General features: G+C 40.5%; 1 long non-coding RNA gene across 2 annotated transcripts; it reads left to right on the top strand.

The window, feature by feature from the left end:
* The first annotated feature begins 16,196 nt into the window (after positions 1–16,196).
* On the top strand, positions 16,197–69,882 carry LOC134344766 (uncharacterized). 2 transcript variants are annotated; one of them, XR_010017515.1, is made up of 4 exons: positions 16,197–16,476; positions 26,699–26,869; positions 28,056–28,176; positions 68,578–69,882. It is a non-coding gene; the product is annotated as an uncharacterized LOC134344766 (long non-coding RNA). The 2 variants fall into 2 exon arrangements; XR_010017514.1 differs by having other exon boundaries at positions 68,575–69,882.
* Positions 69,883–72,089: the final 2,207 nt, after the last annotated feature.

The raw sequence follows: 72,089 nt of genomic DNA, 5'->3' as shown, positions 1-72,089 counted from the left end.
TTTTCAGAGGGCGGAGCTTAGTCAAGATGGCACTAAATGGCGACTCCTTTGCTTGCATCATCAGAAACAGTTCCATTTCCATCTTTAATATCTCTATTTTTCCCTTCCAGGATCCTTTTGAAGACCCTGACCTGGAGTTGCATGCTGGCTTCGGTCCTTTGCGGGAATGGGACCCGCTCTTGGGGTGTCACGACTGGCCGTTATCCAACATGCCAAGGGCGCAGCCTAAGAGTTTGTCTCGTCTTTGGAGGCCTAGGACCTCGGGGCTCTGGAGACGGGCAGATCAAAGGTCGGTGTACTGGACTGGTGTGTCATGGGAGCTGGAGGATCTTTGACTGTGTGCCCAGAGACCTGAGATCTTTGGGCACATAGCTTGGAAAAGGCGATGCAACAAACTTTTAACTTCGTAAACCAGCTAGTTGTTTGTTATATCCCTCCTCTCGCTGTGAGATGGAGACATCCCTTTCTCCATTATGAGGGGGAGAGAGAGAGAGCCTGTGGTATGTTGAATACCGGGTGAACGTGTAGAACTGCAAGTCTGTGTCTTTGTTGTTGCTTTTGCTGCACACTTGAGTGCTCGGTGGGGGGGTGTCGATGCTTTATTTTTGCTGGTGAGTGGAGGGGGATCGTTGCTTGCTGCCACTTACGTGTGAGAGGCAGCGAAAATGGGGTGGACTTTGGGGTTCTAACGTTTAACTGTCAATCATTCTTTGGGGCACTCCTCTGCTTTTGTGGATGGTTGTGAACAAAAAGCATTTCAGGATGTATATTGTATACATTTCTCTGATATTAAATGTTCCTTTGAAACCTTTGAATTTTTAAAAATATGTCCAGGAAGGATTCCTGATACATTTGGGGACAGGCCAAGAAGAGGAGAAGCCATAATGGCTCTAGTAATAGGCAACGAACCTGGTCATGTGACAGATCTCTCAGTAGGTGAGTATTTTTCAGACAGTGACCACAACTCCCTAGCCTTTACTGTAGCCTTGGACTAATGGTATGGAAAAGTATTTAATTGGGGTAGAGCAAAATTATGATGGTATTACGCAGGAACTTGGGAGAGTAAATTGGGAATGGGTGTACTCGGAGAAATTAACAATGTGCTTAGGGAGCGCTTGCGTGGGGTTCTGGTTGGTTTGCTCTGTTGAGGCAGATAAAGGATGCTAGGGTAAAGGAACCATACTTGTCAAGAGATGTAGAACATCTAGTTATGAGGAAGAAAAGAAGATACTTAAGATTTAGGAAGTAAGGATCTGATAGGGCTCTTGAGAGTTATAGGAAACTTATAAGTTATAAAAGAGCTAGAAGAAGATGTGAGAAGGTTTTGACAAGTAGGAGTAAGGAAAATCCTAAGGTATTCTACATGCATGTGAAGAATGGGAGGATGACTAGAGTGAGGGTAGGACTGATCAGGGATCGAAGAGGAACCTGGAGTTGGAGGAGGTAGGGTAGGTACTTAATGAATACTTTGCTTCAGAATTCGCTGGTGAGAAGGAATGTGAGGACAGTACAAAACAGCTTGATATGCTGGAACATGTCATTGTTAAGAAAGAGGATGTGCTGGAACTTTTAAAAATCATTAGAATAAATAAGTGCCCAGGGCCAGGAGGGATATACTCCAGGTTGCTACAGGAAGCGATGGGAATGATTACTGTGCTTTTTGTGATGATCTTTGCATCCTTATTGGCCATTGGTGTAGTACCAGAGAGTTGTAGGGTGGCAAATGTTATTCCTTTGTTCAGGAAAAGTAATTGGGATAACTTTGGCAATTACAGACCAGTGAGTTCTATGTCAGTGGTGGGAAAACTATTGGAGGTTCTTAGAGACCTGTTTAAGAGTATTTAGAGATGTATAGTCTTATTAGGGGTAGTCAGCATTGCTTGGTGAGGGGCAGGTCTTGCTTCATGAGCCCAACTAAATTCCTTGAGGGTGTGACAAACCAAATGGATGAAGGTAGAGCAGTGGATGTGGTGTATGTGGATTTTAATAAGGCGTTTGACAAGGTTCCCCAAGAAGACATAATTTTAAGCTGATTGGAAGAAAGCATAGGGCGATGTCAGAGATAGTTTTTTTTTGCACAGAGAGTAGTGGTTGTGTGGGATGGTGGTAGAGGTAGGTACATTAGAGACATTTAATGGTGGGCTATGTAGGAGGGAGGGTTACGTTGATTTTGGAGTAGGGTAAAAGGTCGGTATGGTAGCATAGTGCTTAGCACAAGTGACCTGAGTTCAATTCCCACCACTGCTTGTGAGGTGTTTGTATGTTCTCCCAGTGACCACGTGGGTTTCCTCCAGGTGCTCTGGTTTCCTCCCACAGTCCAAAGGCACATTGGTTGGTCAGTTAATTGGGATTATAAATTGTCCTGTTATTAGGCTAAGGTTAAACCGGGGGACTGCTGGGTGTGCAACTCAAAGGAACAGAAGGGACTATTCCATGCTCTATCTCAATAAATAAAAAATAAGATAAAAACCATGCACCAAAAGGCTTTCACTGTGCTGTACTGTTCTATGTTCTATTTCTTGGCAAAGTAAGGGAATCAAGAATGAGAAGTCACATTTACTTCCTGAGCAAATCATCTTGGCTATAGTTATACTTCAGGGCCAGAGGCAGTAATTTGATTCCTATCAAATGTTTGACAGCAATGACCTAGGCTAAAATTTGCTGTCACACATTATAATCTATGTAGTAATCTCTGCAGTTCAAAGTCCAAGTGCTTCAGGATGTTGGCATAATATCAGAAGGAGTTGGAAGTCCTTTCATATTAGTGCGAATGCTAATAGCCCAGGTAAACTGCTATGTGGTACGATACCACTTCTTCTAATTTGGTTCAGCTTGAAAGACATTTTCTCAGAAACAAAATTTGGAAATATTGATTCATTGACTATTAACTTCATCTACCTTTTCTCATTGTACAAATCTGCAGAATCATAATATTTCATTATTCAGTGCTCAGGAAGGTTTCCTGATGCAATATGTAAATAAGCCAAATGGAGGAGAGGCTGTACTTGATCTGATATTGGGAAATGAACCTGGTCAGGTGTCAGATCTTTCGGTGGGAGAGCATTTTGGAGGTAATGATCACAACTCTATCTAATTTACCATAGCGCTGGAGAGAGATAGGAGCAGACAATTTGGGAAAACATTTAATTGGGGTAGGGGGAAATATGATGCAACTAGGCAGGAACATGGGAGTATTAATTGGGAGCACATGTTCTCAGGGAAATGCACAGCAGAAATGTGGCAAATGTTCGGGGAGCATTTGCATGACATTCTGCATAGGTATGTTCTATCGAAGCAGGGAAAGGCTGGTAGGGTGAAAGAACGACAGTGTACAAAGGATGTGGAAAATCTAGTTAAGGAGAAAAGAAAAGCTTACAAAAGGTTCAGGGAACTAGGTACTGATAGAGTTCTAGAAAACTACAAGGTTGCCAGAAAAGAGCTTAAGAATGGAATTAGGAGAGCCAGAAGGAGCCATGAAAAGGTCTTGGTGAACAGAGGGGGATTAAGGAAAACCCCAAGGCATTCTACAAGTATGTAAAGAGCAAGAGGATGAGCCGTGTGAGAAGAGGACCAATCAGGTGCAATAGTGAAAACATGTGCATGGAATCGGAGGAGGTAGCAGAGGTACCTAATGAATACTTTGCTTCAGTATTCACCAGGGAAAAGGACCTTGGCAATTTGTAGATGATTTACAGCAGACCGAAAAGCTTGACCATATAGACATTAAGAACGAGGATGTGCTGGAGCTTTTGAAAAGCATTAACTTAGATAAGTCACCAGGACTGGACAAGGTATACCCCAGGCTACTGTGGGAAGTGAGGGAGGAGATTGTGGAGCCTCGGATGATCATCTTTTCATCATCAATAGGGATGGGAGAAGTACTGGAAATTGGAGGGTTGCAAATGTTGTTCCTTTGTTCAAGAAAGGGAGCAGAGATAACCCAAGAAATGATAGACCAGTGAGTTTTACTTCAGTGGTGGGTAAGTTGTTCAAGAAGATACTGATAGGCAGGATTTATGAGGATTTGGAGAGACATAATTTGATTAGGGATAGTCAGCATGCCTTTGTCAAGAGCAGTTCATACCTTATGAACCTGATTGAATTCTTTGAGGATGCAACAAAACACATTGTTGAAGGTAGAATGGTGGAGGTAGTGTATATGGATTTCATTAAGGCACTTGATAAGGTTCCCCATGCAAGGCTCATTCAGAAAATAAGAAGGCATGGGATCCAAGGAGACCTTGTTTTGTGGATCCAGAATTGGCTTACTCACAGAAGGCAAAGGATGAATGTAGATGGTCAGTAACACTCACAACACACTGGAGGAACTTAGCAGGTCGGGCAGCATCAGTGGAAAAGATCGGTTGACGTTTCGGGCCGGAACCCTTTGAAACGTTGACCGATATTTTCCACGGATGCTGCCCGACCTGCTGAGTTCCTCCAGCGTGTTGTGAGTGTTGCTTTGACCCCAGCATCTGCAGATTATTTTGTGTTGTAGATGGTCCGTATTCTGCATGGAGGTTGTTGACCAGTGGTGTTCTGCAGGGATCTGTTCTGAGACCCATCCTCTTTGTGATTTTTATAAATGAACTGAATGAAGAAGTAAACGGGTGGGTTAAAGTCCTGACGAAGGGTCTGGGCCCGAAACGTCGACTGTACCTCTTCCTAGAGATGCTGCCTGGCCTGCTGTGTTCACCAGCAACTTTGATGTGTGTTACTTGAATTTCCAGCATCTGCAGAATTCCTCGTGTTTTGGGTTAGTAAGTTTGCTGATGACACAAAGGTTAGGAGTGTTGTTGATAATCTGGAGGGTTGTCAGAGGTTACAGCAGGACATCAATAGGATGCAGAACTGGGCTGAGAAGTGGCAGATGGATGTCAACTGTGAAGTGGTTCATTTTACTAGGTCAAATTTGAAGACAGAATATAATATTAATGGCTAGACTCTTGGCAGTGTGGAGGATCAGAGAGATCTTGGAGTCCGTATCCAGAGGACACTCAAAGCTGCTGCGCAGGTTGACAGTGTTGTTGAGAAGGCATATGGTGTGTTGGCATTCATCAACAGTGGGATTGAGTTCAAGAGCCATCAGGTAATTTTACAGCTATAAAAAACCTTAGTCAGACCCCACTTGGGGTATTGTGTTCAGTTCTGGTTGCCTCACTACAGGAAGGATGTGGAAACTATAGAAAAAGTGTAGAGGAGATTTACAAGGATGTTGCCTGGATTGGAGAGCATACCTTATGAGAATAGGCTGAGTGAACTTGGCCTTCTCTCCTTCGAGTGGCGGAGGATGAGAGGTGACCTGATAGAGGTGTATAAGATGATGAGAGGCATTGATCGTGTGGATAACCAGAGACCTTTTCCCAGGGCTGAAATGGCTAACATGAGGGGGCATAATTTTAAGGTGCTTGGAAGTAGGTACAGAGGGGATGTCAAGGGTATATTTTTTACACAGCCATTGGTGGGTGCATGGAATTCACTGCAGGCAACGGTGGTGGAGGTGAACACAATAGGGTCTTTTAAGAGACTCTTAGATAGGTATATTGAGTTTAGAAAAATAGAAGGTTATGTGGTAGGTAAATTCTAGGCAGTTTCGAGAGTAGGCTACATAATCAGCAGAACTTTGTGGGCTGATGCGCCTGTAATGTGCTGTAGATTTCTATATTCTATCGTATCTGTTAAAGTAGTAGTATTGTAACAAATGTTAATACACGGAGCTCTGCTGAATGAATTATATTTTGTACAAAATGCTGGAGGAAATCAGCCAACAGGGCAGCATTTATGGAAAGGAGTAAACAGTCATTGTTTTGGGCTGAAGCCCTTCATCAGAATAGGGTCTCAGCCCAAAACGTTGACTGTTCATTCTTTTCCATGGCTGCTGCCTGACCTGCTGAGTTCCTCCAGCATTTTGTATGTGTTACTCTGGATTTCCAGCACCTGAAGAATCTCTTGTGTTTATGAGTTGAAGATGTTGTACTAAGTTAGAGTCTGTGTGCACGTACTTATCTAGTATAGAATTTGGGTGGATATTGGCTGCAGTACAGCTCAAGTTTATTGTAGTGACTCATTCACATTTTTTTACAGATGCAGGCCGACACCTCGGGATGATTAAACAGATTGACAAGTTAATTAATTTGGACCTCAATCTCTGCATAATGCAATGCCGTCAAGTGCAAGTTCATCCTGGAGCCAGTAAAATAGGGGAACTGGAATTTATACTACATATTCCAGCCATTTTGGGTTGCCATGTAGACCTGAGACAGTGTGGGGTCTTTGCTGGTTTCCCTTTGGATCATCTCTGTCATAACAGGGAGACTTTAGATTTGCATTGTGGAGAATACGTCAAGAGGGATGTCCTCTTTTGTAAATTTTTCAGGTATTTCATTTTCTAAGGGTAAACAGGACAACCTGTCAGCATTTCCATGATTAGTTGTCCTCTTCAATTCGATCTTGTAATTATGTCCTCCAAGAAACAGAGCCCATCTCTGCATTCATATTACTGCTGTTAGTGGAATACCCCTCTGTGGATTGAAAATGGACACTAGTGGTTGATGCTCAGCAACAGGGATAAAATCTCTTCCATTCAAGTACTGCTTGAAATGTTTTACACCCCAAACCATTCTCAAGGCCTCTCAGTTAATCTCTGCACCAGTAAGGGAAGGTGATGCAAATGGGACGTTCACTTTCATCGCTTTTAACAGGTGACATGACTGCACCTATACAATGAGGCGAGTTGTCATGGGCAAGCTTCACTGGACAATGTGGATTATAGTATGTGAGTACAGTGTCTGATGTCACCATTTCCTTTGGTGCCTGGGAAGCTACCTTGCACTGCATTGTCCATTGCTATTTCTTCCCGATCTATAATAATGACTTCAAGGGGTGGATCACAGTAGCCTGGTTTGGCAGGAACCTGTTTTAGTAATTGACAAATCCTAACAAGGACTGCAAAAGTGAAACATCCTTTGGCCTTGGAGCATCCACCACTGCTTGAATTTTCTCAGCACACTTGCGTAATGCTTGTGTGTCAATGGTGTGTCCACAGTGAGTGATACTGGCTTTAAAGGATTCACACTTGGTGCATTGTGCTCTGAGCCCAGAATCTTCTAATCTTTTTAACATGGTGTTGAGATTTTGGAGATGTTCCTTGTCATCCTCACCAGTAACAGTGATGTCATCCAGGTAACACTAAGCGCCTGGGCAACCTCTTAACATCATAGCTTTCTGCCAGCGTGCAGGTAAAAGTGCTACTCCAAACATAAGCCTATTATATCAATAAAGTCCTTTGTGAGTGTTAATGGTGAGAAACACTTTGGACTCTTCTTCCATTTACATCTATAGGGAGGACTCTGTTAGTCCACTTTGCTGAAGTGTTTCCTTCCAGAAAGGTTTGCAAAGATATGCTCTATCCTGGGCAAAGGATATTGCTCTACTTTCAGTACTGGGTTGATGGTGACCTTAAAAATTACCATAGATCCTGACATATCCATTCTTCTTGGTTACTGAGACCACTGGCCCCACAATGCTGACCACCTGTTTTTATCACATACAAGCAGGGAGTTATCTTTACTCCAAATCTCTTCTTACTTGGATACCTAAAGGCTTCACTTTAGTTTCTAAGTGCCGTTCAAATTCATTTAGTGGAATGACTTAAACAGCCGAGCCGGTGTCCAATTCCATTTTAATTAATTTGCCATTCACTTCTGACTAAGCTACATTGTTTATCTCATGTTAGTTTTCACACGATATATCTCAAGGCTATCTAGTATCAGGCTCATTGTTACTAGAATTTTCAACAACAGTAAGCAGATTATTGCTTTTTTTGAAACTGCAACTTAACTTTTTATATTCTTTCTCTTCGTTGTGCTGTACTTTTATTTTTTTTCAGCCTGACATACTTTTTGTATGTATCCTACTTTGTTGCATTTTCTGCAAATTTCACCTTTAACTCTGCACTGTGAGCTCCACCTTTTTGTTCAGCCAGGCCAGTTTCTGTTTAGACGTTACAATTTTGTTCATACTCACTTTCATTCCTGATCGCAACTCTGTCTGCAGTTTGCAATGATGTAGCGATTTCAACTGATCTTTTAAATGCGAATAGTGCTTCAGTTAGGAGCCATTTTGGAATGCTTTCTTCTGAGATTCCACAAACTAAATGATCTCTCAATACATCATTAAGCTCATCACTGAACTGACAATCTCTTCAGTGGAACCATGTAAGCTGAAATGGACCTCCCCTTCTTTTTGATTCTGCTTATGGAACCTAAAGCGTTATGCAATCAACAATGGTTTTGGATCTAAACGTACCTGTGTCACTTTTACAACATTAGCAAAGCTAATTTCAGCTGGTTTAGTTGGAGCATTTAAACTTCTAAGCAAACTGTATGCTCTTCCACCAATTACACTCAGCAACATTGGCACTCGTTTAGCATTGCCTGTTTCATTTGCTTCAAAATACTGCTCATTCACTCAGTATACATACTCAAATTATGTGTTGTGCAATCAAACGTGTCTATGCTTCTGACGTAGCCAGCTATTTCTACTTTTTCTTTTTTATATTATTATTATCACCTGTACTCACTGTTTATGGACACATAAATTTCCTACTTTTTCTGACTTTTTAAAAACTCTAATGTTTTGCTGCGCTTCTGAAGAAAAAAAAGTGCTGTGCCTATTTTAACCGGAACATCTCTCTCTCTCTCTCTTCCCTTGCAAAGAAATAAACGTGCTGCAGTTCAGCAGGTAGGTAGTTGTCTCAGATTTTAAACCTTACTCATCATCATTGTTATGTTTTGTAATTCCAAAATATAAACCTAATGGGGAAAAAGCATGTATATTCCTTGTTTACTTTAGTGAAGCACACAGTAATGACGTGGTGGTGTAATAACGTATACCGTTCACGCACTCTTACATATAGCCTATACTGAATTATGAAAACAACAAAGAATGCATAAACAAACAATATATTTATAATATTACTCAAATATTAATGAAATATTAATGCACAACAGCAGTGAGCTATTTTCTTAAATTGCTATATTCCTTGTCATGTACTCCTAGGGGTCATATTTTTTAGGGACTATACTTTTAAAGAGAGAGAGAGAGAGAGAGAGAGTTGTTCAACACAAACACCTTGTTATTAAGAGAGAGAGAGGAGAAGACTGCTTTGAGATGGTGTTATGGTTTTGCAAGGACACTGCCAGCTTCTGTGTTCCTACAGAGAGAGAAGGGAGGAGCTGCTTGATGGACAGCTGGTGTTCAGCATGGTGAGATAAATAGAAGGTCAGCTGATAGACTCACAGACACATGATTTTGGACTCTGGATGAGCTTTGTTGTGCCCACAGAAAGGATGGGTTTTTGGAGGATCGGTCAGGAGAATCGATCAGTGGCTCTTGCAGTGTGGAAAAGCTGTGACTGGTGGGGAGTTATTCGTGTGTCAACCCTCACCTGGGTTGATAATTCCACCACAGAAGAGTGGTCCCCTTTGTTGTGGCCACATTCGGTGACTTCTAAAGGATTTCGGAGGACAACGGGAAGATAGACGGCATCAGCTCACTGGAATACTCAAACCTCTCTCTCACTCTCCATCACTACTTAACTTAATACCACGAACTGAACTGAACTTAACTCATAAGACTGTATCCGTTTACCCCTAGACTTGAAGAAGCTTGATTTCTACATTTCCACACTTATATATATAAAATCATTGGTAACCTGTTTGATATATCTGAATTTATAGTACTGTATTCCGTAGTTACTAATAAATAGTATTAGTGAATAGCAATACCAGACTCCGAAGTGTTTTCTATTTCTGCTGGTTCTTTAACTCGTCACGGGGTACATGACACTTATGTTGAAAATATTCCAACAATGCTGTTAGGTAGACAGTTCCAAGCCATAGAGTGAGTGCAACATTTCCAAATCAGAGTGGTTTATGATTAGGTGATGGAGTGGTTGGTGGGGGTGGGAGGGTGGTAGCAGGTGGACACTGCGGTAGTGGTAGTGTTCTTGCACACTCTTCTGTTGTCCTTCTAGGTGAAAAAAATGCCTCAAAAAACTTCAATATCTTTCCTAAACAATGCAATTCACTGTATTTTTGAGGTTTCGATGTATATGTGACAAATAAAGCTCATTTTTAGTCTTTATCTTTAACGTGGAGATCTGCTGAATAACACAGAAGAGAAATGTACGATTGAATTGGAGAGTAGCAGGGAACAGAGTAAGCAATCTAAATGCATAAATAGAACATGGTAACCACAGCAAATATTACTGTATATCATTTGACGTATTGCTAAGCAGAGGGGCAGGGAAGTAAATGGAAATTGTAATACACCCATCTGAAGCACTATCATTTAACTGAAGCAGCTTACCAAACATTTACAGCACATTTAGCTCACACAGCTCCAGCATTCCCATATCATTTCCTATACACTGCACTTTCCATGTCGTCCTCTATCCTAAGCTTCACACACCAACTCACCTTTCCTTCAAACATATAATGGCCCTTCGTTTGTCTATTCAATGTAATAAACTATACCAGCCTACAGCAATCCCATGCAAAAAAAAATTTGTAACCTTTCTTCTCCAGCCCTTATTCATAATATTAAATTAATGAATACTTGTCGCTGAAATAATTTTCCCCTATTCAACCCATCATTGTCGTTCATAATTTTAGAAACTCTTAAGCCTCTTTTCCTTCCCTATTCTTGTGGAAATGGACCCAGAAGCTCAATGGAGAAAAATAAAATGTCAATTTCAATTATAGTGGGTCAGTTCATGCTATTAACCCTCATTCATGAAAAAAGGAGAGGGTTAGTGGAGTGATGGAACAAATCTCTGTAAGTGTTTGGTGTACAATGTGTTTGGCAAGCTTCAATTTGACTCTAGTTAATAGAAGTTGTACAAGACTACACCGAATTAGCAGATCTTGTCATTAAATTGAGAATCTGTTAATAAAAGGCCTGGAGGACAACCGGAATGTGAAATGGGAATGTTGCAATGGGCAGCTTATTGGGATGCCTTCATTTTGAGCTTTAGGGTTTTCAAGTGGAGAAGAGAAATAGATGCCCGGCACATGCATTTAGAGTAAAATGCTTTTGTTGCTCTTACTTCCCAGTTCTCCTCTGAGGCCTGACATGTGACATGCCCTAAAAATGCAGCTCAGGCAAGAGACGGTATCTCTGAAAGTTCACTTGTTGCCATTAGTGGACAGACAGTAGGGCTAAGTGCAATAAAGATGCAGTTCTGAGAGAAGATTGTTGACCTGGACAACTCTGCTTCTATTTTCACAATATTTATTTCACATTTCTAGCAACTCAATTTTTTTTTTCAAGAACCCCGTTTCCACGTGGCTCTGCACGCTACCTGCCTATGGATGAGGCTCTAATTTTGCCGCAAACTTCAGCCTTCCTGGTTATAGAGGTTTCTAAACATACTAGCCTTGAAGAAATAGATTAAATTTCTTCAATTAGGTAAGAAATGTCTCATTACATGCAATTACTGCTGACGGGCAATATGAATGTTACTTTCAAATGCAGAAGGCAAACAGCTGGTGGAACTTAGCAGGTCAGGCAGTATCTGAGAAAGTAAAAGGGTAGTCAGCATTTCAGGCCCATGCTCTACATTAGATTGAGAGTGAAGAGGGGAGGTAGCCAGTGTAACAAGCTGAGGGGCGGGGTAAGGCATGAGGGGCCAAGCCATAGATAGCTGCAGGAACAGAGTATTTATGGGTTAATGGAGACAGTGAAAGAGGGGTGGAGATAGTAACAGCTGTCACCTGGTTTCTTTTTGCTCTTCCATCTGCTTTTATCTGACTGTCATCTCCACACTCAACCCCTTGGGTCCACCTATCACCTACCTCAACCTGTCTTCTATCTCTTAGCCTCAGTCATGACACAGGGTGTCAACTTGAAATATTGACTATCCCTCTGCCTCCACAGATGCTGCTTGACATACTGACTTCTTCTAGATTGTATTTCATTCCAGGTTCCAGCATCTGCAGACTTTTCCATCTTACATTCAAGTGCTACAAGGTTTTTTGCATTACAAGAAGGACAGAACTGTTGGTCTGTTGGCCAACCTTGGCTTTTCTCCCATTTATTCCTCTGATCAGTTTCACATGATATGGTCAAGTAGATTAGATTATGAGAACACTCAGAGCTCGTTTATTGTCATTCAGAAATGCATGCATTAAAAAATGATACAATGTTCTTCCAGTATGATATCACAGAAACACAGGACAAACCAAAACAAGAACTGACAAAACTACATAATTATAACATATAGTTACAACAGTGCAAAGCAATACTGTAATTTGATAAAGAGCAGACCATGGGCATGGTAAAAAAAAGTCTCAAGTCCTGATAGCCCCATCATCTCACGCAGACGGTAGAAGGGTGAAACTCTCCCTGCCATGAACCTCCAAGCGCCACAAACTTGTTGATGCAGCACCATTGGAAGCACCCGACCGCAGCGAACTCTGAGTCCGTCCGAAAACTTCGAGCCTCCAAGCAGCCCTCCGACACCAAGAACCGAGCACTATCCTCTGCCGAGCACTTCGACCCCGCCCCAGCTGCCGAGCAACAAGGAAAGCCGAGGACTCGGGGCCTTCCCCTCCAGAGATTCTGGATCACACAGTCGCAGCAGCAGCGAAGCAGGCATTTCAGAAGTTTCACCAGATGTTCCTCCGTGCTCTCACGTCTGTCTCCATCAAATCAGGATTGTGCACGGCACCCTACTTGACAAATAACAGACATCACCCCGGAGTGGCCACTGCAAGCTGCGTCGCATCGCCATCTTCTCCTCCTCCATTAAGTAGTCTTGAATTTTACAACTTCAAGTAACCAGACCGCATTTCTATCCATAAATATGATTGTATACATTTACAACTTTGATCTGCACCCTGTCATCAGTATTCTCTCTGTTCTTTCCACCCAGCCATCCGATCTGTAACTTAGAATACACTTGTGTTCACATTTTTCCAGATATGAAGAGGGATCCTCAGTCCAAAATGTTGAAGTATCAGCACTCTTCCTCTTCCAATAGTAGCCATTTAACCATCATCTTTCCTTTTGCCCCTCCAACCAGAATTTGGTATCAATAAGATTGAAAGAGTACAGATAAAATTTACAGGGATATTGCTGGGACTTGAGGATCTGAGTTGTAAGGAAAGTTTGAATAGGTTAGGATATTATTTCCTGGAGTGGAGGAGAAGGGGTGGGGGGAGATTTGATAGAGGGATAGAACATTATGAGTGGTATAGATAGGATTAATACAAGCAGGCTTTTCTCATTGAGGTTGGGCGATACTAGAACAAGAAGCTATAGGTTAAGGATAAAAAGTGAAATATTTCAGAGGTAACTTCTTTACTCAGAGGGAAGTGCAAGTGTGGAATGAGCTACCAGATGAAGTGATGGGTGCGGGTTCGATTTCAACATTTGAGAGAAGTTTGGATAAGTACATGGATGGGAGGGTTATGGAGAACTATGGTCCAGGTGCGGGTAGATGCTACTAGCAGAATAACAGTTAAGCCAAAGGACCTGTTTATGTGCTCTAGTGCTCTATGACCCTTTGACTCCACGGCTCGATGACTGGCCCAAATCTCACCGGCCCTTTGTTAGGTTCCAGTCATTTCCTTTGTTCTGGTTGTCAGCCTGAAGCTTCACAATTTTCAGCTTGCTCATTCAATGCCAGGAAACGTACATAATGTTTACGTTAAAACCTTCCAGGCCTCATGCCAGGCTGTTTGTTTTGACATTGCATCCCCAATAATCAGCATTCAGAATCAGAGTCAGGTTTATTATCATTGACGTATCTCAACAAATTTCTTGTTTTGTGGTAGCAATACAGTGCAAGACTTAAAAATTACTGCAAGTCACAAAAATAGATAAATAGTGCAAAGACAAATAATGAGATAGTATTCATGAATTCATGGAACATTGAGAGATCTGATGATGGAGGGGAAGAAGTTGTTTTTATAACACTGAGTGTGGATCTTCAGTCTCCTGTACCTCCCCCCTGATGGCAGTAATGAGATTAGGGCATGTCCCTGATGCTGAGGGTCTTTAATGATGGATACAGCCTACTTGAGGAACTGCCTCTTGAAGATGTCCTCATCTTCAAGAGGAGTTGCCCTTGGTGGAACCGGGTGAGCCTACAACCCTCTGGAGCTTCTTGCAATCCTCTGCATTGGAGGCACAACTGGACCATTACAGCTTGCTGAGGAATACTTAAGTATCTTCCTCCGAGAATTAGTAATGGTTCCTCACACTCAAAACAACATTTAATGAAGGTTTAATTCATTTGCACCATTTCATTAATAGTGAAATTGAAAGTGCATCAAGAATAACTCTAAACATGGTCTATGGACACATCCAATCTTACTGTTTGAACTGTGACATTTTATGGTTTGAGAAACCAAATCAATCAAGAACTGTTTCTTCATTTTAATGGCCAAATTATTCATAAATTCAACCAAACACAAAAAAATATACTATGCATAGTTCATTAAGAGGCTATCCAATTTCTGGAACAAATCTCAAACAAGAGAAAATCTGCAGATGCTGGAAGTCCAAGCAACACACACAAAATGCTGGAGGAACTCGGCAGGCCTTTTTTCTCCAGTCCTGGTGAAGGGTCTCAGCCCGAAATGTTGACTGTACTCTTTTCCAGAGATGCTGCCTGGCCTGCTGAGATCTGCCCGCATTTTGTCTGGAACACATTTGCCTGTTTGGAGCCTGAGAACTGCTGGACTCTGCAATAAGAGTGTACTGATGCTTCTGTCTCTGGATTTTCAAAACTGGTTTCTTCATTTAGAGATGATATGTTTCCGCTATTTAATAGAGAAATCTAATCCAAAAACAAAATTCAAAGTTCTAAGGAAATTTATTATCAAAGTACATACTGTATATGTCACCATACAGAACCCTGAGATTCATTTTCTTGTGGGCATACTCAATAAATCCATAACGGAATAACAACCATAACAGAATCAATAACAGACTGCAGCATTTTGGGCACTCAACCAGTGTGCAAAATACAACAAACTGTGTAAATACAAAAATAAACAATAATAATAATACAGAAATAAGAAATAAATATTGAGAACATGAGATGAAGAGACCTTGAAAGTGAGTCCATAGGTTGTGGGAACAATTCAATGATGGGACAAAGTTATCCCCTTTGGTTCAGGAACTTGTTGGTTGAGGGGTAATAACTGTTCCTGAACCTGGTGCTGTGTGCCCTAGAGCTCCTGTACCTTCTTCCTGATGGCAGCAATGGGTAGAGAGCTTGTCTTGAGTGGTGGAGGTCCCTGTTGATGGATGCTGCTTTCCTGCGATAACATTTCGTGTGGATGTTCTCGAAGGTGAGGAGGGCTTTATCCGTGATGGTCTGGATTTCTTGTAGGATTTTCCATACAAGGGCATTGGTGTTTCCATACCAGGCTATGATGTCGGCAGTCAATATACTCTCCACATCTACAGAAGTTTGTCAAAGTTTTAGATGCCATGCCGAATCTTCGCAAACTCCTAAGGAAGCAGATGCACTTCCGTGCTTTCTTTGTAATTGCTCTTACGTGCTGGTCCCAGGGCAGTTCCTCCGAAATAATAACACCGAGGAATTTAAACACATATCTAAGTAACCAAGTAGAGAATGAATCAACCTCTAGATTTCTTCAATTGCTGAGGTAAAGCAGTTTACATTTTGTGTATTTATTTACATTAAAAATTGTCTGTCAGTTGTAAGGGTGTGGTGTAGAACAGAGACTCCTGTCCATTATCAGCCTGGAAAAGTGAAAAGGAAATAGAAGTGCCAGGATGAACATTTTTAAAGAAATACTCCAGCAAGTGGTTTTTAACTCCTCAAGGCGAACCCTATTTGTAAGTCAGAAAGAAAAACCAAATCATTTGCATTTGTTGCCACATGGTTAGCCTTTCAGCTATGTCTGCCATAAAACTGACGTCTATGCTAAACATCAAAGCTCAGCCTCCAGTTTCAGAACTGGTAAAGAAAATAGTAGAACAAAACTTCTAGAACTGCAACCTTAAAAATAAAGTCAATGAGGTTAAAATTTAACAAAAAAAAATCCTCTAATAGCAGATTTAGGTTTAGGTAATCTTAGTTTCATATTTGATCAACCAAGGTTTCCCAAGAGGTACAAAGATCAGGGAACATTTGGCAGGAATTCAAAAACGCTTTTTTTTGGAAAATGCGCTTTCAGCTGTGCCTCTTTGCTTTCTCCACCTTGCTTGCCGCCTTTTTCTCCTCTGGAGACCATTCCGCATCATGTTATTTGGATCTCTATTCAAGCACACAGAACCGCATGAAATTCTTGTAGTTGTTAGCTGGATACAGGCTAACCTCCTCACAGAACACTAAGGCCTGTCCATTTCCTTCTGGGAATCATAGCTGAATGCATCGAGGACATTACATTATGTTCAAACAACTTCTCTGGCACTGAAAATTAACTTTTACAGGTAACAAGTTTCATTCTTTCAGATTTTTAAACAACTGTATTTTCTTTTGGAAAATGTTGAGATACAGATTGATTCTTCATTGTTTTCTGTATTCTTTCTCTCTCTCAGTCCAAGATTTCTTCCCATTTTTTATTGAAAGCTGTGTACACATCCAGGTTCACAACTTTTGCTTAACAATGCATCAGTCTGACATGTTAAGGAGGACTTGCTTAGCTTGCTCATGCAGATTCTGGGGTTTACTGTTCTCTAACCACCAAAGTAAACAGTCATGGTATTTAAAGTGGTAAGCATAAGGCTAACAAATAGCATTGGTTCTCCAGTTATAGTAAATAAAGGTTGGGTATATATTTCTTCTCTTTTTGCAGGCCATGTGAAGTATTATTGCTTTTATGTCCAGTTTATGCCATTAATGTGTCTGAGGAACTTGCCATTGTGACGTCTGGTGACTGGGCTTTCGAGTTAATCATCCTGGGTGTATCCAGTAAAGATCATCTCCTTGTCACGGTGGCAGGTGGACGACAATTCACATCCTATCATTTCCATTGCATTATGTCAGAGTTTCAACAGGTTATGTCCATCTACAACTGGATCAGCTCTGAAGGCAATTCACAATCATTAGTAAAAAGGCAATCAGGACTGTACATAATATCACTTGGATATCCAATAATTTTTTCCACAGTATATTATTCCAATATATTTTGGTTTGGTGTAGAAGCAACATAGTACTTAAGGTGCAGATAACTTGGTTTCATAATCACTAGAGAAAGAATTTTATCACAAATCTCAACTTTACTTCCTAGACTTTTTACTGTTTATCTCTTCTATCAAACCACCCAGTTTTGCTAAAACATGCAAAACCTTCCATCAGATTAACCAATCTTGCAGATAACACCCTTCTTAAAAATGTTGCAGTGACACTTCACACCTTTCAGGCTATTTGCCCAAGTTGAACCTGACTGACAGGTTAAGGCAGTCTCAATTATAATGAACCTTTCCACAGTGAACAGCATTTGAAGCCAATAATATAATTAAGAGCATTAAAGAATTAAGCAAAAGTGTTAACTTGTCAACTTACTGTGACTATAATCACTTAACTGCTTATAACATTTACTTAATTGATAGAGTGGAATTATACATTTTTTAACTAATATAGTAACTACTTACAAAAGACCCATTATACTGCAGGACAAATTACATAACAAGTTGAGATACACTGTTATATATAAAATCAATTGCAATACTTAGAGCTCTCTGAATAGTTAACTGGGGTCTAATCAGATTCAGAATAGATAAACACAACAGATTCTGCAGATGCTGGAAATCCAGAGTAACACATACAAAACGCTGTAGGAACTCAGCAGGACAGGCAGCATCTACGAAGAACAATAAACTTCAGACATTTCAGGCTGAGCCCCTTCATCATCAGGACTGATGAAGTGCTGATGAAGAGTCTCGGTCTAGAACTTTGACCCTCCATTGAAACTGCTTGAGTTGTTGAGTTTCCCCTATATTTTGTGATTGTTTCAGTGCCAAACTTATATTATTTACTCCTTTTGATGTGTGTGGAAATTGCATGTGACAAAAGAATTATTTATTAACTGCAACTTGATTGTGGCATTGTGCAGCACCAAGCCATGGCTTCAACATCTTCTGGATGGGACAACAAGTTTTCCCTTTAACACAAACAAAAAATGCTGGTGAATGCAGCAGGCCAGGCAGCATCTCTAGGAAGAGGTGCAGTTGACGTTTCAGGCCGTCAGGACTAACTGAAAGAAGAGCTAGTAAGAGATTTGAAAGTGGGAGGGGAGGGGGATATCCGAAATGATAGGAGAAGACAGGAGGGGAGGGGTGAATCTAAGAGCTGGAGAAGGGAGAGAATCATGGGATGGGAAGCCTGGGGAGAAAAAGAAGTGTGGAGGGGAGCCCGGAGAGTGGAGAGCAGGGAAGGAGTTATAGTGAGAGGGACAGAGAGAGAAAAAAGAGAGAGACAAAAAGGGGGGGGGGAAATATATTTTAAAATATATTTAATAAATAAATAAGGGATGGGGTGTGAAGGGGAGGAGGGGCATTAACAGCAGTTAGAGAAGTCAATATTCATGCCATCAGGTTGGAGGTTACCCAGACGGAATATAAGGTGTTGTTCCTCCAACCTGAGCGTGGCTTCATCTTGACAGTAGAGGAGGCCGTGGATAGACATATCAGAATGGGAATGGGACGTGGAATTAAAATGTGTGGCCACTGGGAGATCTTGCTTTCCCTGGCAGACAGAGTGTAGGTCTTCAGCGAAACGGTCTCCCAGTCTGCGTCGGGTATCGCCAATATATAGAAGGCTGCACCGGGAGCACTGGACGCAGTATATCACCCCAGCCGACTCACAGGTGAAGTGTCGCCTCACCTGGAAGGACTGTCATGGGCCCTGAATGGTGGTGAGGGAGGAAGTGTAAGGGCATGTGTAGCACTTGTTCCACTTATAAGGATAAGTGCCAGGAGGGAGATTGGTGGGAAGGGATGGGGGTGACGGGTGGACAAGGGAGTCGTAGGGAGTTGTAAACAAGTTAGTAGGGAGCGATCCCTGCGGAAAGTAGGAAGGGGTGGGGAGGGAAAGATGTGCTTGGTGATGGGATCCCGCGGAACAAGTGCTACACATGCCCTTACACTTCCTCCCTCACTACCACTCAGGGCCCCAGACAGTCCTTCCAGGTGAGGTGACACTTCACCTGTGAGTCGGCTGGGGTGATATACTGCGTCCAGTGCTCCCGGTGTGGTTTTCTATATATTGGCGAGACCCGACGCAAGCTGGGAGACCGTTTTGCTGAACGCCTACGCTCTGTCCACCAGAGAAAGCAAGATCTCCCAGTGGCCACACAATTTAATTCCACGTCCCATTCCCATTCTGATATGTCTATCCACGGCCTCCTCTACTGTCAAGTTGAAGTCACACTCAGGTTGGAGGAACAACACCTTATATTCCATCTGGGTAGCCTCCAACCTGATGGCATGAATATTGACTTCTCTAGTTTCCGTTAATGCCCCTCCTCCCCTTCACACCCCATCCCTTATTTATTTATTTAATATATATTTTTATATATTTTTTATTTTTCCCCCTTTTTTCTCTCTCTTTTTTCTTCCTCTGTCCCTCTCACTATAACTCCTTGCCTGCTCTCCACCCTCCGGGCTCTCCTCCCCCCTTCTCTTTCTCCCCAGGCTTCTGGTCCCATGATCCTCTCCCTTCTCCAGCCTGGTATCCCTTTTGCCAATCAACTTTCCAGCTCTTAGATCCACCCCTCCCCTCCTGTCTTCTCTTATCATTTCGGATCTCCCCCTTCCAAATCTCATACTATCTCTTCTTTCAGTTAGTCCTGACGAAGGGTCCCGGCCCGAAATATTGATTGTACCTCTTCCTGGAGATGCTGCCTGGCCTGCTGCATTCACCAGCACTTTTTGTGTGTGTTGCTTGAATTTCCAGCATCTGCAGATTTCCTCATGTCTACGTGTTTAAGTTTTCCCTTTAAACTGGATGTGAAAGATCCCAAAGAAAACTTCAAGAAAATGGGGGAGCTTCCTGGCAACAGCACCAGTGCAACAAGTTTGTTACCTGATTGCTGTTTTAGAGACCCATAAACATGGAAATTGCCCTTCATTTCCTTCATTACAGTAGCAAATGCACTTAAAAATTAAAGTACAACTATAAACTGCTTTGAGAAGTTTGGAGGCTTGGTTTAAATTCAAGTTCAAGTTTGTTGTCAATTCAACCATATACACAGGTGGGTCAGCAAATGAAACAATGTTTTTGCAGGCCAAGGTGCACAACACAGTATGTATAACTTACGCACAACACATAAAGTCATATTTCCGCAAATAAATTAACAAACAATAAGATACTTTTACGTCACAAGCTTAAAAAGTAAACAATGTAATGCTTCATAAATGATGAGACCTTGGTGGTGGCAGGGAGTTCAGCCGTCTCACGGCCTGGGAGAAGAAACAGTCGTTGTCCTAATGCAACAGTACTTCCTGTCTGATGATAGTGGGGGAAGGGTGTGTGTCAGAGAGTTTAAAGAAAAATTCATGAGTTGAAAGAGGGAAAAAATGGAACAGGAACTGGAAGATCTACCTAAATCAGAATCAGGTTTATTATCACCGGCATGTGTCATGAAATTTGTTAACTTAACAGCAGCAGTTCAATGCAATACATGATAATATAGAAAGAAAAAAAAAGTAAATCTATTTCAGTATATATATAATTGTTAGACTAAAAATAGTGCAAAACAGAATTAATAGGAATAAGATGGCAGAGGGGAAGAAGCTGTTCCTCAGTCGCTGAGTGTGTGCCTTAAGGATTCTGTATCTTCTTCCTGACGGTAACAATGAGAAGAGGGCAGGTCCTGGGTGATGGAGATCCTTAATAATGGACACGCCTTCCTAAGGCACCGCTCGTTGAAGATGTCTTGTGTACTACAGAGACCAGTACCCAAGGTGGAGCTGACTAATTTTACAACTTTCTGTAGCTTCTTTTGGTCCTGTGCAGTAGACCCTCCATACCAGACAGTGGTGCAGCCTGTCAGAATGCTCTACAAGGTACATTTGTAGAAGTTTTCGAAAAGTCTTCAATTCAAAAAGGTTTCCTTAGATGTTGAAAGCATGCACTCATTTTGATAAAACATAGAATTACATTAATGTATTTAAACCACATCTCTATTGAGGTCTTGAAATAAACATAAAATAAATTATATAGTCCAAAAATATTATCTTTGGTATTTTGTCAGAGCATTTTTTTTCCTAATTGCATCTTACTCCCGTTTCAAAGGTGTTCATTGACTTGTACTCAGTCTGAACACTTTGATCATAAACGGACCTATGGAAAGTGCAAGCTTTTTACAGGGGATTACGGAGCCATGTCCTGAGAGGATGAAAAACTTCCACTTGTTTTGACACTTTAAATAACAGGGCAGATCAAATGTCTCACAGCACCTCAATCAAATTTCAGTTGTTGCAAGAGACTGCCTAAACTTTTACTTAATCTGTCAGGGCCTTCCCGCTTATTAAATGCTAGCCAGACAATTAACATTGCTGTCAAATTATTTTCTCCAAGTTACGGAGGAGAAGGTCAGTTCCTCCTTTTCCCAAGAGACATCACCTAAGAATCACTTGAATGAAAATAGAGATTTATACAAAATAACTTAATTGTGTATATCCAGATAATTCAGATCATGGCTTAATAATTTGTTGTGAAATCTTCTGTGAAAGGGAATACTTGTTCTCAGCCTTCTCCTCCCTGCCTTCCATTTTCCCAAACCCACCGCCGTTTTCCAATGAATAGCTGCTTTGATAACCAGTCACTCCACTCCATTCGTTCCACTTCCTTTAAATAGGTACGGGACCTGCTTCAAATGATCAGGCAGCAGATATTAGGCCAAAGGAACTGGCAGTACCAGGCTATTGCCATTAATGCCAAATATGAAAAATTGCATTCCCACATTATTCCATATGGGGGCATGCTCCCCCAGAATTTAACATACGAAGGCCATCAAACCTTTTTCAAAGGTAAAAATAATGCAATTTCTAAAAAATTGAATCATGGCTCTTTGTACATTTTGTAAAAATCATCACTTAATATCTCAAAAAGTGTTACTAGTCATTGCCGAAAACCATATGGCTTGCTGTCATACACCAGTATTGAACCTTCAGTGGATTCTGATATGGATTGGCATTTACAATAAAGAAGTGTGCAGAAAATTGAATTGAAAATAAACTGATTGAATTAATGTAGGGAGTATCACACGAAAGAGTCCAGCAGTAAGCCTGGTCTTCATTGGCAGCACAGTCAGAGAAAGCAATGGTTCCCCCACAGCAGTTTCAGCTGGCTTTCCTTCATTGTTGCTGAAACAACAAGGAAAAACATCCTTTTTGGCACTCTATTCTTCCCCTGCTGCACAGCAAATATATCACAGTAATGGGATCAAATCCAACAACGACTTGATTTGTTTGTTGTCTGCATTTTCCTTTAGACTAAGAAACTCATTATGCAGTAAATCACAAATACTGAAAACTATAGGGCTGAAGACTGGATTTGTCGAACTACACCCGTTAGATACCACCAAGTTTGGGTTTACAAAACCTGAGGAATGTTAGAGGTGGTAATTGGGTTTCATTGTTTTGATTCCCAAAATACTGAAGTTTGAAACTAACTACACAACATCCTCAATTCTGTATTTAAAATCGCAAGTTAATTTTATCTCCTGAAAGGGAGAGTTTTTGTTTCAGCTTTTGTGTATGGAGTGGAACCATGAGAGCCGAACGCTTCCAGCAAAGGTCACCTGATAGAAACCGGGAGTGGAAAAACTGTTTGATTCTATCTCGGTAACCCAATAGCATTGGGAATATCACACCTGGAGTGAACATTACTTGCTTCCTGTCATCCTAAGGTTGACTGTTGACTGGGTCTTACTGCATACAGATGTCAGTTGTTACACCAACTAAGAAGTTGTAAATGAAAATGAGAACTGTGTAATCATTAGTAAACACACCCACTTTTCAGGATGAAATGTAGGACATTGATGAAGTAGCAAAAGATGATTGGGCCCAGGGCACTGTCCTGAGGAACTACTGCAGTGATATCTTCAGACTGGGATGACTACCTCCAACAATCACAACTACCTTCCTTTGTACAACGTCTGATTCTAACACTACAGTGTTTACCCTTTGATATTCCATTTTTACCAGAACTCCTTGATGTCATTTCCATCAAATGCTGCTGTGTTGTCACCTCTGGAGTTCAACTGTTTCGCCCACGTTTGAAGTCTGTGATGAGGTTTGAAGTCAAGTGGTCCCCTGTTTAAATAAAAACTGAGTATATTACATATCAATCTTAGATCGTACAGGTGACCCCCGTGTTACAGCCATTTAGCACTTACAGAATACACAAATCACTACTGAATATTGAATGTAGTTCACTCCCACAGGATTTATATGGAAAAATATAAATAGACACTTTTTTCATGTCATGTTTCTTGACATATGTATATGTACAGCTGAACATTATGGAAAATTGCAAAATGGATTATTTTCTAAGAATGCAACCCCCTTATAACACCAGGTTTATCTGTATATTAATCTTGGACCGACCATAGACTTGGATTCTGGAAGTTAAGTTATGAGGAAAAATTATATAAATAGATAAAAAGAGAAAATGCTAGAAAAACTCAACAGATCAGGCAACTTCAAGCAAAGGGTCATAGACATTAAATATTAGCTCTTTCTCTTTCCGCAGATGCTTCTTCACCTGCTAACTTCTTCCAGCATTTTCAGTTTTTAATTTAGATTTCCAGCATCTGCAATTTTTTGGGGGGATTTTCATTTGCACAAACTGGGATTGCATTCTTTAGAATTCAGAAGGTGATCTGTTTGAAATTTTCAACTATTAAATGGAACTGATAAACAAGATGGAATTATTTATGCTTAGAGTGGAGTCTAGGATCAGAAATATACTCTGAATATTAAGAATAAAAACAGAACATGCATGTTGGGCAACATTGATGAAAACAGAAAATTAATATTTCAGACTCTGAAAATTAGAACTGTATCATCAGAGGGAGATTTAAGAAACATACAATAGGTGGTAGAAATATGAATTTTCTACCATAATTGGCATTTGATGGTGCTGGAACCATTGTTAATTTCATGTCCGTGATCTTTATAAGGGACTGGGCAATAAAACAAAGATGTAAACCTAGATTACAGAATAGCTATGAATAGTAGAACAGGTTTAAGGAGTGAGATTGCCTTCCTGATTCTTAATCTTCATGTTCATTTCTGCTTAGAGTGTCATTTTTTTATTAAGTAAATTATGACCTTCAGCAAGGTCTGGAATGATCTTTGTGTTTGGGTAAAAGCGAAAGCAATTGGATATATTCAATTATACATTAATCTTTTGTTAGATAAGAGTGATAGAAGGAAGTAGTCAGCATCTGAAAGTTATTCTAGTTAACAAACAATTTAAAAAGTAAATCAAATTACATCACTGGACCTGGAAATGGGATGGATTATAAAATGAAGAATGAGCCTTAATTTGGGTGGATCTGAAGCTGCCTCTGAAAGTGGCCTGCTGATCATCTTAAGTTATTCCGAAAATCCATGGAATGGAAAAATAACAGGAAGAATGTATATCGCATTATTGGATTACTGTTGCCCATTTGATAGCATTGCACAAAATCAGGTCAAAAGTCAATTGGTTATTAGTGCTAAGCACTTTGTCAATTAGTTAATCTTTGCTGTGCTCTGATTTTATGATATATTTCATTTCTGTGCAATCACCTTCAGCCAGGTGGAAGAGTGGTAGATTTGACTGTGAATGACAAATTCCTTTCAATGACTACAAAACTAGAAATAGAGCTAGATTTTGGCCCTCCCTCTTTGCTCCTCTAAAAAGTATCTTAAGACAATCTGTGACATCAAAGTCTTCAAATACAGTAATAGTTATTATAAGGTATGTGTACTTAAGGAAAGTAGTTAATAACAGTGGAACAAACCAGCATTTGGGGACACGAAGATGGGCACCACATGGCTCATATTGTCCTTAGTGCCCACATTAGTGAAATGGGTAGCTCTTGCCTCCTTAGTAACAAATTACCAGAGTCATCAATCAGCTGCACATATATTGTTTGCAGATTGACTACTTGTCTTACTCCACTCTGCTGGTGAGCCACAACTTGCTGCCCTTACAAAAGCAGCTGTTGGCATATTTCCTCTGACTCACTAAAACAAACATCAAAGCATAAAATTGAGTATCGCTGAAAAATCAAATGACTGCACAATAAGTAATCACGTATGAAACGCGTTTGGACGGGTTAATTTTGTAAATGTGTTTAATTTTTGGTTATTTCTTCCTCTCATTTTGGCCTTCTTGCTTCTCAGCTCAAAGTGCTGGCAGAAAGTCAGGCAATCTGATGACAGACTATGCCAATACCATTCCAACTACCCACTGGGGAATGTGCAGCTGTGTCATTTTTGCTGTGCCTTTTTTCCATGCACATTGGTGAGTGAGTTGTGGGTGGTTAATGGAGTTAGGGAGGCAGGTGGTGAGGTGGGGGGATGGGTTGTGCTGTTGAGGGACTGTCTTCAAGGAACGGAAGGACCTGAAGACTTCTCTAGTACTCAGTAGTAAAATTTCCAGATCTTTTCTGACAAAGAAAGATGTTCCCATATCAACCATGTTCTTGGAATAACAAGACTCTTACAATTGAACCAACCAAGGATAAGTTTGGTTCTTGCCTTAATGAAACTACCCAAACTTACTTGGAAAGACTTTCATCCATCTGGGAGTGCAAAGTTATTACTTTAGTCAGGGGCTATTGCAAAGCAGAATTGACCTGGACAAGGATTAGAACTGGGCACAAGAAATAGTGAATCCCAAACTGTTGGAAGGAACATTACAACAACAGTGGACAGCATATCATACATATGTGTTAGGTTTCCAGTGCTCTGCCTATACACAGAACAGTGGGCTTGTGAATAACATCATGACACAGAGTCACACACTTATATGCCGTCAGATGATTCCAGGATTGGAAGGGCTATTGTATAAGGAATGTTTGATGGCTCTGCGTCTGTACTTGCTGGACTTTACATGGATGAAGGGGGATCTCACTGAAACCTTACAAATATTGAAAGGCCTAGAGAGAGCAGATGTGGAAAGGATGTTTCCCATGGTGGGGGAGTCTAGGACAAGAGGGCACAGTCTCAGGATAGAGGGGTGTCCATTTAAAACAGAGATGCAGAGAAATTCCTTTAGCCAGAGGGTGGAGAATTTGTGGAACTTGTTACCACAGGCAGTTGTGGAGGCCAGGTCATTGGGTGTATTTAAGGCAGAGAGTGATCGGTTCTTGTTTAGACATGGCAAGGTTATGGGGAGAAGGCCGGGAAATGGGCTGAGGAGGGGGTCAAAGGATCAGTCACGATTGAATGGTGGAGCAGATTCAATAGGCTAAATGGCCTAATTCTGCTCCTATGACTTTTGGTCTTATGGTCTAATAGTCCTGGCAGCTTTGTTCTGAGATTTGTAAATTTAGGCTTGTTCACATGTATACTTGTCTTCTGGAGAACTCAATAATAACAAGACTCTGTTTGGGATCCAACATTGTTATTCATGGCATCAATAAAAGAATTATATATTATTACACTTATTAACAAATCAAATAAAAAAGATCTGCTTACTGTTCTCCAGGTAGCTGTTCCTTTCCACTGACTTCGGTGAGGGTCAAATTTCTCATCCTGAGTGTGAAACGTTTGTGGAAGTATGCACTGCCCTTTCGGACTCCCAGGTGAAACCATCCACACTGTGTAGGGCTGGCTTGCCTAACATCGCTGGATCAAAAACTTCCATGATGATTTACAGGTAAATCCAACCAGATTGCCGATGCCAAGACAAAAGAGCTACCCCAATAACATTTCCAGGACAATTTCCACTGAAGGATCAATTGAGAGTAGCTTTATCTCTGCGCAAAACCACTGAAATCCATGTAGGAACTATCTGCACCAGTCTGCACTTGGATGAGACCTTTTGCTAGCTGCTGCCTTTGTAGCCTATGTTAACAAACATGGCAGTCTGATATAGAAAACAGTTCGGGCATCGTTTAGAAATGGCCCATATGATGCTGTTCTGTTTTTTAAAGAAACATTATTTTAGATTCAGAAGTTGTCTGCTCAATATAGACTGCTCAAGACACTGTGGCAAAGACAAGTCTCCAATTATATATTTTGTTCTGTTCATTGGGTAGTGATGAGAATGAACAAAATGCGCATATTGTCTCCCTATTCAGTATTATTTTTATTTGTGCATTTTATATTATTTTTGTTACTCCCATTGTGCCTGAAAGGAACAGTTTTCACAGAAATGATCCGGGGACAGGACCCCAAAGGTTCTCTGTGAGTGTACCTGGATATTGTGCAGGGAGAGATCACAGACTGCCTGTCCTGTGCTGGACCATTCCTAATTAAATCTTGTCAAATTCTACATTTATTTCTAGCTCCTCCTCTCTAAGATTCCCTTGGTAACGGAACATCTTTAACCCCGATATCAGCTGACTGGCCTTACTTGAAACCTTGCCCAGGATCTTTGGATTACTCATTTTATGCACAAAAGACAATTTGAGACAAATAGTCTTACATTAGCACAGAAAAGTCTATCAATCCCAACCTATAAGAATTTATTATTTGGTTCCTTTAAATGAAAGTAACCAAATAGAATGGAAAAAGATGGTATTCAGAAATTTTCCTCTTCAGCTAGATTCCAGCATTAAGGACTGCCGTCATCCAGGACCTGCCCTTTTTTCATTGCTACCAACAGGGAGGAAATCCAAGAGCCTAAAGACTCACACTAAATATTTTAAGAACAGCTTCTTCCCCTCCACCATCAGATTTCTGAATGGTCCATAAACCCACTGATACTGCCTTGTTACCTTGTTATTCCTCTTTTGTGTTATTTATTTATTTTGTAACATAGTAATTTTTGTATCTTGTTCGAAAAAAAAACAAATTTTAAGACATACGTATGTCAATGATAATAAATGATTCTGATTCAGGGCTGTGGAAACTGGATAAGTGGAAGTTTTAATGAGGAAGTAAATACATTTTGAAAGACCAGAGAGTTGAGATCGATGAGGAACTGGCATAGAAGAGGAGGTGACACCTGGGCTAGATCAGGTAAGATGATATTGAACGGACAGGCAGCCTTAGGACCTATTCCTGCTACTATTTCCCTGTGCAATGTACTTGTGTGAAGGGGCTCTGATAAAAGTTGTATGAAAGCAGGTAAAATTTTACATACGAAGAAGAAAATTAAATGTAAAGGTTTAAAATGGACCTGTGGCTGAGCAGAGGAACAGTGCTGCTAAATGTATCGATGAGCTATATTCCTTGGATAGCTGAGTATCGTGCTATCAAGAAGTGGTGTCCAAGCTACCTGCAATACTTAGGGGATTTGCAAAGAAAAGTGAGAACAGGCAGTCCACTTCAAAGGAATGTGGCAATGTAAGATTGGCTGAAAGAGACATGCAGCAAATAGATGATCCAAGATTTCTGGCCACAAAGCACCGTTTATCAGTCTGTTTCACATTTACTGCAGGCCCTTGCCAAGCCCTCACACTAGCTTATGGCTCACCACTGTATGTCATGCAGTGTATTCTGTCAAGGTGCAATGCACAGCTGAAAGCCCTACCACACACAGATATTCAAGTTTTCACACCTCAAAACAGTGTACCGCAACCTGGTGGTGTGATTCATGCCATTAGCTGACAACATACTAAAGATGAATGTTTGTAAAACAAGGGTATAAAATACCAATTTAGTAACAATAATCTTAACCAAGAAAGAAGAACCACAGAAACTGGTCAGGGATTTGATTCTTCTGTTCTCAAATTCAGCTCTGCTTTTCACAGTGTATACCCTTCAGCATGACAAATAGAATTTAACAAGATAGTAAAAACTGCTGGATGCCATGGATCCTATAGTGGGGCTTACAAAGAGGGCACATAATAGAATGCCCGGAAAGGGCAATTAGGTCTGCCAACTGAGTAATGTGCTTCACGTGTATGCATGGATGAAGATCTTATTAAATGGTCTTTGCTGCCAAGAAAACAAACTGATTGAGTCATCAATTGATGGCACTCGTCTTGTTTACTATGTGCTATTTGTCAGCCAGAGATGAGTAAGCAGTCAATTGGGTCAATTTGTCAATTCATTTTTTATGACCTCCCTAGGATGGCTGCACTACAGGAATGGAGTGGGAAATTTTACCTGAGAAAATTTCAAAGATGCTGTTCACAGCATGCACTTCTCCTGCCCAGGATGGCAATCTGCAGGCTGTCAGTCACCATAGCCTTGAGCTGCTAAAGGCTGAGCAACTCCTTTGACTGGAGTCAACAGTACGGGTTCACCTCACAGTAACAGATTCTGGAACAGAGACTTGTCAACTTTTTAATAATAGTGCTCATCTGACTGTCTGCTGCATGTCTCAAATTTCAGCACTATGCCTGTCTCCATCTCCAAACAAAGACTTTAAACATCAAGCACATCTCTGAACAAAGATGGATTTCCATAACAAACACCTCAGTCCTTCTCCAGACCAGAAACTAAACTGTTTCACACCTATGGGTTCACTTTCAAGGAATCCACAACACATGTTCTCCATAACATTATGCATTTATTTATCTATCTATCTATCTATCTATCTATCTATCTATCTAACCATTCATTCATCCTTTTATTTATTTATCTATTTATTTATTTATTTATTTATTTATTTATTATTACTATTAATATTTGTCTTTTTGTAATGGAGCAGTTTGTGTTTTTATGCACATTGGTTGTTTGTCTGTCTTTGATTGTTTGTATGTTATTTTTCATTGTTTCTATTGTATTTCTTTCTATCTACAGCAAATGCCTGCAAGAAAGTGAATCTCAGGGTAGTACATGGTGACATATATGTACTTTGATAATAAATTTACATTGAATTCTGAACTTTGCTCTTAACTGATTCAATATGGATGTAGATGTTACAGAGATAGACTGTAAATTTAACTTATTTATTTTTACTTACAACTTCTATGGTAATTCATTAATTTATAAGTTTTATTTCAGTGATACTATAAAGTCTTTGTGGATAGGGTTTCACATCCTCAATTTACAAAGCTATTTTTTGCTAAAAGATTAGACGCCTGGACCCAACTGGAAGTCCGAGAAGAGTTTATGCGTTATTTTTTGCTATAATAAATAACTGACCTGCTATGGTTTAGTGATGAGTACTCCATAACTATACAAATATAAAAGCCTATTTTTCTTGGCACAGGGGATTGCTCGCTGACTGGCTAGTGTACCTACTCTCAATGCATTGGAATCTACTGAACATAATGCCTATGATGTGTTTTGCCTAGGCTTTTCGGTTTCTAAAAACTTTGCTTGACAGAATATTTACCAGGAATTTATTTCTTCCACAAATCAAGGAATAGAATGAAAGTTAATGTTTCAGGTTAGTGATCTTTCATCAGAATTGGAAAATGGTAGAAACGTAGCAGATTTTAAGCAAGGGTAGTCTGGGATAGCGTGTGTGCAGAGAGAAGAGTGAAGGAAAGAATAAGAAGTGTGTGACATGGAGGGTGGGGGAGATGATGTTGCAAACCAGAAGAATTTGTTACTGAGACTAGAAAATAAACAGAAGACACCTCTCGAGGAGCAGAAGTGCATGAGTCAAACCAGTACTAGGGGCTGGTGTCTCAAACAAAAGGTGTGTTTAAGATCTGAAGTTATCAAACTGAATGTTGAATTTGAAAGAGGTGTAATATATTGGTTTGAAAGATGAAATACTGCTCCTTAAGATTGTAGAAGTTTCTCTTCTCTAGTGCAAGTACCAAGGACAAAGAAGTTGAAGTGGGATTGAAGAAGACAAAATGAAGTGACAAGTAGCCTTTCCGGTAGGCAGGGTATAATATTGTAGGCAGAGAGTACAGAAGTTATTCACTTTAGTACAAATGCTTTCCTGTTGCACCTGGAAACAGTGTTTAAATAGTGTCAAGAGTGAAGGAAAAAGGGTGGGTATAACATCTCCTACAGTTGCATTATTAAGTGCCTTGGGAAGAGAAAGGAACATCAGTGTGGACAGGAAAATGTTCCAGAGCATCATGGGAAATTTTCAACGTGAAGGTATGTTTGGTGGCAATATAAAAGGTTGGCAATTAATGAGTTGTATGTAGAAGTTGACAGCATGCTACAAGGAAAAGGTGAAACAGGTCATAGAGACACTGCAAAAGGCTGAGAGTACAAATGCCAGAAATGAAAAGCACACTTTTGAGTATCCTGCCACAATAGAGGGGATTATTCATTGAAGAAAAATTATAATGTACTTGAGCAGAAGTAGAGGAATGATATTGCCAGGTCAGATGTGGTTGAGGTGGAGAAACTGGTAGAATAAAAAAAGGTCATTATTGGACATCATTATTACTACCATTCAGGGCCCCAAACAGTCCCAGATGAGGCGACACTTCACTTGTGAGTCTGTTGGATTCATCTATAGTATTCGGTGCTCCCTGTGTGACCTCCAGTATTCTGCTGAGACTCAAAGTAGATTGGGAGACCGCTTCGCCAAACACCTACGCTCCATCCACCAGAATAAGCCGGATCACCCCGTGACCACCCATTTTAATTCCACTTCCCATTCCCATTCCGACATGCTAGTACATGTTCTTCTCTGGTGTCACCATGAGGCCACACTCAGGTTGGAGGAGCAACACCTTGTATTCTGTCTGTGTAGCCTCCAACCTGATGGCATGAACATTGATTTCTCAAACTTCCAGTAATGCCCCCACTGTTTCTCCTTAACCCCTCTTATCCTTAACCCCTCCTTATCCCCTTTCCCCTCTCTCACCTTATCTCCTTACCTGCCGCTTTCTTTCCTCTATGGTCTTCTGTCCTATCCTGTCAGATTCCCCCTTCTCCAGCCCTGTATCTCTTTCACTAATCAACTTCATAGCTCTTTACTTCACCCCTCCACCCCCTCACGGTTTCACCTGTCACCTTGTGTTTCTTCCTCCCCTCCCCCCACCTTCTAACTCTGACTCCTCATCTTCTTCTCTTCAGTCTCGATGAAGGGTCTCGGCCCAAAACATCGACTGTACTCTTTTCCACAGACGCTGCCTGGCCTGCTGAGTTCCTCCAGCATTTTGTGTGTGTTGCTCGCATTTCCAGCATCTGCAGATTTTCTCTTGTTTGTGTAGGAACTGTCATATTTAATTTTTCGATTTTCATATTTTCCTGTCAGTGTACTAGATTAAACCAGCAATATGTTATCTTGGAGAAAATATGCATCACCAAAATTGCATTGAAACAGGTTAACAACGTAAACACAAGGGATTCTGCAGACGCTGGAAATCTAGATCAGCACACACAAGAGGAACTCAACAGGTCAGGCAATATCTATGGAAATGAATAAACATTCAACATTTTAGGTTGAGCCCCTTCTTCAGGACTGGAAGGGAAGGGGGAAGATGCCAGAAAATATAAAGGTGGGGGGAGGGGAAGGACACTAGAAGGTGGATGGTTAATGTAAAGGACTGGAGAAGAAAGAATCTGATAGGAGAGGAAAGTGGTCCATGGGAGAAAGGGAAGAAGGAACAGCACCAGAGGAAGATGATAGGCAGGTGAGGAGAAGAGGTAAGAGGCCAATGTGCGGAATAGAAGAAGAGGGACGGGGAGGGAAAGAAATTACCGGAGGGAGAAATCACTCATGCCATCAGGTTGGAGGCTACCTAGAAGGAATCAGAGGTTTTGCTCCTCCATCCTGAGAGGAAGCTATGAACCGACAGTCAGAACAGGAATGGGGATAGGGTTTAAAATGGTTGGCTACTGGGAAACTCCGCTTTTGGCGGATGGAGCGGAGGTGCTCAACAGTTAACAATGTACTTAGCTTTTTATAAATTGCCTGTGTAATGGCTCTGATCAGGTTTGAGATGGACAACGCTATTCTTCATCTCAAACCCTGCAGGTTTTGGTCTATTTGCATCAATAAAACAATCTCACTCTTCCAGCCTCTGTAGGTTCATTTCACATTTTCTGATGTCAAGAGGAGAAGGAGCTTGCATGGTCTTTTTATAGTTTAGGAAAATAATTTTGTTATTTTTAAACAGCATACAAAATTATTAATGTGTGGAACATTTTCTCCTCTCATACGTTATCACAGTAATTACAGCCCAAGATCTGTTGTTGAGTATTTTCTTCCACTGTATGTAGTGACATCTCTACTCTTCTTGCATTATTTATAGCATTATTAGCATGACATGGGTGCCATGACTGTGTTTTGTTGGATTCTGCTGTTCCGTAAATATCCATCATACTTTTCAGATCTGACATTTCTCTCTATGGCAACATAATCCTGACTTAATGTTTTGAATGTATTTACAGCTGCTAATCAAGAACTGTTTCACAACTTTATTAAATGCTGATCAATACATTCTCCTTGTTCTTAAAATATTAATTAAACAACACAAGCAAAGTTCTGGGGGAACTAGCAGGTCAGGCAGGACCAACAGAGGGGAATAAACAGTTGACATTTTGGGCTGAGGCAGGAAAGGAAGGGGCAGGAGCCAGAATAGGAAGGTGAGGGGAAGAGAAGGAATACAAGTTGGCAGGTGATAGGTGAGACCAAGTTAGGGAGAAAGGTAGTGGGTGAGCAGTGGGGGAGAAAGTAAGAAGCTGGGAGGTGTTAGGTGGAAGAGATAAGAGTTGAAGAAAAAGGAATGCTTGCTCCTGTAGCACTGAACTCATATACGCACACCTCCACTGCATTTTGTCCCCATTAGAACAGCCCCTTCCTACCTATATCCATGGAATTTCATACGATCTTGATCAGTTCATTCACTTTAAGTTCCCTGGCCCTGATCGCCTCATTTTCACTATGGACGTCCAGTCCCAACACACTTCTTTCACCCATCAGGAAGGCCTTAAGCTTCTCCGCTTCTTTGTGGATAACAAACCTAACCAGTTTCCCTCCACCACTATCCTCCTCTATCTGGCAGGACTGGTTCTCGTCCTCAACAATGTCTCTTTTGTCTTCTCCTACTTTCTCCAAATCTAAGACGTAGCCGTGGGCATATGTCTGCATGGGGCCCAACTATGCCTGCCTTTTCATCAGCTACGTGGAAAAGGCCATGTACCTGCACTGGAAACACGCCCCTACTCTTTCTGCACTACATTGATGTCTACATTGGTGTTGCTTCATGCACCCATGTTGAGCTTGTCAATTTCATCAGCTTTGCCTCCGGCTTCCACCCTGCCTTTGAATTCATTTGGTTCTTTTCTCTTTCTCAATCTGTCTGCCTTCATCTCTGGAGACACACTATCTATTAATATCTTTTACAAATGTAACTGACTCTCACAATTATCTTGACTATACCTCTTCCCATTCTGTCACTTGTAAAAATGCTACTCCCTTTTCTCAGTTCCTTTGTCTGTGCTGCATCTGTTCTCAGGATGAGGCTTTTCATTCTAGAACTTCTGAGATGTACTTTTTCAAAGAAAGGGTTTTTCTTTCAACACCATAGATGAAACCCTCAAATGCATCTCCCCCATTTCTCTCAAATCTGCCCTCACCCCATCCTCCTGCCACCATACTAGGGATCGAGTTCCTTTTGTCCTTATCTACCACTCCACGAGCCTCCGTATCCAGTACATCACTCTCCACAACATCTACCATCTTCAACAGAATCCCACCACTGAATCCATCTTTTCCTCCCTCACCCTCCGCTTTCTGTGACTCCCTTATCCATTCATCCCTCTCCACTGATCTCCCTCTTGGCACTTATCCCTGCAAGCGGGGCAAGTGCTACACTTGCCCCAACATCTCATCCCCCCACCACCATTCAGGGCCACAAATAGTCCTTTCAGGTGAGGTGACACTTTAGTTGCCAGTCTGTCAGAGTCAACTGTTATATCTGGTGCTCCCTCTACATCGACGAGACCTGGCTTAAATTGGGAGACCACTTTGTCAAGTACCTTCGCTCCATCCAGAGATTTTCCAGTGGCCACCCATTTTAATTCCAATCCCTATTCCCATTCTAGCACGTCTGTCCATGGCCTCCATGAGTCTGTCATGAAGAGGCGACACTCAGATTGAAAGAGCAGCACCTCATATTCTGTCTGGATAACCTCCAACCTGATGGCAAGAGCACTGATTTCTCTAGGTTCCGGTAATTTCTCCACTCTCCCTTTTATCTCCTCTTTCAATCCCCATTCATGTTCCCTCTCATCCCTCTTTTTCCCCTCACCTTCCCATCACCTCTCTCTGGTGCCCCTCCTCCTTCCCTTTCTCCCAGTGTCCTGCATTCTCCTATCTGACTCCTTCTTATTCAGCTTTTTACCTTTTCCGCATATCATGTCTCAGCTTCTTCCTTCAGTCCCCCTCCCCCACCCTACCTCCACCTTACTCTTACCTGGCCTTACTTTAGAGAACTTCTTCCCTCCTACTACATTTTTAATTCCAGCTTTCCCCCTTCCTTTCCAGTACTAATGAGACATAGGAGCAGAATTAGGCCATTCAGCCCATCGAGTCAGCTCCATCATTCCATCATGGCTGATTTAATATCCCTCTCAACCCCATTCTCCAGTCTTCTTGCCGCAACTTTTGATGCCCTGACTAATCAAGAACCTATCAACCACTTTAAATATATCCAATGACCTGGCCCCTACAGCAGCATATGGAAATGAATTCCACATATTCATTACCCTTTTGGAAAAAAATTCCTCCTCATCTCTGTCTAAATGGACATCCTTCTATTCTCTGGTTCTACACTCCCCCATTATAGAAAACATCTTCTTCACATCCACTTTACCTATGCCTTTCAACATTAAATAAATTTCAATGAAATCCCCCTCATTCTTCTAAACTCCAGTGAATACAGGCCCAGAGCCATCAACTGATCGTCATACGTTAACTCTTTCATTCTCAGACTCAGTCTCAAGAAACTCCTCTGGATCCTCTGCAATGGCAGCTTATCTTTTCTTAGATAATGGGCCCAAAACTGCTCACAATATTCCAAGTGCACTGTGACCAATGGCTTATAAAGCCTCGACATTACATCCTTGCATTTGTATTCTAGTCCTCTCAAAATGAATCCTAATGTGACATTTGCCTTTCGTACCACTGGCTCAAACTACAAGTTAACCTTTAGGGAATCCTACACGAGGACTCCTAAGTCGTTTTGCACCCCTGATTTCTGAAATTTCTCTCTGTTATGAAAATAGTCTACCTTTTTATTCCTTCTACCAAAGTGCATGACCATACACTTCCCTACACTAGATTCCATCTGCCACTTTGCCCATTCTCCCAATATGTCTAAGTCCTTCTGCAGTCTCCCTACTTCTTCAACACTGCCTGCCCCTCTACCTATCTTTGTATTGTCCACAAAATTGGACACGACGGCATCAGTTCAATTATCTAAATCATTGACATATGTACTGTATAACCTGACAAGGGGTGTTCCCAACACGAACCTCTAGAGACCATCGCTACTTACTGGCAGCTAACTGGAAAAGATCCCTTTATTCCCACTGTTTGCCTCCTGCCAGTCAGCCGATCTTCTATCCACGTAATACCATGGGCTATCATCTTATTATGCAGCCTCATGTGCGGCACCTTGTCAGGACATTCTGAAAAACCAAGTATACAACATCCACTGATTCTCCTTTGTTTCTCCTGGTTGTTATTTGTCAGGTAGGATTTCTCCTTAAGGAAACCATACTGACTTTAATCTATTTTATCATGAGCCTCCAGGTATCCTGAAACCCCAATCTTAAATATGGATTCCAACATCTTCCCAACCACTGAAGTCAGGCTAACTGGCCTATAATTTATTTTTTTCTGCCTCCTTTCCTGCTTAATGAGTGGAGTAATGTTTGCAACTTTCCAGTCTTCTGGAAGCATTCCAGAATCTAATGACTTTTGAAAGACCGTTACTAATGCCTCCACAATCTCTTCAGTAACCTCTTTCAGAACCCTGGGATGTAGCCCATCTGGTCCAGGCGACTTATTTACCTTCAGACCTTTTAGCTTCCCAAGCACCTTCTCCTTAGTAACAGCAACTAACTCACTTCTGCCCCCTGACTCTCTCAAATTTCTGGCATACTACTAGTGTCTTCCACTGGGAAGACTGATGTAAAATACGTACAGATTGTCTGCCATTTCTTTGGCACCTATTACTACCTCTCCAAAGTCATTTTTCAGCGATCTGATATCCACTCTTGTTTCACTTTTATTCTTTCTATATCTGAAAAAACTTTTGGTATCCTCTTTGATATTATTGGCTCGCTTACCTTCATATCTCATCTGTTCTCTCCTTGTAGCTTTTTTAGTTGCCTTTTATTCGTTTTTTAAAACTTCCCAATCTAATTTTCCATTAATTTTTGCTACATTATATGCCCTTTCTTTTGCTTTTTATGGTGTCTTTGACTTTCCTTGTCAGCCACGGTTGCACGTCATCCTCCCTTTGGAATACTTATTCATCTTTGGGATATATTTATGCTGCACCTTCCAGGTTGTTCCCAGAAAGTCAGCCATTGTTGTTCTGCTGTCATCCCTGTGAGTGTCCGTCCTTCCAATCAACTTCAGCCAGCTCCTCTCTTATGCCTCTGTAATTCCCTTTACTCCTCTGAAACACTGATACATTTGACTTTAGCTTCTCCCTCTTAAACTGCAGTGTGAATTCTATCATATTATGATCACTGTTTCCTAAAGGTCCCTTTAGCTTAAGCTCCCTAATCAAATCTGGTTCATTACATAACACCCAATCCAGAATTGCCTTGTGGGCTCAACCACAAGCTGCTCCAAAAAAAAAACTTGTAGGCATTCTACAAATACTTCCTCCTGGAATCCAGCACTGAACCAACCTTATTTTCCCGATCTACCTACATATTGAAATCCCTCATGACTTTCACAACATTGCCCTTATTACATGACTTTTCTGTCTCCTATTCTAATTTGTAGAGGCCAGTATATAACTCTCATCAGGGTCTTTTTTACCTCCTTGTGGCAATTCCTCAAGTTTCTTAACTCTACTCAGAAGGATTCTAAATTTTCCATTCCTGTGCCAGCTCTTTCTAAGGGTTTGATATAATACTTTTACCAACAGAGCTATCCCAACCCCTCTGCCTACCTGCCTCTCCTTTCAATTCAATGTGTATGCTTGGACATTAAGCTCCCAACTATATTCTTTTCTCAGTCATGACTCAGTGATGCCCGCAACATCATAGTTGCTAATCTCTAACCGTGCTTCAAGATCATCTAGCTTATTCCATATACTAGTGCATTCAAATATCACCCCCTTTTTGATTTCGTTCCCACTTCAACTCATCCCATTGACTGCAATTTTGCTCTTTCACCTGTTTGTCCATCCTCATAGTCTCACTACACACTGCTCCTAGTTGTACCAACTCTCTCATCCTCAGCCCTATTACTGCAGTTCCCATTCCCCTGCCAAATTAGTTCAAACCCTCCCTAAGAGCACTAGTCAATGTGCCTGAAACAATACTCGACCCATCCTTTTTGTCAGAGAGATCCCAATGGTCCATGAATCTGAAACCTTGCCCCCTGCACAAATTCCTCTGTTACACATTCATCTGCAAGTCACCCTTTTCTTACCTTCACTGGTGTGTGGTACAGGCAACAATCCAAAGATTACTACCCCTGGATATTTTGTTTTTCACCTTTTTACCTAACTCCCTATATTGTCTGTTCAGGACCACCTCCCTTTTCCTAACTATGTCGTGGTATCAATATGTACCATGACTTCTGGCTGATCACTCTTCCCCTTTAAAATGCTGCTAACCCAATCCAAGACATCCCTAACCATGGCACTTGGGAGGCCATGTAGCATCCTGGATCTGGGTTTTTCTTCCATGGCCATAGAATCTCCTGTCTGCTCCTCTAACTATGGAATCCTCTATCACTCCTGCACTCCTCTTCTTACCCCTCCCATTCTGAGCCACAGTGCCAGAGAACTGACTGCTGTGATTTTCCTCTACTGGCTCATCTCTCCCCACAACAGCATCCAAAGCATGTACTTACTGTTGAGGGGAACAGCCACAGCGATACTCTGGACTGGCTGCCCATCACCTTTCCCCCTCCTGACAGTCACCCAGCTACCTATGCCCTGCACCTTGAGTGTAACTACCTCCCTGTATGTCCTGTCGATCAACCCCTTAGCCTCCTGAATTGTCAGCAGTTCATCCAGTTCCAGCTTCTATTCCTTAACACAGTCTGAAAGAAGCTTCAGCTGGATGCACTTCCTGCAGGTGTAGTCATCAGGGACACTCACGGTCTCCCTGCCTTCCCTCATCTTGCAAGAGGAATATTCCGCTATCCTGCCTAACATCTGCCCAGCTCGAACCATGCAATAAGAAAGAAAGAAAGAAAAACTAGACAAGAAAGCCTACCTACTGCCTTTGCCTCTCCTCACCGAAGCCTCTATGAGCTAAAGCTGAATTCCCCACTCTAACACTGCCCCACTCACACAATAGCCACTCTGCTTAAACCTGACTTCTTTTTACTAGCCCTTGTTAAGTGTCTAATTATGCACATTCCAACATCTTCTTGGGAACTGTGGCATGTTAAAGAAGTGTATCAGTGCTAAATACTGACTGTTTATTCCCCTCCATAGACGCTGCCTGAGTTCCTCCTGCATACTGTGCGGCTCAGGATTTCCACCATCTGCAGAATCTCTTGTGTTTATTGATTGAACTACCTGCTGTAATATTTTTCATAGCAGTAAAACATCCTTATTAGCATTCCTTATTTACCAGATTCATATATATGCACCCTCTTGTTTTCATTTATTGGCTGACCACTCAGCAGATTTCCTCTCCTGGTTCTACGGCTCCCTGTCCTCTCCACTTGCCTCCATCTGTTGATCATCTCACCCTAACCCCTCAGCTGGTTCCACCTATTACATGCTATACCCTTCTCACTTCTTTATACTGGCTCTCTCCCTTCTACATTCTCAGTCTTGATTCAGGGTCTCAACCCAAAATGTTGATTACCCCTTTTCCTCCATAAATGCAGCTTGGCCCATTTAGCGCAACCTGCAGATTGTCCAGTGTCTGTAGTCTCTTCTATTTCCAAATTTAATGCTAATCCAGTTGAGCTGTTAATTACATTAATAAATTAATTAAAACAGGAAGCTAAAAGTCTTTAAACTCTTTACATTTCCTAGAGCACAAGATTGGATTCAACACGTTGTAGGAGTTGGAATTGACTTATTATTATCACATGAACTGAAATACGGTGAAAAACTTCTCTTGCATAAGATTAAATCACTACGCGGTGCAGTGAGGTGGAATCAATTAAAAATTAACAGAATGCAAATTACTTTATAAGAGCTACAGAGAATGTACAGTGTAGGTAGATAGTAAAGTATGAGATTACAAGGTAGATTGTGAGGTTAAGAGTCCATCTTATCACACTGGGGAACAATTTAATAGTCTTTTAACAGTGGGGGAGAAGTCCTTCAGCATGGCAGTGCTTGCTTTGAGGCCTTTCTAACTGTAATAGAAACTGAAATAAATATGTTTTTAAAAATAACTTAACACTCATTATCTACTGAAATATGTATGTAAATGAAGGAATTACAATTTATATAAAATCAGCTGTCATCACATCATTAAATTTCACTTAGACTTTATGCAACCATCTCAACATAGTTTGCAAATGCTTGGCAGTTGGTCAATTCAATAGTAATTCTTCCTCAAAAATTGTATCAATGGATCTTATGTCCATTGGTGAAAACAGGTTTGAAGTTCAAATGATGGCTTAATGTAATAATGATGTTTGTAATAACACAGCAGCCCCTTTGGATTGATTTGGGGCAAAAACTTTGAGGATATTATAAGGACCTGGGGGTTGATGAGAGCCAAAGAGCAGCATCTTACACCTAGCCAGGTCAACTGCGAGTGGAGCCGTGAGTGATGATATACACGGCTGCAAACTGCATTTGTCAGGTTTGGAATACAGTCTTCAAATATGAACAGTAAAAATTCCACAACGTTTTACCCTGATGATTATATGCACACTCAAGTCAGCTGTTGTTCAACACCATTTTTGTTTACAGAAATACTTTATTTTATTGAAAGTATTTCCATACAAATAAGTGCTTACACAGTTCATACAAACACCAGCAACATTTTACACATTTACAGTCAATACATTGGTATATTAAAATCATATATTGAACAACACACATAAAAGTTGAACAATCTCATTTCTATTATGGAAACACCAAATCAGCTATGTCCCCTTGTACAGCAATGTGCAAGGAAGTTTCATGGGGTGGCGTTACATGGCAACCTTCACCCTTGTGACTTCTGCTGAGGTTGCACCTTATTACTGCACACACTACTGTGCCTTGGAGCGTGCTAGTGTTCACCATTCGTTGTATAGAGGTACCTTCTTTTGGAAGACCAGCAAGTTTTGGACAGACCACAGGGGCCTTCTTGCAGCAACTGAATTCTTCATCAGTATGCAGTATATCCCTAGGACCTCAGAGCCTCCTTGACTGCATATGACCTTCTAGATGTAGTTTAAAGTTCAAAGAAAATTTGTTAGCAAAGTACATATACACTCAGTGGCAACTTGATTAGGTATACCTGTACACCTGCTCGTTAATGCAAATATCTAATCAGCCAATCATATGGCACCAACTCAATGCATAAAAGCATGCACACATGGTCAAGAGGTTCAGTTGTTGTTAAGACCAAACATCAGAATGGGGGAACAAGTGATCTAAGTGACGTTGACAGTGGAATGAAAGTTGGTTCCAGATGGGGTGAATTGAGTACCTCAGAAACAGCTGATCTACTGGGATTTTCACGCACGACAGTCTCTAGAGTTTACAGAGAATGGTGCAGAGAAACAAAAGTCATCCAGTGAGCAGCAGTGCCTTGAGCATAAATATCTTTTTAATGGGAGGGGTCAGAGGAAATTGGCCAGACTGGTACAAGCTGACAGGAAGGTGGTCGTAACTCAAATAACCACACACTACAACAGCAGTGTGCAGAAGAGCATCTCTGAACGCACCACGCAACATGTCAATCCTTGAAGTGGATGGGCTACAGCAGCAGAAGCCCATGAACTTACAGAAAGTAGCCTCTTTATTAGGTATAGTAGCCACTGATTGCATGTTACCATGAAATTTATTTTATTGCAGTCATTTACAAGGGAAAAAGAAATACAATTGATTTTATGAAAAATATACATGAAACACTGACAAACACCAATGTGCGAAAGAAGACAAACTGCAAATAAAAATAATGCTGAGAACATGAGTTGTAAAAGTCCTGGAAGGTAGACATTCTTCTCAATATGGATCCTGGGAAACAGAGGACGGAGTATGCAATCAAGGTGCAAGGGGAAAACTAGGACACAGCTCTCTTTCGCCAACCTCATGTATTCCGTCTGGAGGGGAGTGAAACTCTGAGGTTCTGAGCATGTTGACTTATCATTCAGATTCAAAGGTTGTGGCTTGCTGAATCCAGGCTCATTCTGATCTGGTAGGTGGGATTCTCCTACAAGGGAGGTTCTTTCCCTTCTTCGTGACACAGCTCTGCGGTACACGAACGCGCAGACACAGGGGCACTACACAAAAGCTATGAATGGTCCCTCACAGGAACTGATGGTGGAAAGATGATGCATGACTGAATGCTTTCCATCCCGGGGCATGCCGACCATAACGATATGAAAGTTATCCTTTTTCAGTCATTTGTGGGATGCTTTTTGACCTTCTTTGCAACCTCTGACAGAACTCACACGCTGCTGTCCCATATGACTGGAAGGCACAAGTTCTGACTACCATACCACATGCTGTCCCGTAACAATGCCTCGACAAACAATAAAACCAATTATTGGGCAAATGAGCCAAAAACAGTTAGAATATTGTGTAAAGAGCCCCACACTCATGGGAGCAATGTCAATGTGACTAATATGAAGAAGAAAAGAAATGAACATAAATTCACAGAGGGCATGAGAAAAGGGAAGGTTATGTGGCAGTGTGAAGTGCTTTTAAAGGGAAAGGGATACTTAAATGAAGTAAATGCTGTAATGGTTTTGAATTTAATCTTTCACATCTGTGCTAATTAATTATATTAAGTGATCGAATTTTATAACTTGAGGTAACTACTGATAGAAGAAACATAGAAACATAGAAAACCTACAGCACAATACAGGCCTTTCGGCCCAGAAAGTTGTGCGGAACATGTCCCTACCTTAGAAATTACTAGGCTTACCTATAGCCCTCTATTTTTCTAAGCTCCACGTACCTATCCAAAAGTCTCTTAAAAGACCCTATTGTATCCGCCTCCACCACTGTTGCCGGCAGCCCGATATACTGATAACTCACACAGGCTTGGAATGCATTTGCCACACAATTTGTTTAGTCGTCCATCCTGAATAGATTACACTAAGTGTGATCAGACCTAAGCTTCAAATGCCAACACAGCAATATGGAAGGTTTTGGAATTAAACATTGACCAAACTGGACAAGGATGGCAGATTTCCTTCCCGAGTAACACATACAAAATGCTGGAGGAACTTGGCAAGTCAGGCAGAATCCAAGGAGGGGAGTAAAGAGTCCATGTTTTGGGCTGAGACCCTTCCTCAGGACTGGAAAGGAAAGGAGAAGAAGCCAGAATGAGAGTGGGGGAGGGGAATGAGTACAAGCTAGAAGGTGATAGGTGAAGCCAGGTGGGTGGGGAGGGGGAATGAAGTAAAAATCTGGGAGGTGATAGGTGGAAAAGGTAAAGGGCTGAAGAAGAAGGAACCTGATGGGAGAAGAAAGTGGACCTTGGGAGAAAGAGAAGGAGGAAAGGTACGGGGGGAGGCGATAGGCAAGTGAGGAGAAGAGGTAAGAATGGAGCCAGAGTGGGAAAGGGAAGAAAAGGGAAGGAGGAAGGGAGAAGGGGAAAAGTTACCAGAAGTTAGAGAAATTGATGTTCATAGCATCAGGTTCAAGGCTACCCATATGTGAGGTGTTACTCCTCCAATCTGAGAGTGGTCTCATTATGGCAGTAGATGAGGTCATGAACTAACATATCAGAATGGGAATGGGATTGGAATTAAAATGTTTGGCCTCTGTGACATCCTGTTTGATACGGCCAGAGCAGAGGTGCGCAACAAAGCAGTCCCTCAGTCTACACTGGGTCTCACTGATACAGAGGAAGTTGCATTGGGAGGACTGGATATGGTAGACAGACTTGCAAGTGAAGTGTTGCCTCACCTGACAGGATCGTTTGTGGCCCAGAATTTTGATGAGGGAGGAAGTGAATGGGCAGGAGTAGCATTTTTTCCACTGCAGGGATATGTGTCAGGAAGGAGAATAGGGAGGAGGGTCAAATCGATAAGTGAATCATGGAGAGAGCGATCTCACCTGGTTTCACCTATCAGCTTCTAGCTTGTACTCTTTCCCTTCCCCCACCTTCTTTTTCTAGCTTCTGCCTTCATCCTTTCTCATACTGATGAAAGGTCTCAGCCTGAAACATTGACACTTTATCCCTTTCCATTGATGCTGCCTGGCTGTTGAGTTCCTTCAGCACTTTGTACACATTAATTTGGATTTCTAACATCTGCAGAACCTCTTGCATTTAAGATTTCCTTCCCTAAGTGAATCATTTGTTTTATTTACTGAATCTAGAAGTTTCATGATTGCATTTTCCAAAAATTAGTTTTAGTTCCTAGCTGTTCTCCTCCTGTCATGGCAGGATTTGAACTTGTATCTCCAGATCATTAACTAGGCCTCTGGATTACTAATTCAGTAGCACCGTCATAATAATGTCATGATATTCTTGGGTTCTCCAACTATCTTCTTAAAAATACCCATGCTGTCCTCTCCATCTTCTCCACAAACACCTTGGGAGAAACTCACAGATTTTATTATCCTTAAAAACATGGCCTGTCATTCAGGCATCACAGTTCCCTTTTTGCCTGCTCTCCAGGCTGAAATTTCCTGAACGTTGAATGGATGAACTCTAGCACTAAGCATGCATCCTTGTCTTGTTTCTCTCCCTTCTTAATTCAAATAATCTCCTTATGCCAATGATTACTCAGTGCCAGAGATATTAGCACACGGATACTCCAGATAAGTATAGAAATGATGTGCTTTTGGAGCTGCAGGCTTTCAAAGACAATATTATATCAAAGCCATGTTCTAGTTCCAGGTTCATCTAAAAATTATCATGGCATTGTTATGAAGCTACTACTGAATTAGTAATCCCAAGGCCTAACTACTGATCTGGAGATACAAGTTCAGATCCTGCCATGGTAGGAGGCAAATACCTAGGAATTAAAAAATAAGTTTTCAGAAAGGCAACGCTAAGACTTCTAGATTGAAGAAAGAGAACAAACTGTGCACTTTAGGAAAGAAATATGCCATCCTTACCCAGTCTGGTCAATATTCCAAAGCTACAAAAATGTGGTTGGCACTTTACTGTCCTCGGAGAAGACTGGTGATGATTATGGATCATAAAGGTAACCTGCATGTGGAGATTGAGGTTGTGGGTAAGGTTCTTAATAACTACTTCATTGCCGCCTTCACGGACGCTGGGTTGTCTCTAACATTGTAGTTAAGAAGGACAGTTGTGAAATACTGGATCGGATAAACCTAGTTTAAAAAGAGGGTCATAGCATTTCTGAGAATGGATAATTTGCCTGAGTGAATTATAGTCCAGGGTGTTAAAGGAAGCACTGGAAGTATAGAACTTCATTTCGGTAGACAAACTAATTCAAACAGGGGATTATTGGCTAAAGGAATCACTAACTTGAGATATTTTTTGAGGAATGCAACATATTTGATGAACTTAGGTGTGTGGCGGATGGAGCAGAGGTGCTTGATGAAGTGGTGTCCCAATTTATGCCAGGCCTCAGCAAAACAGAGGAGACCGCACCGGGAGCACAGGAAACAATAGAGGATCCCAGCAGGTTCGCAGGTGAAAAGGACTATTTGGGCCCAGAATGGAGGTGAATGGGCGGGTGTAGCACTTTGGCCACTTGCAAGGATAAGTGCCTAGGGGGAGATTAGCTGGAAGGGATGAATGGACAATAAAGCATGGAGGAAGTGATCAATTCCTTCATCTCTAGTCCTTTCCCACACACCTGGCTTCACCAATCACATTCTAGCTATCCTTCACCGCCCCCACTCACCTTTTTATTCTGCTATCTTCACCCTTCCTTTCCAGAGCTGAAGGGCCGGAAATGTTGACTGTTTGTTCATTTCCCTGGATGCTGCCTGACCTGCTGAGTTCCTCCAGCATTGTGTGGATTTTGCCATGGAAAGATCTTGTCGGTTGAGCAGATAAGCAGCAAATTGAATTTCATCCAGAACTAGGGATTGGGAAAAGGAAATTGGGAAGTAAATCCATAGGTCCTTAAAGATATGAGTAGGTCAATAGGGGGATAGTAATCATATAGCATGCATTCTTTCAGACATACAATATAAGGTTATACAAGAATGTTGCCATTGCCAAGACTGGAAATTTGTAGTTATGCAGATAAGATTAGGTTAAATGTACCGTATCAATGAATATTGATGAATTGTCAATACTACCATCAGGATGGAAGAGCAGGAGCCGGAAGACCGATAATCAATGATTTATGGACAGCCTCTTTCCCTCCACCATCAGAGTTCTGATCAGAATCCATGAACCCACAAACACTGAATCATTATTCCTTTAGTTTACACTCCTTATTTATTTTGTAACTGATAGTAATTCTTATGACTTTGTAGCATACCGTTGCTGTAAAACAACAAATTTCACGTCATATGTCAGTACACTAATAATAAAACTGATTCTGAGCTGATAAATTCAGTCAATATGATAGTAAATATTACACTAGTTTATAATAGGATGTCAGGTGATGTCATAGAACAGTACAGCACAGGAACAGGCCCTTTAGCCCACAATGTGTGTGCCGAACCAGTTAAATTAGTAATCAAATGACTACATAAACTTATCACTTCAGCCTAGACAATGTCCATATCCTTCTATTTTCCTCACATTCGTGTGCCTATCCAAACGTCTCTTAAAAGCCTGTACCACCACCCCAGGCAGAGCATCCAGACACCCATCACTCTCTGTGTCACAACGCTTGCCCCTCTCATCTCCTTTCAAATTACCCCCTCTCACCTTAAAGGCATCCCCTCTGGCATTAGACATTTCAACCCTTGGGGAAGCATATTGTCTGAATACTCTATCTATGCTTTACAAAATCTTACAAACCTCTATCAGATCTCCCCTCAGCCTCCACTGCTCCAGAGAAAAGAACCCAAGTGTGACCAACATCTCCCTAGTTCACATGTCATGGTTAAAAAACTTCTAGCTAATTTGTATATTTTACATGGTGTGGTTATTTTTTATAATCCTGCACATTAGGAAAACAATTTCTTCTAATCCTGAAACGAAAAAATAGTTGCCAAAACCTAAATAAGAGGAGATATAGAACTTTGATGTGCATTGTAATTACTGCCAATGTTTTACAAAGGTTTTTGAAATGAAGATTGTTGCTTTTCTATCTAGCTTTTTGATCTCATTAGATTTGTGTACATTTGCAGCAATCTGAACTCCCTTTGAGAGTCATTAACCAGCTGCTGCTACTCCATTTGCACAGTTCAAATAAATAAAAGCCAAGGATGGAAGTTAGTTATCACACATTCTGGTTACTCCTTGCCCAAGTTCATTGTTTCACTTTCAGCAGCCTGAGGGCAACTTGCATCACATGGTTAAACTCAATGACATTTCCACAGAATATGAAGTAACAAAGCCCAGGTTTTGCCATTGTAATGCCGGTAAAACATCAAAAAGCTGCTTTTATGTGCAAGTGATACTGATGCCAACAACCGTTGTCTGCACTTGTGCATTTGAATGCAGAAATCATAAAATTGCTGTCAGTTACTTGCTGCTCCTTTACAGATGTTCAGGTGATCTCCAATAGCAATCAACACAGAATTAATTGATGTGAATTTCAACTCTTTACAAATTATTCCTGCTGAAGCTACAGGCCATTGAGAATGTTGTTGAATGAGGTGCTTGAGTTTTAAAACCCTAAATCACGGCTACTGTTGAACTGACTCTCTGACCCTGGAAATCTAAAGTACCATGTCTCCAATCCATGAAAATTACATGATTTTATAAATTTTTTAAAAAGTGGTCCAAAATTTTCTGGCAGCACTGTGCTGCTTTACCACAAAATCAGAATCAGATTTCATATCACCGGTATATGTCGAGAAATTTGTTAACTTTAAGACAGCAGTACAATGAAATACATGGTAAATAAATATAAAGTTAAAAACAGCTACATTAAGTGTGTGTATATATATATATACATATCTACTAAATAATTAAGTTAAGTAGTGCAAAATAACTGAAATAAAAAAGTAGTGAGGTAGTGTTTATGGGTTCATTGTCCATTTGGAAATCAGATGGCAGAGGGGAAGAAGGTGTTCCAGAATCATTGAGTGTGTGCTTTTAGCCTTCTGTACCTCATTCCTGAAGGTAATAAACATAATATTTCTTTCTCTGGAAGCTTACACAATCCCCAAAACATTCTCCTTCTGTGTCTGTCACAATGTGTTCTGGTAGAATATTAATTTAAAATATTCTTTAAATCTTAACATTGAAATAGTACATTAAAAATCAGGATTGATTTATTTAGTGTCTCGCTGACTATATTATCAATAAAGATGCTTTCTATCCAAGAACTTTCATCAGATGAAGCTTTGATTAAGACAAAAATTTCTGAAGTGGGAAGTTAATCCATTGACTGCATCAGATATAGAAATGGTTCAGCAGGGATCTGTGAACAGAAGGCTGTTTGACATTGCAGATATGTTATACTATCCAATAACTCAAACCTTGTATTTACCAATCGTTTCATCATTCCCCAGTACCTTTCCTGTTTGAAGCCTTAAGCCAACCCACCTTAAAAAGTTTCACTAGATAAGGCTTCCTGTTTGAAGAACTGTAGACCCAAATCTAAATGTTCAATATGTAACTCTTAATTAATTAAAATTAAGGAAATTCTCTTTACCTATTCTGTCAATTCCGTTAAATCTTTGATCACACCTCAATCATCAAGAAAATACAAAGATAAACAATTGTTTTTATATATCTATATTGGCATTGCCATTGTATTGGTGAATTTATATTACACCTGTTCCAGGTGAGTCCATTCTTTCAGGTGCAGTGCCACTGCTGAAAGCATGCTTTCTTTTATGGTACAACCAGAGCTTCATAGAGCTCTGGTATAACTGACAACTTTGGCATTTCTAATTATTTTTGTTCACATTGTTTCTGTACTTCGAATCTTAAATCGCTCTACTCCACATAAGTTACCAGACATAATCTTCCATTTTAACAACTGTTTGTGATCATGCTGACACTGTTGTTTTAGGTGTACTGGTAGAATGAACACTTGGCTGCAGTGTGCTTTCCAATGTGAATACACCAAACTCATGCCTGATTGTAATATATAGACCTTTGTTTAAGCCAAGCCAGATTCTACTTATGTTTATTGATTATATTAAGATATTATACTTTTGTCTCAAGATATTTGAAAAGACTTGGCTATTAATTCTGTGTCGTCAGAAAGACAGAAATGAAACAGGCTGTCTGTTAATCATACAGTTCCCTGTTTTGTGAATATTTCCATTTATGGTTTTTGGGAATGTACCTTTGAACATTGAAAGAATGTTTCACTATGATTGACAGGCTTTTGTTGTACAACTAACCTACAGTAACACACAGTCATAGAAATATCTTAATTTATGATTGTGTCACATGAACCTATAAATAAACATACTGATTCAGAGCAGAATTAGGCCACTCCCCCAATCATTTAACAAGATCACAGTGATCTAACTGTAACCCTAAACTCTGTATTTCTATCTCCCTTTAGGCTTTTGCTTTTCAAGTATCTATCTCTATCTTGAAAATAGGCAAAAGTTGCATCACTGCCCTTTGAAGATGGGTGTTCTAACAGCAAAAATACTCTGAGAGAGAACGAAAGTCAGCTTGTCTTTGTTTTAAACATTTCTATCATGTAGAAAATAATTATTTTAGTAGTTTGCAACACATTTGTGGACATAGAATAATGAAGATCTCATTGAAAGCTATCGAATATTGAAAGGCCTAAATAGAGTGGACTTGGGGAAGGTGTTTCCTATTGTGCACTGCCTCAGAATACAAGGATGTTCCTTTAGAACAGAGATTGAGGAAGAATTTCTTTAGCCAGAGGCTGGTGGATCTGTGGAACTCATTGCTACAGACAGCTGCGGAGGCCAAGTAATTGGGTATACTTGAAGCAAATGTTGATAGGTTCTTGATTAATAAGGGCGTCAAATGTTACAAGGGAAAGGCAGGAGAATGGGATTGAGAGGGATAATAGTTCGGCCATGTTGGAATGGCAGAGCAAACTCAAAGGGCTAATCAGCCTAATTCTTCTCTCATGTCTTATGGTGTTATCGTCTTATATGAAGCAATATTATGTTCCCTGCAAGATACATGGGATCCCTGAGAATAAGAAAATTAACAGAATCTTTACTGAAAAATGCAGAATCTAAATTAAGAGCACACATAAAGCTTATTTAAAATCAAATACAGAAAAAATGTATGAATAAAATGGGATTAAAAAGAATCTAACCTTCATTAAAATATCTCCAGCAGTTAAAACCAGAGTGAATGAAACTACACATTTGCAAAAATAAATATCCTAGTGCCACCAAGGTTGTTTAGTAGTAATCAAGACATATCATGTAGTTAAAAATGAACTTTCATTTAGATAGATCAGTCATAATTTTTCTGCATGTTCAGTGCATACCTAAGTGTCACAACTTTATGCACTTGATGGTTCAGGTCTCGATGAAACGCGGGTGAAGTAATCTTGGAGCCCATTCAGGAACTGCGGTTTGCAGGTCAATTTAATTTTTTGTAATGATAAGCATCAATGGTTTCACAATTGCACTAAATACAAAATCTGCTCCAATGTATTTGCACAATTTTAGATTTATTCTTGTCCAGTAAACATGATCACATCTTCAGGTATTCGCAGAAGTGAATATGTTCACTGTCTGCTGATGATCATGTTATTTTACTGTGCAGAAAGCTCATGAGACCATACAAATGAAAATTACATTTGGATATCATGGTCAATAATAAGCTGCTTATTATCTGATTGCAAGAAATTTGAACTTATAGCATATCTACCTCTATCAAATGCTGTTTAATAGCCTATTACTCAACTATTGACATTCTTCTGGGAACTTTTATCTGAAGACCTTTCAAACCATTAATGGAAGGAACTTCCTTCTCTATCACAAAGTTAGATAGTGTACAAAGATAATGACTCTCTGATCCTTAAAGGCAAATATAAACAAAGGCACTCCCAACTTGTCAAACAGTGCCTTGAAAGATAATTACTAGAAAATGCTCAGATGTTTTAAAAAGTCTTCGTTTTTAAACATTTTTGAAGTTGATTTAAAAAGACAAAGACCTAGTTTGCACCATCTTAGTCTGGAAATACGTTTTTTCTTCTAGGCAGGAAGAGAATTTAAGGGTGACTTTCCAGGGTTTTTCCCAGATTCTTTAGATCACATGGGCACAGTGATTCTTGGAAATCTGGGAAATAAATAATTATTGATTTTTCATCCTAAATAAACTGGAAGAATTTTATTATATTCATTCAAGATAACATCATCACTGGAAGGGCCTGTATTTAATGACCGCCTCTAATTACCTTCAAATATGGCAGTGAGAAGAAAGTAGTCTAACTCAGCCCTGACATGATTTACATATGGTCTAAAGGCTTTGTGGAGACAGGAAGGGAATTGTTTACTTCAGGCTTTCCAGCCTGCTCAGGGCCAATTTACTTACCTGATCTGTCTAGTTAAATTCTAGTCATGCCCAACTCTCAAGATATTGAAGATTGGAGAATTCAGCACTGCTAGTGTTGTTCTTAGCCTAGAACGCATGGCTGGACCTAGCCACTTCTTAGCACATATGGATGACATTAATTGCCACTTACCAGTTTCAGTTAGAATGCCTGCTGCACTCAGGAATTGACCACTTCAAAACCAAGGAATTGTGAGTGAAATTGAGTGTTGTGCAAGGATTGGCAAATGTCCCCACATCTGACCTCATGACCACATGATTGACAAAGCAGCTGAAGATGGTCAGGCGTTGTGGAACATCTACAACAATGTCCTGCAGCCAACATAATTGCCCTCAAAAACCACACTTTCCGTTGTGTTAGTTATGCTTCCAACTTCCACAACTTCTCTCTCTCACTTTTCTTTCTACTGCCCCATCGGGTAGCTGTTTACAAACTTTAATTGATGACTTGTGTAAACAAAATTTTTTTTCTCATTTCTTTGCTGTTGAGGAAAACATTTTACTACCAATTTCTGATCTAAGTATATCAGCCCAAACTGCAGGGAGGGCATCTTGGAAAGATTAGATAACTTGAAAATGTCAGTTGAGAAAAAGATTCTTGTTTCAGAAAGGTAGCTTTTTTCACAGTATATATTTCTCTCAAATAAGTCAAAGATTTTTAGAAATACTGAGTATAGTAAATAAAGTCAATGAACATTGTCCCTAAGGAAACTGAATCTCAGGTTAACTAATCTAATTATAGAAAGTAGCATTTAATATTAAGCATGGGAAATAATGTCACCTCATAATATATTTTTGCACAGCTTCAAACATCACATATGAAGCTGCAGAGAATGACATCAGCCACCTTACGATGAGGAGTATCATACTGAAATATTCCTCGCCTCATAATAAAGGAGACAAGGGGACGGCAATGCAGTTGCTAGCGCAATTGCTTTTTAGTGCCAGCAAACACTGATTAAGACTCAATTCCAGTCGCTGACTGTAAGGGATATGTACATTCTCCCTATGCCTGCGTGGGGTTCCTCTGGTTGCTCCAGTTTCCTCCCAAATTCCGAATATGTGCAGGTTAGGGTTAGTGTTAGGACGTTGTGATCTTGCGATGTTGGTGACAAAAGCATGACAACACTTGAGGGTGCCTCCCAGCGCATCACTAAATGATGACGCAAATGATGCATTTCACTGTATGTTTTGAAGTTCCAATGTATCTGTGACAAATAAAGCTAATCAGATAATCTAATCTTACCAGCAGGGATGCCTGGAAGTTAAAGGATCCTGAAGAGAGAGCTAGAGAATTTGGAAAGTTTGCAATGGTCTAATCAGCTGATGACATTTATTAACAAAATATATACAGAGTATAGAAACGCCATGGAGATAGATAAAGAAATAACTGAATTAACAAACTAAACCTGGACGTAGTGGTTAGCGCGACGTTATTACAGCTCGGGGCATCCGAGTTCAGAGTTCATTTCCAGGGCTGTCAGTAAGGAGTCTCTGTACGTCCTGCCCATGGAATGTGGGTGTTTTCTCCAGGAATTACCATTTCCTCCCAAAGCCCAAAGACATACTGGGTAGGTTAATAGGTCATTGTAAATTGTCTCGTGATTAGTTTAGGGTTAATTATGGTTGTTGGGGGTTGCTAGGTTTTTGTGGCTCAAAGGAACAAAATGACATACCCCGCACTGTGTCGCTAAATAAATAAATAAATCAGTTTATTTCCTGGGATTTTCTATGAGATTATCCAAATGAAAATAAAACTCTTTGGATCAAAACGAGTTTTTTGAATAGCAGGAATATTGGTTTTCACATGCCAATGTGTGTGCACACAATTTAAGTTTTTTTCTGAACAATCGTTGATTGGGCTTCTGGTTTGTAAAATGATACACGTGATCCTTTATGCACCTTCTCAGCTACAAATCAAAGCTGCTCCTCTGTTTGCAGTTAAATTAACAAAACAAATGATAAAAAACTGATCATACCTGAATTAAGAGCTGATTCGGTATGACATCAATTACCTGGGTAACTGATCTATGGAAACTTTATGATCAATCATTAGTGACTCATAAGCTTCCGTTCTTTGTATCTTGCAGCTGCATTATTTGCTTGTGCTATGACTCTGTAAAGTAATCAGATATGAAAAGATGCACATCTGAATTCTGGATGCACAGCTCAATTTTGTTTTGTAAGCTACTGTGAAGTACTGAATTTCAAGAATGATTTTCTTCACAGTCTTACAGCGAGGGTGAACTCATAATTGATAAATATGCACTGCATGATTATCAACAGTTTAAAGTGGGCAAATATACTAGGGAATTATTAACTTGACCATAAATCAGCATTAGTGCATTTTAATGAGTATGTTCAAAATACATTCCAGATATTAAAACAAAACAAAGAATGAATAGGAAACATTCCATGTCTGCTACCAGACTCATGTCGGGGAAGTCACTATGGAAGTTTCTGACATGAGCACAGCTCAGGTTCTTTGGCAGCAGCACAGTTTCTTGCACCTGTGTAAAGAAAACAATAAAGTTTGAGTTTGAGGCATAGAGCACATCAATGATCTCGCCAGCACAATTGTGTTAAGCCTGTGATATGTGGCACATGGCCAGGATTTTCTGTTAGCTCAGAAGGCAAATCTGGTCCAGCATCAGTTTTCTGGTAGGAAGAGAAGTAGACCGCTCCTGAGACTGGGAAGCTGAGAGTGAGGGCAAGCTTGACTTTGGCTGTGGCCTTGTTGTGAGCTGGTACTTGCTCTACCAAAAACAAAAAACAAATTGAACTTTTTGCCATCTATTTCACTAACCAAGCAATTTCCATCAACACAGTCCAGATCTTCTAGGGCAGATGCACTCTGCAGATTATCACCTTAACTGTTACGAATGTATTTAGACAGGTGGCCTGAAGAGAAAAGATTAATCATCAAAGAAAACTAGAAAAAATATATGAATAAGATAAGGAATAGCAGATGGGTTCTTACATTGATTGATGGAAGGTAACAAATATTAGTATAATAAATACAGCATGAAGCACTGTTTTTCAGTTGCAAAAGAAAACTCGTTAGAGTCATAGAACACTACAGCAAAGAAAAAGGGCCTTCAGCCCAACCTGTCTGATATTTTCTTAATCACTGTTTCCTGTTAGTGAACCAATCCTCATTCCATGCTAATATATTATCATCAACTACATGGCCCTTGTAACTTCATGATTCCATATGTTTCTACGGATGAAAAATTGGAGATCCACAGATTTTGTGTGCCCATACGATAGCAATCTGATTCTCAGGGGAGTTAATTAAAAGGCATTCCCCTACCAAGAATTTATGATTTTCACTGCATACCATTCCATACCAGGATCTTCAGGATCCTTTAACTTCCAGGCATCTCTGCTGTTAATGCACCATTCTCAGATTTTCAAGGCATTCTATGGTCAAGATTTTTTCAGTGAATCATACTTTGCAGTTTAAACCTTACCAGATTTCTCAAGTTATTGTAGTTATATCTTATCCGTACTGAATTTTAGTTTGATGTATTTCATGTTGGCCAGAGGTTAGTTGTTTAATTTCATTGACATTTTATCATTAACAGTGCTGAATAAACTTGTGGGCCTAAAGATAGTTAAGTCCTCTGGTCCTGATGGAATGCATCACAGGGTACTGAAAGAAATGTCAGAAGCTATAGTAGAGACTTTGGTGATAATTTATCAAAATTCTCTGGACTCTGGGCAGATCCCAGCGGATTGGAAGAGGGCAAATGTCATGCCACTGTTCTGATTTGTTATCATTTAAATTTGTTATTTATTATCATTATTAATTAAAAGGTAAAAAAAATTGCAGTATGCTGCTGTGCAGAGGGACTTGGGAGTGCTTGTGCATGAATCACAAAAGGTTGGTTTGCAGGTGCAGCAGGTTATCAAGAAGGCAAATGGAATGTTGGCCTTCGTTGCTAGAGGGATTGAATTTAAGAGCAGAGAGGTTGTGTTGCAACCGTACAGGATACTGGCGAGGCCGCACCCAGAGTACTGCGTGCAGTTCTGGTCTCCTTACTTGAGGAAGGATATACTGGCTTCGGAGGTGGTGCAGAGGAGGTTCACCAGGTTGATTCCAGAGATGAGGGGGTTAGACTATGAGGAGAGATTGAGTCACCTGGGACTGTACTCACTGGAATTCAGAAGAATGAGAGGACTTCTTATAGACACATATAAAATTATGAAAGGGATAGATAAGATAGAGGCTGGTAGATGAGACTAGAACTAGGGGATATAGCCTCAAGATTCAGGGGAGTGAATTTAGGATGGAGAAGAGGAGGAACTGCCTTTCTCAGAGAGTGTTGAATCTGTAGAATTCTCTGCCCAATGAAGCAGTGGAGGCTACCTCAGTAAATATATTTAAGACAAGGTTGGATAGATTTTTGCATAGTGGGGGAATTAAGGGTTACGGGGAAAAGGGCAGGTAGGTGGAGATGAGTCCATGGCCAGATCAGCCATGATCTTATTGAATGGCAGAGCAGGCTTGACGGGCCAGATGGTCTACTCCTGCTCCCATTCCTTATGTTCTTATTAACCTAGATATCAAAGAGAAATTTTAGAAGAGACATGACTCATATACCCTTTGCATTGCTTGATTGACTGTCATGACCTTCATCAGTAATCCTAGAATGGAGCATTATCTGCATGAAGAGCATTTGTTCCTGCTTAAATTAAACTACAAAATGTTAATTTGCCTGATGTTGTTCACTTCTAACCAGAAGCTAATTGGAACTAAACCCTTAATAATTACCTGTTCATGAACTGTAAATCATTTGGCATCGTTGGAAATTTTACTTTGAAGAAATAAACCAGAATTAATAACTGACAAAGAAGTATAAGCAAAGACCTGCTTAGAACAGAAGGTTAAAAAATATTAAGACAAAATTAATTCCTGATCTGATTCTTACATACTCCTATAGAATTTTTTTTCTAATTTTAGATAAGCCCTAATCTTGAAAGTTGCTGCGCCCAGTACATTGATACAATCACAAGAAAGGCGTACACTAGAACTTTCCTGGCTTGAGAGTTGAAGGAGGCTCTGATTGTCAACACATCCAGTCATTGGTAGCATCTCAAGGGGATGACATCCATCATCAAAGACCCCCACCATCTGAGTCTGAGCAGGAGGTACAGAAGCCTGAAGTCCCACACTACCATGTTCAAGAACAGCTACTTCCCTTCAACCATTTGGTTCTTGAACCAACTGAAACAACCCTAATTACCACAGTGTAGGACAACTTGGATTAGTTTGCTCTGAAATGGACTTGCTTTTTTTTTCTGTTGCTCTCATTTTGTTCTGTCTTGTAAAAATTGTGCATAATTTATGTTCAGTGTATGTTTTTCTTGCGAACACTGCTCAGCTGATGCTACGTGACGGTGATGCTGCTGCAAGATGAAGAGACCAAGCACGGCCATATTTGAATTTGCTGACGGCACCACTGGCGTTGGCCAGGTCAATGCTGTGACAAATCAGCGTGTAGGAGGGAGGTTGAAAATCTGGCTGAGTGCGGGCACAACAACAACCTCTCGCTCAATGTCATTAAGACCAAGGAGCTGATTATTGGCTTCAGGAGAAGGAAATTGGAGGTCAGTGAGCCAGTCCTCATCGGGGGATCAGAGGTGGAGGGGTTCAGTAATTTTCAATTCCTTGGTGTGACCATTTCGGAGGACCTGCCACAGATCCAGCACGTAAGTGCAGTTATGAATAAAGCACCTCAGTGCCTCTACTTCCTTAGAAGTTAGCACAGATTCATCATATCATCTAAAACTTTGACAAACTTTTACAGATGTGCGGTGGAGAGCATTAACTGACTGCATCACAGCCTGGTATGGAAACACCAATGCCCTGGAATGGAAAATCCTATGAAAAGTAATGGATTTGGCCCAGTCTATCATGAGTAACTAGTGGCATGCATACTTATATGGAGCACTGTCACAGGAAAGCAGCATCCATCATCAGCCACCTTGGCAATACTTTATTCTCACTGCTGCCATCAGGAAGAAGGTACAGATGCCTCAGAACCCACAACAGAAAGCTCAGGAACTGTTATTACCCCTCAATCACCAGGCTCTTAAACCAGTGGGGATAACTTCACTCAACTTCACTTGCCGCTTCACTGAACCTAAGTTCTAAGTATACAATCCTAAGGACTCACTTTCAGAAATCTTCATCTCTTGTTCTCAATATTTATTTACCATTATTTTTATTCTTTTGTATTTGCATAGTTGGTTGTCTTCTGTACGTTGTTTTTCTAATCTGTTGGCTGTGGTTTTTCATTGATTGCATGATGTTTCTCAGATTCATTGAGTACGAATCTCATGGTTGTATACAGTGACGTATATGAACTTTAATAATACATTTACTTTGAACTTTGAAATAAGTTTTTCATTGCATCTGTGCATACCTCTACTTGTGCATCTGACAATAAACTTGACTTTCAACCTTCAGAACTATCCTGCAATGCGTCCATGCCTGAATGAATGAATCAGAGACTTGTTAACCCTACAGTACCTCCTGATTCATACATCTGTCTGAATCAAAGCAAAGAAATATCAGATTATACAGGTGTTGCATCTTTTATCAGCTTTCTGTGTTCAACACATTAGCCTTAAATGTTTTCACTGTTCTGCTCCCGTCTGACTTGCATTAAGAGTTACTCACTGTGCAGTAATTACTACTTTTCTCAAAGCTTCGGTCATCTCTCATCCACTAATCACTTTCAGAATGACACACTTCACTCTCAAGCAGACTGGTTCAAATCCCATTCTTCCCTCACCTTAACCTTCTCCAACTCCAAAACTCCAAAACATAAAACTAATTGAAATAAAACTATAGCAGCCTTGGAAAACTCATTTGTATTTAGTTTCACTTTAGTGTAAAACAAATGATGTGATGGTGTAATGACGTATGCTATTCATGCACTCCTACGTATAAACCATAATAAATAATGTAAATAACAAAAATGCTTAATCATTCAGGCCTAAAGATTTAATTACTGTGGATGATTTCTTTATCATGCGGAATAACGACTTTCTTGACGAGAGGGAGAATCACTTTGCTTGGCAGGTGAGGCTTGTGGCTGTCAAACAATCTCAGATTCTGGGGTTACCACCATGATGGTTGTAGGAGTTGACTCTGGGACTGCAGGAGGTGATTCTGACAGCTCTGGACATCATCTTTCTTCTCCAACAATTGCCACTGCTCTCTTCAACTGATCGGTGTGTTGTCTCCAGGTGACATTAGACACAATCTCCACTGTGAGGGAGAGTGGTCCAGTTCTGTCCTTAATCTTTCCAAGTACCCACTTTTAATCACCTCTGCAATCCCTTGCTAGGGCTGCTTGTTCAGGAGTGAAATTCCTTGTCTGAGGAGCCTTCAGCTTGTCCCAGCTGTTTGCCCTGCATACTCCCTGGATTGGATTTGAGGAGATCCAAGTACAAGTGTAAGAGCTGACCCAGAAACAGCATATCTGGAGAGTGGTTGGTTGTGGAGCGTGCTGTATTGCGATATGCATGGAGGAAATTGGTGAGCTTCTGATTCAGTGTCAGTGTAGTGTGTCCTGTTGACATTGCTCACAGTGCGTTCTTTAGACTCTGGACAAACCTTTCCACAAAGTCTTTTGTAGCTGGATGGTACAGTGCAGATATAATATGTCTTATTCCATTCGTTCTCAGGAATGACTGAAACTGTTCCGTAGCAAACAGTGGTCCATTGTCACTGACTAAGTGTGCTGGAACACCAGTCCAACGTCATTGTGAAGAGACTTCTCGATACATCAACAGTATGTGAGTCTGTAGTGGAGGCTATTACGAACACTTCTGGCTACTTTGGCATCTAATACCACCAGAAATCTGTGCCCATGGCAATGTGTCTGGCAAAATCTACATGAACCTTCTGCCAGGGCAATGCAGGCTTTTCCCAAGGATGAAGCGGTGCTGCGCTTTGTATCTTCTAGAGATGTTGGCATCTCAAACAGTGCATAGCAAGTTGCTTGATCTGTTGATCTATCCCAGGCCACCAGACAAAGCTTTGAGCCAAACCTTTCATGTTAACCATGTCTAGGTGACCGGCATGTAGCTCCCCCAACATTTTAGTTCTCAGCTTGGATGGTACAATAACTCTCAATCCCCACCTAAGGCAACAGTTGTGAAGGGGAAGTTCATCCCAACTCTGGTAAAAATGGGGGAAATTGAATTTCTGTAGCACATTTCAGCCATTTTGGGTTGCCATGTAGACCTGAGACAGTGCGGGGTCTTTTCCGGTTTCCCTTCCAATCATCTCTGCCATAATGGGAAGACTTTTGAATTGCCTTAGGGAGATTGCATTAAGAGGTGTGTCCTCTTTTGTAAATTTTTCAGATATTTCCTTTTCCAATGGTAAATGAGCAGCATCAACATTTCCATAATTAGTTGTCCTCTTGAATTTGATCTTTTAATTGTGTCCTCCAAGAAACAGAGCCCATCTCTGCATTCATGTTGCTACCGTTAGTGGAACACCCCTCTGTGGATTGAAAATAGAAAATAGTGGTTGATGATCAGTAATGAGGGCAAACTTTCTCCCATGCAAGTCCTGGATGAAATATTTTATACCCCAAAGCCTCTGTCAATCTGTGCACAATTTTTCTGTGCAGCAGTAAGGGAAGGTGATGCAAATAGACTTCCATCACTCCTAACATGTGACATGACTGCACCTATAGCATAAAGCAAGATGTCACAGGCAAGCTTCACTGCACAAAGTGTGTACAATGTCTGCCATCACCATTTCCTTTACCTTTTTGGAAAGCCACCTCAAACTGCACTGTCCATTGCTGTTTCTTATCGATCTGTAATAATGAGTTCAAGGGGTGGAGCACAGTAGCCAGGTTTGGCAGGAACTTGCTATAGTGATTGACAAATTCTAAAAAGGACCACAATTGTGACATGTCCTTTGGCCTTGGGGCATACACCACTGCTTGAAATTTCTCAGCATACTTGTGTAATCCATGTGTGTTGATAGTGTGACCATTGTAGATAATGCTTGGTTTGAAGAATCACACTGGTTGCTTCATGCTCAGTGCCTATAATCTGATCTTTTTAACACTGTCTTGAGTTTTTCGAGGTCATTCTCGCCAGTTACAATGATGTCATCTAGGTAGCGCTGAGTTCCTGTGAAGCTTGCAAAACCTGGTCCATAGCTTTCTGACAGAGTGGAGATGCAGTAGCCACTCCAAAAATAAACCTATTATAGTGATAAAGCCTTTTGTGAGTGTTTATGGTGAGAAACACTTGAACTCTTCATCTATTTCCATCTGTAGGTAGGCCTCAGCTGAATCCACTTTGGCGAAGAATTTCCCTCCAGAAAGGTTTGCATAGATATCCTCTATCCTGGATAGAGGGTATTGATCTACTTTCAGTATTGAGAAGATGTTGACTTTAAAATCACCACAGATCCTGACAGACCCAACCTTCTTGACTATTGGGATCATTGGTGTTCCCCACCCAACCTCTATGCTCATTGGCTACTTTATCAGGGATGGCATAAGGAACGGGACAGGCTTTGCAAAATGTATATGCAGCACTTCAATTTAAATACTATTTTACCCTTGATATGTTTGCATTTTCCAATGCTATCCTTGAATAATGCTGTGGCATTGACCAGTATCTTCCTTAATTTGTTTTCAGTTGGCTTTATTGCCGGCAATGTGGCATGCAGATGGTGGATGCTCTCCAGTCAAGTTGTAGTTGTTTCAGCCAATCATGACCCCACAAAGCTGGCCCTCCTAATTTTACCACATTCAAGCCTAATATGGCTTGCTGGTTGTTGTATTTCCCTGTTATGAATGTCAGTCCCACAGGAGTTAGCTTTTCTCTAGTGTAGGTTTTTAGTTGAATATCTCCAGACTTCAGTTCAATATCATTGAAATGCTGTTCAAACTTATTTTGACTAGGACTGAAACAGCTGAGCCAGTATCCAATTCCATTTTAATTAACTTGTCATTTACTTCTGGTGTAAGCGAATTGCTTGTCTGTTGTTAGCTTTCACATTGTAAATCTCAAGGCTTCTCAGTCCTATGTCGCTCTCATAATTATCAGATCTTACATCAACAACATGCAGATTAGTGCTCTTTTTGAAACTGCAGCTTGACTTGCTATCTTTTTCTCTTCCCTGTGCAGTGCATTTATTTTTATCTGCCCCACATACTCTTTGTGTATGTCCTACTTTGTTGCATTTTTGGTCTGGTGCACATGAGCCCCTGACACATGGTAACATAATTTATTCAGCCAGTCCGGTTTCTGTGTCTCTGGCTGCTGTTTCCATTGATACAGTGATTTCAGCTGCTCTTTTAAATGTAAATTGTGCTTTTGCTCGGAGTTGTTTTTGAATGCTTTCCTCTAAGATTCCACAAACTAAGTGATCTCTCAGTGTATCATTAAGTCCATTACTGAACTGACAATCTCTTCAATTCAGCTTCACGTATGTTTAGTTTTACTTTAGTGAGGCGCTCACTTATGATACGGTTGTGTAATAACATATCCCATTCGTATACTTGTACAACAAAGAATGCTTAATCAAACAATATATTTACAATATTACTCAAATATTACTGAAATGTGAAATACAAAACACTCACCGCTAAACACAATTTAAAAACTACAAAGAACAACTTGAGATCATGAGGAATGTTGTTATGTTAGCTTTCACTGTTTCCTTAAGTGTTGTTAATCAACTGAAAATAAACTTTAAACTGTAAACATAAGACCATAAGATATAGGAGCAGAATTAGGCCATTTGGTCCATCAAATCTGTTCCACCATTTCATCATGGCTGATCCAATTTTCCTCTCGGCCCCAATCTCCTGCCTTCTCTCTGAATTCCTTCATGCACTCACCAATCAAGAATCTATCAACCTCTGTCTTCCTGTCTATCCTTGCGATACAATGTGTATCCTTAGACATTAAACTCCCATCTACAACCTTTCAGCCTGCAACATTATACCTGCCAATCTGCAACTGTGCTGCAAATTCATCTACCTTATTCCATGTACTGTGTGCATTCAAATACAACACCTTCAGTCCTGTATTCACCCCTTCTGATATTGTCCACCTTTTACATTGCAACTCATCCTGCTGACTGCAATTTTGCCCTATCAACAGCTTCTCCTCACTATAGGTTGCCTCTGTTTGTAAACCAGCGACCTCATCTTCAGCACTATTATCTGCCTTTCCTACGATACTGCTTGCATTTAAATATATGCAGCTCAGGACACTAGTCACACCATGCTCAACCTTCTGATTCCTGCCTTTGAGATCTTAACAACATCTACCTCCACAACCTCTCCACTAACTGTTCTGGCACTCTGGTTCCCATCCCCTTGTAATTCTAGTTTAAACCCCACTGTGCAGCATTAAGAAACCTTCCCACTAAGTTATTAATCCCCTCCAGCTCAGGTACAACAGTTCCTTCTGTATAGGTCCCACCTTCCTTGGAAGAAAACCCAATGATCTAAAAATCTTATGCCCTCCCTCCTACACCAACTCCTTAACCATATATTAAACTATATATTCTTCCTAGTTCTGGCCATCTGGCATAGTTTTCATATTGTTGTTTGATTATTTGTGGTTTTGTATTGCTATATTTATGCTATATTCTTGGTTAGTGCAGCTGTAACGAAACCCAATTTCCCTCAGGATCAATAAAGTATATCTATCTATCTCTCTATCTCACTAGCATGTGGCTCAAGTAGCAGTCCTGAGATCACAACCCAGGAGTTCCTCCCCTTTAACTTAGCACCTAACTCCCTGACCTCCCTAGGCAGAACCTTGTCACATGTCATTGGTACATACATGGACCATGACTTCTGGCTGCTCACCTTCCCACTTACGAATGCAAAAGACTCAATCCAAGATATCCTGCACCCTGGCACCCGAAAGTCAACATACCATCCAGGAATCTCATTCTTTCCAACAAAACCCCCTGTCCGTTCCTCGAACTAACGGATCCCCTGTCACCACAGAGTGCCTTTTCTACCCACCCCCCCACCCCACCTTCCCTTCTGAGTCACAGAGGCAGACGCAGTGCCAGAGACCGAAGCACTGTGACTTTTCTCTGTCAGGTCATTCCCCTCTCCCCCACCCCCCGACAGTATCTGAAGTGGTATACCAGTTGTTGAGGGGAGTGGCCACAGGGGTACTCTGCATCGGCTCCTTAACCCCTTTCCCCTTCTTGACTGTTACTCAGTTTCCTGTGTCCTGCACCTTGGGTATAACTACCTCTCTATATGTCCTATCTATCACCCCCTCAGCCTCCTGAATGATCCAGATTTCATCCAGTTCCAGTTCCAACTCCTTAACGCAGTTTGTTAGAATTTGTAGCTGTAGTTGTCAGGGACACTGGAGGTCTTCCTGCTTTCCGACATCCCTTAGGAGGAGCATTTCACTATTCTGCCTGGCATCTCTACAGTCCTAGCTGAGCAGATAGAAAGAAGAGAAGAAAAAAAACTTGAGCTTTTCTTTCCTTTGCTTTCTTTGACTGAAGCCTCTCTTCGCTAAAACCTCGAAGAGCTAAAGACTTAACATTACCACTCTATGTCTGCTGTGACAAAGGCTGCTGCACTTGCCCTGCCTTCTTTTAATTTGCTCTTTCTAATCGACACCAAGCACTAATTGGTCGCTGGTCAAAGCTCTTTTTCGCTGCCGTGACCTGCTGCTGCCTTTTAACCTTGGCTGTTCTGCTGATGCTGGAAACCCAGAGCAACACACACAAAATGCTGGAGGAACTCAGCAGGTTAGGTAGCATCTATGGAGAGGATACAGTCAATGCTTCGGGCCAAGACTTTTGCCCAAAGCATCAGCTGCTTATTCTCTTCATAGTTGCTCCCTGACCTGCTGAGTTCCTCCAGCATTTTTTGTGTGTTGCTCAAAACTTCAAGTGGATTATTTTATGATCTTTGTTCAATTAGAACAACCCGTTTTCCATTATGAAGGTAAAAGTCTGAGAATTAGTAACCATTGCATAATGTTTAATGAAGCAGTAATTTTATTCTGGAGTCCCAGCTGCATCATTTGTAGCACAGACAATGGTTATATGACAACTGAATTTCTTTTTCACTAATTCCTTCCTGATTCAAGTGCATTGTCAAAGGCAGCCTGAGAAATGTAGAAGACTTCATGCTGCTTCAGTCAGAGGCACTCATATCTTTTTGGGAATGACGATTTCATCCATCAATCCTGACACATGTAGAGGTGGCATCAATGTGACATGGCTCCTCCTTGCAGCATCTGTCAGTGGGTTAAATATCCTGCAGTTGCACAGAGATAATCCATTGTCAGCCAGTCAGCAATTTGGCTTCTGAATCACCGTGCAGGGTAAATCGCAGACAGAAGTCACAACTGCAACGAGCCTTAAAGATCATGAACTACAATGGCTCATAGACCACTTTGGGCTGCATTTGGACTGGATTTCCTCCATGGAAAAATGTGGAAGATCCGTCCAGTTTAACAGTTTCAAATTGTCCGCATAACCTCCAACATTGATGAGTGCAATTCAAAAGTAAAAGTCTTGGTGAAACATTATGACACAATGGAGTTATATGATTAGGATTAAGCCAATTTAGATTGTGAAGGCCTACATAAAATTTACATTTTATTTAGCAATAATTACAGGTATAATTAAATAATTGGTTATAATTAGCACTATAATAGGTGCTTTTCTTCTGGGCATTGTTTATTACTATCAATATTTACCTCACTAAAGTTTGTTTTCTTATTCCCACTGCACAGCTATAAATTATGACAAGTTTAGCAAATTGTGTTTCTACTTCACTAAGCAGGTTGAACAGCTCCCTGTGGTCTGTATAAATGTTGAGCCTGCCTGTGTTTGAAAATCCCTATGGCCTTATCGTATCCAATCTGAATTTTCAACTGACTTAAGGTCATGGCTCAACCTTGCAGCTCTCTCTCATGACAAATGTAGTGTCTCCGCACAGGGTGACCACTGCCTAGTTTTGGGTGCCATGCTTAAGGAGTAATATGAAGCTGTTGGAAAGCTGTAGAAGATGTTCACTAAAATAGAGTCATAGTTACAGTTTCCTTGTTGTACAAAATGGAAGCAGACTCTATGGCCCAACCAAGATATCTATCTGAGCTAGTCCCATTTGCCTGTACTTGACTGATATCTCTCCCAGCCTTTTCTATCCACATTGCAGTCCATATGTTCATTGCAATTGCACCCATCTCTACCACTCCTTTACAAGTTATTCCATATACCCAACACCCTCAGGTCCCTTTTTCAATTTTCCCCCTCCCATCTAATGCCCTCCAGTTTTAAAATCCACTACCCTGAAAAAAAACTGTGACATCCACTTTATCTGCTCCCGTGATCATTTTATCTACTTCCATCAGATCAACCTTCTACCTCCTAATGTTCAAAGAAAATGCCCCATCCTATCAAACCTCTCCTTATAGGCCAACCTTCCATTCCCGGTGACATCCTTATAAACATTATCTGCACACTTTCCAACTTAAGGCATCATTCCCACAGCTGGGCGACCATAACTATGCACAGTGTGGTCTCGGAAATTACTTATACAGTTTGAACATGGCATGCCAAATTCAGTACTGAATTAAATCCAAGAATGAGAGATTTTAGTTAAAAAGACAGGGTTGTAAAGTTGGGATTGTTCTTGGACAGAATATTTCAATGAGATCTGATAGAGCCATTTAAAATCATGAGAGTATATCGAGAGAAAATCTTCTCATTAATGTCTTGTCAAGAACTAGTGGCTATAAAATACAGGTGATCGAAAATGGAATCAAAAGGCCATGATGAAACAAAATTCCTGAGATTCTGAATGACATCATCTGCACATGGTTACCCAACACTCAACTCTTGTCAATAATGTGGGGCAGGCACTCTCTGGATTTCAGATTACTAGATATTTCTGTGTAGCCTGCTTCACATCAGCTAGAGAGATTGGCTTGGCTGTGGAGCACTGAGCTATAAATTTAATGTAACTCGCCACTCTTTCTAAATAATGACTGTGGCAACAGGCGGTGTTGAGTATCTTGACAAAGCCAACCAGTCCATGGTGTGGCTAACTAAAAGGATCATATAAAACAAGCATGGTTTGCTCAGTATAATGATCAAAAGTCGGCAATCTCATAAATTGGTGATTGGTTTGGTGGAATTACGGGACATTTAATGCTTCTTGTATAATTTGGCTACCATGCTCAAAATGGAATGAGATAATCATGTAAACTAAATAGTCCAATTAGAAACACAAGAGATTTTTCAGATGCTGGAAATCCTGATGAAGGGTCTTGGCCCGAAACGCCAATTCTTTATTTCTCTCCATAGGTGCTGCCTGAACTTTCAGTGTGTGTTAGTCTAATTAGAGCATGGTTCCTTCTTCATAAAGAAGTTTTATAAAACTACTAAAATGGTTTGAATCAGGTCTTTATTGGTTATCATTATATAACTAGAAAGTGAATGGTTGACCCAGCATGAAGCATAATCACATAGTGAGTAGTGAAACTTAAATAGGAAGTAATTGTACCTAAAAGATCCACAGTTATATAATGTCATTTCCAGTACCCACGTGTAAAGGAGGTAAGTCAGAAGTGTTCGGATCATTTCTAAGTGTGCAAAGTTTGTACTTCTTGCACTGTCTATAGTTCTGTGCTTTGTAACTGATTACTGTGTTCCATAGGTAAAGGTCTGACAGCAGAATTGTTTTCCTTTAAGTACAGCAGTCCTTGCCCTTTGCGGCAGGCATTTCAGTCACTTAAACAATGCATTCTATTACATTATGCATAAGATTGGCACATTCAGTTGTGGATTGAAATTCTTTTGACTGAGCTGGCATGGATAGTTTCTTTAAAAGATTCACACTGGAATGAAAAGAATAATGTAATACATGGGTTCTTGTTACCTTGAGTGTCGATTGTATTTTTAGTTCAATGTTGCACTTGCAAAAGGAAGGGTTTTATTTGACTGAGTCTATAACTGCACCTGTTTTGTGTTCCTCTTTAGAACCACTGTTACAGTCAGTACTAGATAACCCAGAAGCTGAGTTAAAGAATCGGAGATCTAATTACCTAATGTTGCTGTTTCCTGTGTCAGGCTCATTTTCTCACCTTATCAAGTGATAAAGTTACTTGATTTGTTGCTTGCCACTGAAGTGCTTGGATCTCCTTCTCCACTGTTTACCTGCACATTAAGTAGCACTATTCACTTACAGCCATCAGAAAGGAGAGTCACATGTTTTCAGGAAAAGCTCTAGCCTCCTGCAGTAAAGTCAACTTTGTCACCTCATAACTGACAGTAATTAATCACCCGTTTAACGCATGCCACAATAAGGATAAGACATCTGACCTTTTAACCCTTTGGATAGCACTTCCAATTGTTGCAGCATTAACCTGTTATAGTGCACCATTTCACCTGCTAGAATTCCTTCCTCTTCTTGGTTCTGCTGTGATCTTTTAAAAGGCTGTGTATATATTTGAATACAAACAGTGGTTTCAGAAACAAGATCATGAACAAGACTTATTCACAATAAAATCAAAGACTCTTGATTAGAAGTTAAACGTGCACTCCTGTTTTCACTGATGTTTGCATTTGTTCCCTTCTAAAAGCAGTGGATCAGCTCAACTGTGACCAGGAGGCAAACATGTTTATGAAGAGTGCTTCCTGCTCAAGCACATTTCCTGGGAGCTCAACCAGAGAGAGGAAGTGCATTCCCCACAAAACACAAGGAGAGGAAGAAAGAAGATTTGGAAGAGGAAAAGTAAACAAATGTTAATATATTTCCGCAACTAATTAATAATGTAAAGTTTACGTCCTTGCATTAATTTCAGTGCAATTTTTAAACACCTAAAATTCTGAATTAAATTAGAAGTAATTAAAATGTAGAAAGAGGCACTATCTCTTTTACCATCCTTATCTACAGATCAATGCTTAAATCTTTGATTCATTTTCTACCAGAGCTCTCAAAGACACTTAAAATTGAAAAGATAAATACGAAGACTGGAAAATTAAAAATAAGTCAGATTGATGTAATTTGTAAGGAGATTATCAATGGTGGTTTATCAAAGAAGAGAGGATCCTAGATTTCAGCCTGGTAACAGGTGTAACAGGGATGGATGAGGAAATAAGATGTTGGGTGTAGCCTTCACAGTTTTCCTTAAATGTTTCCTCCTGAAATTGTTTCCAGCTGAAAAACAAACTTGCATTTGTACAGAATATCCCAAGTGTTATACTACAAGTACTTACAAATTACAACTATTGGCTTATCAAATTAAATAAGGTGACAAATTTGCACACACCAGTTCCCACGGATAGGAATATGAAAACGATTGTTAAAGAGTGATCACAAATGATTAATTTCATTCTTAAATTAGGCAAAAAAAGTAGTTCTGAAACCAATGCCTTAAACTTAATTAAACACCAGGCAATACAAAGGCAGAGTTAATGATTTTACTGAAAAAAATAAATAATACAAGACAATAAATAATCTTTATGAAGAAATCTCAGATTTATTAATGAAAGTACATTCTATTGAAAATTTAAGAGAAGAAAGAATTACATGTGGGTAGGGAAGTGAAAGACATCAATTATAAAGACATGTAATACTGCAAAGATTATTATAAACCAAAGGGATTTTGCAGATGCTGGAAATCATGAGCCATGCAGACAAAATGCTGGATAAACTCAGTAAGTCAGGCAGCATCTGTAGAGAGTGCTGATCGGTCAGGATATCAAAAGATATAGTGAAAATGCAGGTGTGTGGTGTTGAGTGGGACCCGGATTTAGCCATGATAGAATGGCAGAGCAGACTCAATGGGCTGAATGGCCTAATTCTGCTCCTATGATTTATGGTCTTATGGTCTAAGCCAGAATATGAAGGTGGGATGAGGAGAAGGGGTACAAGCTGGTAGGTGATAGGTGAGACTAGAGGCGTGGGAAGGAGGGTGGGTGGCGGAAGGGGGGGATGAACTAAGAAGCTGGACGGTGATAGGTGGAAGAAGTAAAGGGCCAAAGAAGAAGGAATATAATGAGAGTGCACAGAGGACAATGGAAGAAGAAGGAGGAGGGGAACCAGACAGAGGTGATGGATTTAGTACGTGAGGAGAAGAGAAGGAAAGGTTTTAAGAATAAATAACAAACAGACAGTAAATAATTCTACCTAAAAAGGAAGGGAAATGTTAAATTAAAGAATGGTAGCACAGAGTTGAAATTTGGGAGCTGTGGTTGGGAAATAAAGAAATGACAGTATGAACAAGGGTTTTGTATTTGTCTTTATGGTTGAAAACTTTAAAACTTTCTCCTAAAACCAAGCTAATAGTAACAGAAGAGTAAATGGGAAAGGAAGGAGGTAACTAAAAGCTGTTACTATCACAAGAGAAAAAACTGCCAGGCAAACTAATGGGGTTAGGTTGATAAATCTTTGGACCTAATGGCCCAAATCTTGTAATCTGAAAATAATTGGCTGTAGAGCTAGTGGAACACACACAAAATGCTGGAGGAACTCAGCAGGCCAGGCAGCATCTATGGAAAAAAGCACAGTCAACATTTTGGGCCAAAACCCTTTGGTAGGACTGGAGGAAAAAGGCTGAGGAGTAGATTTAGTAGAACTAGTGGGATTGGTTGTTACTTTCTGTAATTTTCTAGATTCTACAAAGGTCACAGCAAATTAGAAATCTGCAAATGCAACATCCTTAACCAGAAGAAGCACGTATGTATGTATGCCTAAGGGAGTCACAATTATCGGGAACAAGCAGGAAAATGTAACTGAGCCCAAGATCCCATTACCTGCTGAAGGAGACTTAAGGGATTCTATATCATACTCCTAGTCTTATTTCTTTTGTTATTATTACTGAATGATTGTATTTTGAATGCTACTTGAAGAATAACTATTTTCTGAGTCTTCTTCAGTTTATGATCACCTGAGCAATCATCAACATGTTGACATAACATCTTGGTGGAAAGGTTGCACTTGTGAAAACGTAAATCGACCTTAATAGATCACTGAAGTGCTATGCTAGATAGTATGATCAAACCTAGTGCCTTGGAGGTGAGAATTGCATGTGCTATAATAGGTAATAGGGTTGTCATTGTTTATTTTATTTAGTTAGTTATTATTGTCTTTGGCATTGCTGAGAACAGGCTTTAGAAAGAAGTTTGTAGACAAACTTTGAAAATTTGCTTCATTGTTTGACCTTTTGATATTTCATTTTTTAATAAATTCTTAAGATTCGTGATGGCCCAAAGAGGAGAGAAGTATGTACGTATCTTGGATGTAAGGGAACTTGTGGGTTTTACTCTCCCAGTCCTGTTCTCGGTATGCAATTGGAAAAGACCAGTTCAGAGTTTCAACCATCCATTCCTTCTCCATCCCTTTCACTGTTTGGTATCCCTCTTCCCTGCCCACTCTGCCTTCTGCCTCAGATAAGGTAGTACCGTGCCTTCTTGGAATTCAGAAAGTCAAGAGCAATCATTGCTTCTACCCTTAGAAATTTACAAATATTTCATGAATTTGTCCTTCTATTGAAATTGTGCAAAACACAAAGGCTTTGGGAACTAAAGATGACCGTGAAAGAAGTTCATCAAATTCTCCTGCACATTATTTAATATAAGAGAAACATGGAACCTACTCTCATCAAATGAATCTGAAAAAATTCACATGGAACGCTACCTAATCCAGAAAGGAGTGCTGACTTCATACCTTGGAGGCTAGTAATTGGAATGATTTTCAAAAATCACGTCTTGATTTAAAGCAAAAGTTTCTAGGAAATCAAATGATGCATTTTACACCTACTTTAATCAACAGGCAAAAGATTTACTTGCATGCCAATAATATAAGCATTTCAATACTAAGCAGCTTTGAAAGACTGATTATTTATCTACAAATTGGGCTGACCAGTTGAAATCCTGGGGCTATCCTCACTGTGGTGAACAGCAAAGGAACAAAGTTTACTGCTGTGCCCTTAGTAAACTCACTGGAAAGATCGAGTGATCTCAGTGGGTTGGTCTTCCCCTTTCTTAATGCATGCAGCTATCAAGTATCAGTTCATAGGACATTCCTGGTAACCAGCAGGTGACTAAAACAACACATACAAAATGCTGGAGGAACTCAGCAGGTCAGAGTTGG

The sequence above is a fragment of the Mobula hypostoma genome, chromosome 4 (assembly GCF_963921235.1).
Source record: "Mobula hypostoma chromosome 4, sMobHyp1.1, whole genome shotgun sequence".
NCBI classification, from domain to species: domain Eukaryota; kingdom Metazoa; phylum Chordata; class Chondrichthyes; order Myliobatiformes; family Myliobatidae; genus Mobula; species Mobula hypostoma.
The sequence above is the reverse complement of the archived record's forward strand: the minus strand, read 5'-3'. Positions and strand labels throughout refer to the sequence as shown.